Consider the following 72,089-nt stretch of genomic DNA (forward strand, 5'->3'; position numbering starts at 1 on the left):
AGATTCCACTCTTATGCTGACTAGTTACATATTGTACCTGTTAATTTTATGTAGAACCAGTTTGGCACCTCCTCCTACAGCCTCCAGGAAACATCAATACTTCAACACACCCATCCTTCCACCTGTGCAAATGGGCCTCTGTAAACACAGCACAGCGGGCTACCAGTATGTGGTTAGAACCAGCACAGGAACCAGCCCTTGCTGGATGTGGTGACCTAAGGAGAATCATGGTTTCTAATTCCTTCCAGGTGTCAAGTAGTGCTTTCTACCAACGAAAGGTTACGTTTGACCGGTGCGTAGATCATTAAAGCTTGTTTTTCTTCTCTGCTCTATTCTGCAGTTTTTTTGGGCCAGAATGCAAGACCCTCATAGAGCCTTGTGCAGTATGAAGCATTTATGATGATGTATAAGCATGTATAAGGACCTATTCATAAGTCTTACCATACTCTGGACTCGTCCTGGGAAGGTCACTCTGTACTCCTCTGGTTTCTGTGTGTGTGTGTGTGTATGTGTGTAGATTTGGTTTTCATGTGTGTTTGTGTGTATTAGTGTGTGTGCACAGAAGGACCTAGCATTCCTCTTGCAGTTGGAGGCATGTCCCAGCTAATCCAGCCTCTATCACACAGCCAGACAGTTTCCATGACCTCAGCAGCTGTAGTGGCCTTGTTATAGTCTGAGTGCAGTTTGGAGGCTGCTTTAACGAGCCTTCAGCAGCACCACAATCTGAGAGACGTAGATGTAACTACTCTAATGTAACATGGTACGGAATTTAATATTTAACAGTAGGATATTCACATGACAGCCTTACTGAGGCTTGAGTTTGTTTTGGGCTGTGTGCCAGTGAGTTTTTGAACCTGATGAACTCAGCTAGCTAGTTTAAGTCACAATAAGGCAATTTAAATGTGTTGATTGCAGACCAGCAGACATGGTATCGTTGGCCTCGAAAACTGTTTTCTCATCTTTTACATTAAACAAATACACTTGGGGGACCAACTATTTAAAACTAGCTCAGTGACCAGTCAGTCAGTCAATCATATCAACACACATTTCTTACTGTACAGTCTAGCTCAAAGCCTGTCAATCAAATCAAGACAGACCCCCCACCACAGCATTCCAAAGTGGTGACATCATGTTCAGACTCAGCAGACTCTCACAGTAGTATGAGAACACAGCAGCCTGGAAAATCCCTTTAGTCATGTTCTAAAGTGAGAGAAGAAAGAGAGACAGAGAGACAGAGAGAGAGAGAGAGAGGGCATGGTTAAAATTAGAGGACATGGTTTTCAACCCTCTTAAATTAGATTAGACGCCATCATTCCCCGACTGCACCAAGACTCCAGAACATCTACTGCATGTCCATACTGAAGAGTCAGCTGTTCCAGTACATAGGTTGTAATGCATGTCATCAGCTCCACTGCTTGTTAGACAACACGGCCACCATACTTGGCATAGTGTTGGTGTATGTATACACTTCTACATCTCGATGACGACGTCTGGCTGCTTTGCATCAAATTCAGGTTCCATATCTCTGTGAGGGCCTGTATTTTCTTATTTTGAACAACTTCACTCTGCATAGAAGAATCATCCTCATGCATTGTGGGTTTGAATACGGTTTCCAAACCATTTTCAACAGTTTGGCATTCTTTATATTGCTTTTAATTGCCCTCTGGCTGATCCAGTCCTGCTGTTCTCCCAGCCTGCACAGTTCACACCACTAATTAGACCCACTTTTAAACGCTGCAATTCACGTCGGCGTGGAAGAGAACACACACCCACCAATCTCCGAGCCATGGAGCAGTGATGCGGTGGTGTGCTCACCACCCAGACCGCAGGGAGGAGGAAACGACCGCGTAACCCCCCTCGCCACAATAAGGCCCTTGGGTGAACTTCTGAGACGACGGGAAAAAAGAAATCTCTGTTTTTTTATCGTTACTGTAACTGCGAAGAACCCCTCGTAATTCCTCTCCCACTTAATCTCTCCCATGCCTTCTGAAGCCTGCAGATGAACGCGGAGGGGAAGGCGCTATGCAGATGTGGTTGTTTGTTGCTCTCTCTGTGTCTCCAGACGGAGAATGACTTCGGGGCTGGGACGGGGGGGGCTGTCATTCCCACTGGCAGAGGTCCACTTGGAACCCATGCGAATTTGTGGTTCAGCATCTTCTCAAAACGCCTCCGACTGGTGACAAGCAGCTGCTGGGAGCCGAGCGTCTCTCTGGGAACCTGGGTTCTTCTCGGTTCTTGAACGTAACGCCACCGAGCTCCGTTCAACGGCGCTAAATTGAACTAAGCTTATTTGAAGTGAGCCGATTAAAGTGAGCTCACAGTGAACTGCGCTAACTGAGTTATCTTCAACTGAGTTATCTTCATCTGTGCTTTCCAACTTTCGAAGTGGAGAAGCTTTCAAAGTCAGCTTCCCACATCAGCAGGGTGGCGTTCAGTTCAATCAGAGGTTGCATACAATCTTCTAAATAAATCAGAGGAAATAAACGGAAACCAATGGTAGATTGGGGACGATCTCAAATGAAGAATTTAATTAGAACTGAATTAAAACTGCAGCCCTGCTAGCACTGCTGTGCTGTGTCCTCGGTTCACCCCGAAGTTTGATTCAGTTATCACATCATGCCACAGTAATACTGCTCGGCAATTTCTTAACGTGTCCAAATATTTCATTTCAGATCTGGGTGTCCGTGCCACGGAAGCAAGCGCAGATGAGAGGTGTCAGGGTGAGTCCTCCGGTCCTCAGCCCCATCCTTATTGAGAGCAGGAATGAAGGTCCCAACACCACAACAGTTGTTTCTTCTGAATCTCAGAACTCTCCACTGTGGGATAGTAATTCAACAGGCCCTGGATCCAGCTCTGGCTGTCCTCTGATAGGTTCGTTTATCATACAAAGTCCCAGGGCTGCGGTGGTGTGTGTTGTAAGCAGGGCTGGTCACCAGTTGTGTGGAGCTGCACTCACATACATTGTGATGCATGTAAGGAGTACAGTCAGGATACAAGGAGGTCGTGTATGAAGGTAGTTAGTGTAAATCTAGGGAGGGTTAAACACGTTTAAGGACTCCATACTGAAACATGGAGAACCCCCTGCCTCTACCACTCCATTGTTTCTCAGCGGTGGGGTTCTGAATTCTTTTGTTGTACAAATCCAAAAATTACTTATTCAAATTGACTGTTCTCATTCCAACACTAAACATGTGACTCTTTTTTATATTGGACAGAGAACGGACTAAAGAAAATATTACCTGTGGCGCTTCTGAATAATTTCACTTTTCTGTTCTATTCTTTTGTCTGTATTAAAAACGGATCTATTTGACATTACTAATCTGACTTCAAAGAGCTTTCGTCATGTTAAAGACCTAGTCAGTGGTGATAAGAAAATATGCTTTTATTGTTAAGCCCACATCCTCATTCATTCAAATCCAACCCAATGAATATTGAGTTTTTTACTGGCAATTAAAATGTGAATTGGTCACATTCTTCAGTGTCAGCTCTTTATATCACAGTGAGACATAGACACATGCACAGCATGCGTTGAAAAGGCACACACACAGACACACAAAAAGACCCTTCACAGAGTGTGTGAGCATGAGTCTTGCCCAAATGCATCAGCACAGAGGTGGGGGGGGGGGGACCTGAGGACCTGTCTGGCAGTCTGGACCCAGCCCTCCCTCTGGTGGGCAGGGGTGTGTACCTGCATCCTCCTCCTTGGTTTTTGTTTTGCTAGCCACTCTCATTACCCAGGTGTTTACCTCTGAGAGAGGAAGCACTTGTCAACGATGCCTGCCAGCCAGGGCTAGCCTGGGGGAGGGAGGAGGAGGAGGGTGGAGGTGGTGGGAGGGCTGGTGTCTGGGAAGGTTTTTTGTGTGTGTGTATCTGTCTATGTAAGCCTGCATGGGTGTGTGTGTGTGTGTGTGTGTGCAGAGGTATACCCTGTCAGTCAGGTCACTGGGTTCCTCGACTCCTTGGAAGGGGAGTGGGGTGGGGGTGGGGGGTGGGGATAAGGGCTAGGTGCTGACAAGGATTTATGAACAGATAGTGTCAGACTGCACGCACGTAGCCCTGTCCCTGCCTGTCTGCTCCAGCCAGGGACGAGAGATGAGCTCAGCCACCGCTTCACTTCCTGTTGACCTTCTCTGCTTCTCTCTGTGGGTGCTGAAGGTGGTTCGCAACTGCGACGGGATCAACCTGCTTGAGTTAGTTCAAAGTGAAATTGCTCGTCTTTGTTATTTAGTCCTTCACATCGGTGATGTTTGACATCTGTTGGCCCACGGCTGGGGTTCTGAGGTTTCTTGAGGTGCCTGAGATCGTTTTGGAACAGCATTCTCATGATGAGAAAACCCCGTTCAGAAGTTGTGAGCTTGAGTGTCGTCATCAGAGCACAAGGGCGTCCTTGTTGTCTAAGGTCGATGTTTGGGTTATCTCTCTCTCTATCCCCCCCCCCTTTCTCTCTGAACAAAGCCTGGTCAGAGACTGCTGATTGTTTCCTGACTACGAAGGCCTTGTTTGTATATCATCCTGAGGCTGGTAGCACGTGTTCAAGTACACTATAGACCATAGACCACTGGGCCTCTCCTCTGTCTATACAGAGCTAGCTGACACAGTAGCTGCATAGAATTTCTACTGTCTATAAGAATGATGCCTTGACACTATATCTGGAATCTTTCCGGACATTTCCGGATGGTGTGTTTCATTAGTTGAACAAGAGACCCTGTGTGATATGGAGTTAAGTCTCATCAGCCTCCGCAGTATTATCTGTCGTTGTTTTGTTTATCCAGTAAGTGAGCCACCAGAGATGGAACGAAGCCAGACCCAGACCACATTCTTTTCTCTCAGTCTGGGGTGTCATAGTCTTGGATTGTGCTCAATGTGGGTTCAACTACAGTATTTTTGTGCAGTGACTTCATAAAAGGTCTCCCTTCTTTAGCTGGGTGTGTATCCACTACTGTCATCCGTTGGTTTTTAATTCCGATTCAGGACTAGAAACGTGTGTACAAAGTGAGGATGCTTTAATCTCACTCTTTTGAGGGACTTTGTGTGTGCTGGCTGAGCTCAAGTCCAAGGTGGAGCTCGACAAGAGACCTGTGTTCAAATCTTGCCTCGGGCAGTCATGGGGACACATGCTACTCGTTTCCCCTGCTAGCGAAAACGCCTGAATCCCACCCCCAGCTCTGTGTGGTGGCTGGTCTACGAGCAATGATGTTTGTGCAACTGTACACTCTACATATCCGGCAGATTTAAAAGAGCATACATGCTGTGTGATAAAAATAAATAAACATGGGAGCAATTATTTATGGGACACTATATCGCCGTCAGGGAGTGAGATCCAGGGCTTCCATCCTGTCCTCTACCACGGGGCTAGGAATGTCCCCCAACGCCACTGAGACATGAGCATGTCCTGCATCGCTGCTTTGATACAGCTGCATGTTTGTGTTTGTGCGTCTGGGTAGAAAAATGAATAGTTCATTTTTGTCCCGTTTTTTTTTTGTTCTTGCTGTGCAAGAGGGCTCTGGCTTGTACTCTCAGTGTGAGTGTTGGATGTCTCATTAAAACACATGTGTGGTTTAGCCCCGGCATTCAGCTTCCCTTTTGTCCTCCTGTGTGATATCTAGGGATGCTGAGCTCAACACAAAGGTACTTTATTTTATACAGAACTACATGTGAGTTGAAATGTACATTTCCGAAGCAAACACGAGAGCTCGAATGCACACGGATATACAATGCATTAGAAAAAGTGCTCCCATTCTATTCATCTCTTTGGATACATTTAGAGTACATCTTTCAGTTTTTGAAAGATGTGTACATGAAAGGGTTATATGTGTGTATGCCCAAAAGCATAATGTAAACACTCTTTACTTTTAATATGTACCTCAAGAGATATACAGTATAAAGTACAAACATAACAACCTTGAAAGGGGAAGCGTCAATTATAAAGACCATTGAAATAGAAGTCATCTACATTTATGGGATGTGCTGAATAAGGGGCATGGTAACCAGCTCTCTCAGTTTCTTTGCACAGTCTGTGACGACTCTACATTGGATATCGCTATCTGTGGCTTGCAGATCGGACTCTTTTTAGCAGTGTGGCTCAGTGGTCACACAGGCCTCAGGCCCTGTAACAGAACATACTTCCTGTTTCTCCACAGTGGCCCCCTCAGAGCCGAGCAACAGTCATCAGCTCACAGGAAGTGTGCAGGAAGTGAGATCCGTGGTCGAGGGACCTGCCCAGGCTAGTCTGGAGACCAGACGCCTAACTGTCGCTCTGCACCTGAGTCCTGGAGAGGGAGATTACAGAGTCACGTGAAAACAGAGGAACCTCTACTGGGAAGACGCGACAAGACTCTCCGACTGATTTGAATGCATTCAAGGTTTTTCTCTTCATAGTTTGCATTGATACAGTTAGGATTCAGCCTGAAACTGAGGGGTTCTGAGAGATCCATCCAACTGAGGATGCCTTGGCTGCATGCCTTGTACATTGTGTTGTGTTTGATGCCGCGTACCTTAGCACCCCTTGGGCTGGAGGCTGTGAACAGAAATGACTGATGGCTGAAGTTACTGAGAGCATGGGGTATTTTTAGGACCGAGGTCATACGTTGAAGTCTCACTGAGACCATACAGGATACTGAACCTACAGGATACGGTCCCGTTTTGTGACCAGCAGCCTAATAGTATATACTGTAGCTAATGCTAAACCAGAACAGTAGTAGAAGTAGAGTAGAACTCCATCCTGTGTAAGTTGATGTCGTTGGAAAGAGGTTCACAGTATAGAAAGGATAGGCCCCATGTCGTGTTCGATGCTTTGGGGAGTTACACTGGAGCTCCTGCATGCTTACACACCTCGTTTTTTCCCGGTAGCGATGAAAAGTGGTGAGATTTCCCCCAGCCGAACAGAGCCTGACAGGGGGAGGTGAGAAGAGAGGGGAAGAGTGTGTGTGGTATAGAAACATCTATAGGAGTCTGTGAATGGAGGGTTACTTTTTTTCCCCCTTTCTTATTTATTCAGGAAGGTGGAAGATGATGAAACATTTACAGCTGCTGGAATCACCTCCGCTCAACAGCAAGAGGTTTTGATGTTTCTCGGCTGAAGGGAAACTTGTTATTTTTCGATGTGGTGGTACTGTGAAAGACTGGCACACACTCAGGCTCCCAGACACACTCTGAACTCCTGTCCTCCTCTCAGGCTGAAGTAGCTACAACATACCAGAAGTATCTACCAATACACCAAAGGTATCTAGCAGCACACCAGAAGTATCTAGCAGTAGACCCGAAGTATCTAGCAGGCAGCAAACCAGAAGTATGTACCAGCAGGCCAGAAGCAGACCAGAAAGAACAACCAATAGATCTGAAATATCCAACTGTAGACCAGAATGAATCATTGGGTTCTGGTGGGGGGCATGTTGGCAAGGCTACTCTCCGATAAAGGGGTGGTTCAAACCACCAACAGCTTCTACCCTACTGCCAGAACTGCTACGCTAACCTAGCAGAATCCTAACCTGCCGTTACAAGTCATGTCATAATCACAAGCACTTTGCCTTAGTACTCGTCTAACAGCTAATTGTCTAATTGTTTACCCCGGTTACAAGGTTACGGCACAGGGTAAGCTGAGACTCACCTGTCGCTTTGCACTAAATGAGTTAGTTTTCTTCCGTAGAGCTGCTATGTTGCAGGTAATTACGTGTCATAATTGCATTAGCCTCAGAGCAGTCTGTAATGTGGCATGAGATAGCATCATTAAACACGGATACATCATCATGGTGTGGTTCTTTGAAAGCTCTTCCATGTCTGGTGTTGCAAAACATGAACCACAGTGTAGCTTTATTCATTATTATTTTTAATAGTTTGGCATCTATCACCACCAGTTGACCTTTGCCACCAACCCTCTGGGGCCAAACTAGTGGTCTATTTTCCAGGTAGGCTTCAGAGGAAGGGTATCTTGACTGAGCTTCACAACGGAACGGACTGTGTTGATGTAAACAGTCTAAATGAGGCTCTCCCCTCTGTGGAGGCTGATGCAATACAACGAAAGCTCTGGAGTCTCAGTGTAGAGAAGAGCCACATAATGCTTTACGCTCTATCTCCCGCAAGGGTTTTCCCCCTCCGTCTCTTTCCCTCTCTCTCTCTCTCTCTTTCCCTCTCTCTCTCTTTTCCCTCTCTCTCTCTCTCTCTCTCTCTCTCTCTCTCTCTCTCTCTCTCTCTCGCTCTCTCCTCTCTCTCTCTCTCTCTCTCTCTCTCTCTCTCTCTCTCTCTCTCTCTCTCTTTCTCTCTCTCTCTCTCTCTCTCTCTCTCTCTCTCTCTCTCTCTCTCTCTCGCTTCTCTCTCTCTCTCTCCTCTCTCTCTCTCCTCTCTCTCTCTCTCTCTCTCTCTCTCTCCTCCTCTCTCTCTCTCTCTCTCTCTCTCTCTCTCTGAAGGGAGCAACATTTGAACCACCCCCACCCAACCTCAGCCTCCAGAGATCACATGGTTCACACGTAGCAAAGGTGGTTTGGCAGGTCTGTGCTGCGGGTTCCTCACCCTGCACTGAGACCACAGTGTCTTCATCCAGACCTGTTTGTCTAATGGAGAATTGTTGAACGTGAGCGTAAGACTACATCCTTTAAAGGCCATGTATGAGACAGATAGTAAAAGGGTGCGACAGAAGACAGTGGTGGAAGTCAGTTGGTTCTCACTGTTAACCAACTGGGAGGTCATGTATTTGTGTCCAGCTCTGAGGAAACTCTGAGGGTCACTGAAGGTTGCAAGAAGAAACCAGTTCTGTCTGGACTCCAGCATGCTGTCTAAACACTTCTAAAGCTTCCACTGCCCTACAAGTGGAGCTAAATATATCAGTCTATCTCCTGACGAAGGGTTCCCAATGATTAAGGGTGTGGGTGTCTGTGTGTGTTTGCTTGGTTTGGTGCAGCCTACAAGGCTGAAGATTTCTATTTACAATCCATGTGCTAGCCATCTTGTCCCTCTGCTCATTTCAAAATGGTTGACCTCCAATGCTGGATCAACATAAATACTTCATTACAGTATGCAGGGAAGGTCAAAAGTCGACATTGATTAAAGACACTGAGGGTCTTTAGCAAAACATCTGTATCTAAAAATATGATTACCAAATAAAGATTTTTCCCTTCAAACATCCATGTGGGTTAGGTTGTATTTGCTGTCAGATTTTGTATGGAGAGCTCTGTGTCTTGTGATGTGGTTAAATCTAATATTTAACACAAAGAATCATACACAACATTTAACATACAAAGAATGCATTGCTCTATACATTTCCACATACACACACACACACACACACACACAATTGCATGACCAACACAGTTCCATTACAATGCTGTTTTCCCTAACCCCAAACAGTGGATGTGATTCTTACCTTAACACTAATTGTAACCCTAAAACCCCCTAGAAACAGCACTTGAACTTATAAGGACCACAAAAATGTCCCCACAAGTAACATTCTTCTTAGTTTTTTCTATTCTTGAGGGGACTTCTGGCCTGTATATGAACAGTTAAACACACACACTACCACACACACACACTGCCAGGAAATAATGACCAGACATAATGAAATCACTGTTGTTTGGTGTGTACTGCATGGGTTGTGATGCTATCCCAGATACTGCCCGTCTCACAATAAGAGACTGTTAAAGCAGAACGTTCTTCCGGAGGCGGGGGGGTGGGGGGATGGTGGAGACCCCTCCAATGATACAAAACAGAAATCACATTACTGCAGGTTGGGTCGGCCAGCACTGTAAACATCTTCTCTATATTATAAATGTTTCGAGTATACAACAGAAGCATAATGCGGTCTTATATGGACATATTTGCAAGTGAATTGAGGTTCCATATTGCTTAGATGGAAATCACACTGGCATTGTGTTGAAAGACCGGGAGTCCAATATTGTCTGTGATTGAATCGAATGATATCTGATGGAAAGAGAAAATGGAGAATATGTAAACTGAATGTGCACTGTTTGGCCAAAATGATACTAAAGAACGAATGGCTTTTGGAACAGCATGACCAAATTATACGGAAATTACAGTGCAGCCAATCATGAGAATCACGAGGGAAATACAGACACATGCACACACTGGGAGAATAAGATATATTGGGGTGCATGCTTTAAACAGCTACAGGTCTGAAATGTGAGAGCTTGCTGGTTATCAATGGACAGCCCATCAGTTCCGCTCATATCTTCCTCCCTCAATTTATCTCAATTTCCTATTTTATACACCACCTCACTATCTTACTCTTCCTATCTTCCTATGTCTGCTTTCTGCTTCTCTTTCTCTCGCACACTTTAGCTGTATCACATACTCTCCGATTTTCCTTTCTCTCTTTTGACTCCTCATCCTTTTCCTCTCTGGCTCATTTAGGCTCATCTCTCTCCAACTCTTCACCTCATCTGCCTCTGCCTTCGGCATTAGATGTCTGTTCTCTTTCACCCTTTAGCTGTCTCTCGGTCTGTCCTCCTTCTCTCTCCTCTCTACCCTCCTCTTCCCTCTCTCCCTCTCCCTCTCCCACGCAGGCAGATATACAGCGAGGCGGGCAGACACAGGCAGTCTGTCTGGCTGGAGCAGCTTACAGTGACTGGTACTCCCCGCTCGAGCGAGCCCAAACCTCCGTGCTGGCTGCCTCCGCCAGCTGTGCACTGCTGACCCAGTAAACTTTCCGGTGAACCTCAAATCCTGCCTACCCATTTGCTGGCTGCCGCATCATGTGACCATCCCCCGACTGCCACCTCCTCGCTGAAGATGCAGCTCTCCCGAAACTCAGCCTCCCCCAGCTCGCTCAGAGGACGCCTTCTTCAGCGGCATCTCTCTCCCTCAGACGACTCCCCTTCTGGTCGTGATTTCGATGCTGCTGGATGAGGGAGGGTGTCTGGGAGGTGAGGGGAACACAGGAAAGGAAGGGAACCTTGCGGGCATTCACAGGCAAATGAGAGACGCAAATCGTTTGTTAGGGTTTCGTTTTTGTGGCGGAGTAGGATATGAGTTGGCAGGATTTTCCCACCGCTCCACACACACTGCGGGTGTCTCGTTGCAACCCCAGAGGCAGAGGAGCAGTTGTCTCACATGGTCTCTCCCTACGCCAGTCTGCTTGAAGCCCTTCAATTATAATCAAACTTTATTGGAACCCTCATTTATAATCAAATTGATTTACTTTCATTCGTCGCCTTCCAGGCTTCTTGCACCGACTTTCTGGACGCGAGAATCATGGGAAACCGAGTTTCATGTCCAACTTTTGTGGCACCTACCCAGGCTGCTAGATCCAGTTTCCCACACTTTTTTTTCCCTCCGCTCTCTCTCCGTTTGAATCCTCTCCTCGTCGCCTCCCTCTGTACTCCCCCCCCCCATCTCTTCTCCTCCCTCTCTTTTCCCATGCTCTCATCCTCGCAGCTGCAAACCTGGGAAACGGCTCCTGTCCTGTCCTGGGTCCTCCAGAGCTCGCCTGTATTTCCACACGATCATGTTGTTCCACAGAGATCACAGTGGACGAAGGGGTAGAGAGACGGGGGGGGGGGGGGGGGGGGGGGACACCGAGAGGGAGGGAAGAGAGATAACATAGATATGTTTGTCTGACTGAAGCTCATTCTACCCGTCCCCTCTCTACCTCCACCTCTCTCCGCCATTTGAACAGAAAGGATTTTCCACATCAGCAATAACCACACCACCTGTTTCCCGCTGGAGGAGCCTGTGCTAACACAGCCACCATCCTTTCCGTGTTCACGTTGCAGGACCTAGTAGCATATTTCGCGGCGTGTGTCCTCCTGAGACCGTGAGGTGGTACACCGTACCGGGATTTGAGTAAATTATCTGTGTGACTGCCACCAAGGTGTGAAGTGATTAAGAGTTTTAAAGCTTCTCGTGATTCCCTGGACACAGACAGAGTGAGACTCCTGAGGAATGGCATGATGACCACAGAAGCACTGTAATTACCTGGTTCAATTTCAAACCCAGCTCAGTCCCAGATCCCTGTAATTAATAGCAGCGCAGATACTGTAAATAAAGGCGGGGAGTCGTTATTGTTGTAGACAGGATTGTCGAAACTGCAGTCGTGTCAGGTGACACGACGGTCCGTGTAGGAGGTGGAGGTCGAAAAGAGGGTTTCGCGTCTGAGTCTCCATGTTGAGACGTTTGGAGGGTTCGGTGGCTGAGATTGAGAGACACACACATGCACATTCGCACACAAACACTCACCCTTTCTTCCTCTCTTTCCCCTCTGCTGTCTCTCACTCTCTCTACTGTATATCACCCTCTATCTGTTTCACAGACACACTCGCTCCCTCCTTTTTTCCAACAGTCAGTTTCCTGCCTTGCACATGAAAGACACCCTGAGCCAAGGCCCCCGTCTGTGGGTATGCAGGACAGCTGGGCTCTGGGAAACAGCAGTCTGGCCTGGAGAGAAGACAGAGGAAGATGGATTGATAGGAAAATTGTTAGATGGATGGGTAGATAAATGTGTGAATAAATCAATGGATAGACAGATGGATGGATGGATTTATAGAAGAATGGATTGATAGATTGATAGATGATGAATGGATTCTTAGAGGGATAGATGGATGGATGGATGAATGGATGGATGGGTGGGTAGAGGGATGGATATTATTATATAAATCTAGCTGTTGCTAGCCCCAAATGTCTGGCCCAAGGGTGTGGGAACGTGTCCTCTTAGAGAGACAGAGAGAGAGAAAGACATATAGAGGGAGAGAGAGAGAGGGAGGGGGGATGGGGGGATAGGGGGGGGGGGAGAGGAAGAGGGAGCCATAAACTCCTCTGAGGCCGTGTATAATCAAACCCACACCCCCGTTCACTCAGTTCTCATATGGCCCCATCACAGTAAGCCAAAATAGAAGCAGAGTTGTTCCCTTTGCATACACACTCTATATTTTTCCTGTGATTGTATTTGGATATCTCTTCCACACCCTACTTGCCCATCCCTTCCATGCCCACTGGCTGTATTGGCTGGTGGCTTAACCTATCATGCCAGCTTTGCTAGTCATGCCAGTCTGCATGTGGCTCAAGCCCCTGAGGGAATAGTTGATGTGAGAATGTGGGCAGCAAGCAAACCCAGCTGTGCCCATCTCCTTCCATGCCCACCCCCGGTGCCCAGGCTGGGTTTGACAAGCAACTCTCTAGTAAATGCTCAGTACTGTCAGCTGTTAACATTTCTCCACCACATGACTGTCAGTATTTCCTCTTGGCCTAATGGTAAATGATGATGGGGTGGAATGCATGCAGAATGGGGTTCCATCTCTCCCGGTGTTGTACTTAAGGTGTCAAGAGGACTGATGCTTTTTTGAAATACTCGTAAATGAAACAATTGGACATCACTTATGTTGTAGTAAACAATATATTCGCTTAGGCTGCACATGTTAACCTTGTCCCCTGACAAACACGTGAGCAACATCCGCATCTCTTCCTCCTTCATTGTTTGGAGATTTAGTCATCGCTGAGATATAAAGCTTGTTTGTCTCTCATCTTTGTATCGGTAACAACATAACAGGTGTCTGGGTCCTGTATTCTTCCCAACGTCATGATTCATTCTGTATATCAATTATATTTTCACAACAGATATTGATCTCCTCTACACCCACAGGCAACCTATTATTATTAAACAATACAACTGACTTAGTCATCAGGCAGAGCTGGTATCAGCACACTCACTCACTTCCCCTAACAAGAACTCCCTACAACAAGCATCCCGCCAGCTCAGAAATATGAGCTGATTACTAGGGTGTGTTGGGATTTCTGTTGTGGGGGAACTTTTTCTAAATGGTCTGGACGGAGAGTGAGAGAGAAAGAGGAGAGGCAGTGAGAGAAAGGGGGGAAGAAAAAAGGAGAGGAGGAGAGCGGGGGAGAGGGGGACAGATTTGGAGTCCAAAAAATAATGAGCTCATATCTCTAGCCAGGAGGTAGTGCTAGCAATTACCATGATCCATGGACTCCAGCTCTGTGGGATACTTCACTCTCTACACCGGGACAGGGGGAAAAGATTGCCAGATACACGGAGCTTGTTCTCTTTTCTATTTGAAGAGAGGTAAAGTTTCAAAGGAGGTGTAGATGAGACAGGAGTTTTCTAGTGGCAGGGGGCCAGGGTTCAGGGCTCAGGGCTGATGAAGGACAGAGATGTAAGTGTCTGTATTGGTGATAGAGATTTGAGAGTCATTTGGTGAACTGGTTCTGAAGACCAATACACACTTCATGAAATTTGTTTTGAAACTGTGCTAGGCAAGGCATGGGCCTGAGGTTAAAATGCGGTTGAACACAAGCCAAAAACCTATCTGTAGAGTTTGAACCTATCTATCTGTAGTTAGAATCTGTCAGTCCATTTAGAACCATTTCCAGTCTGTCCCTAGTTAGAACCGATGTCATTGATTCCCAGGAATGAGACCGCTGCACTTTCCTGACTAATCAGTGGTTCTCTTCAAGATCCCAAAGATTTTTTTTTCACTAACATTTCGAAAGACATCAATTAGTCTCAGGCAATCAATCTGGTTAATGAAGCAATGAATTACATGAGGATCTCTCAGATCTAGCTAGTGATCTGAGCAGAAAGTCAGTCTGGCCACAGTCCACAGCCTTTAGGTACTCTATACTCCTCAGGTGAAAAAACACTGAAATTATTAGATTTCTGAATCGGCAAATGTGTGCCGAAATGACAGAAGTCCATGTGATTGGTGTTGGTTATTAGATTCAATATCATTTCTAAAGCAATAAAATGTGCTTTTTTTCATTACTTCCAGAACTTATTAACAAGCTTACTTTATCCTTAAAGGCTCACACTTAATTACATTTGTGGGGCGAAACAGGATCATGGAGCTACTCGGCCAGAATGACTAATGTATATTTTCTTCTCTCTCCCTTTTTGATTGAGATGAAGGTTCTGTTTTGGGTTACATCTTTTATTTATGTTTAATTTAGAAATATTAGCCAGAAATGGCAACAGGAGCCCAGATCAGACCTCATTCGTATTCTCCAGCTTAACCCCCTTGCTAAATCTGTAGCATGCGAAATGTCACAGCAGAACAATATTAACCTTGTGACATTGAGAGGCTCATTATAGCCTGGTTATCAACCTCAGCTCTCCCTGCTGTCTTACCTTTGTTTTCTCTCCCTCATCCTATTATTCCTTATCAGCCACCAGCACTCAGCTTGTTAACGTGAGGAATCCCCACAATGCACCCTGGTAAATGTACACCCTCGGAGTATCCCCGAACTCCTCGTTGCGTCCGTGTTTAGAATGTGTCTCTTGTCTTGTCAGGTAAGTGACAATTGATGACCCGTGCGGTGGCTCCCTGAGGAGCGCAGAGAGTCTCAGAGACAGTCATGCCTGATTGATGATGGTGCATGATGACCAAGTCCCTCCAAACCCCTGGGAGATCCACTCAGGGCAGCCCGGAGGGGCCCACACTCCTTCCCGTCTCCTCTCAACCACCCAGCCGAAATGGCAAGCAGGCATTCAAGAGATCCAGCAAGCTGCCAAGCAGGCATGTACTCATAGAACGACTCATAAAAGCAGGTGGGCAGTGGAGCAGCCAGCCAGTCATCCACCCAGCCAGGTAGACATCCAAGCTGGCATGCAGGCCAACCTGTTGTTGTTGAACTGAAGGCTTTAATAAGTCTTATGACACCCCCAGTTTTTACATGGCTACGGATCTGGGCTACCTACACCCACCCATGTTACCCTCTTTAGCCGAGAAGCGCTCTGTATATACGTCCAATCACAGCAGAGCGGTGGAACGTTCTGGTGTGTTCCCCCGGCCACAGAGTGGTTTAGATTAGCGCCTGGCAGGGAACACATGGAGAACGTCATGGGCGGACCTGCAGTCACAGGCCAGCAGGAGCCATGCCGTCTAGCATACATAGCCTCCCGTTAATTGCGATGATGTAAACGTTCATGCTATTCTCATGCAGAACAGCAGAGAAAAGCCATGATTAAAGTATGGCATGGACAGTTAAAGGGTTGTTAGGTGAATTGTTGCGGTTAGGATTGTAACTAAGCAAAGGGAAGGGTTGGGTTTCCGTCTTGTGATAGGTGGCTCTGTGTGTATGTTGTGCTATGTGAGCGTGTTTCTGTGTGTAGTTCTGTGATTATATTAGTGCTTGTACTGAATATGTGTTGGTCTCTATGTGGGTCTGCATATGTGTGATCAATGGATGCAACTCTGATTGTAAAAAATCGTGAGCTTGGAGAAGTTGTCTCACATTCTAACCCGACCTTAACCGTCATGAATATTGATGCGAATTATCACACAGTCTGAGGACCGTTCGCTCTGCAATTTATGGTTTGAACTGGTAACTGCCTCATTTTGGACTTTTTCTTGTTATGCTAATGTGCCCTCACAATAGTCAGAAATCAGTTTGATTTAACAGTGAAAATATCGCGGTATACAGCTGTCTCTGAAATGAGGGATGTTTTTGTGTGTGAGTGAAATCTCTAATCTACATTTTTATGTCATTAGTTGAGCCTATCAAGCCTAGAGCTTTGTAAATCAAATTGTGTTTCAAGAGTGCTACTGTGAATTTGAAATGTAGTCTCAATACCCTCTAAAAAGCAATCTGAAAAGTTTCACAATCGTCCTTTTGCCGGTCTATTGCTGTTGTATTTCTTTTGTTGTTCGGTGGAATTTAATTTATATATTTTTTATGTTCATAACCAAATTTCCAGGCAGTTTCTGTGTGACACAAATAGGGCACACAGACAAATGTCAAGCAAAGGTTTTCTCCTCCTGCTCTTGCTTCATTGCCTGAGTGGCGGCATGATTCTGGAATGGTCCTCTGTCTCGACGGAGGTAAAATAAGGGACATGGGCACGTATTACATACACACACACACACACACACACCCACACAGACACACACTCCATATGAAACAGAGTGTCGCTGGGATCCTGGAGGTAGCTAGCGCACAGGAGCTCCATAAGAGAATCCTCAGCATCAGCAAACCAAACAGGGTCATCTCTCACCTCTCCCACTGGGCGACCCCAGAGACACTCTAAACAATAGCCAGCCATGACCAGGAAGCTGGCCAGCTGCACAATCCCAGACACTATTAACATTTGAGTTGCTGGAGGCTTGTGGGGTAAGGCGACCTTTGACACTTTATCCTTGTTTTTCAAAGTTGACCCCTGACCCCTCTCTGGGTCTCATCTACCATTTTGTTCGGGGGCTAGCGAGGAAGAGAGCAGGTGAATCCATCTTAGCTGTTGGCTCTTGGCTTTGTAGCAGGGTCTGGTTGAATCTCTGGAGCATAAGCTAGCAGGAAAACTACCAGCTGCAGCAGAATAACTAGGAAGCAGGAGACTCCCTGACCTTGCTCCCTTCGCACTGGGCCACGGGGCTACACCAACACAACCCTGTCTGTTCTCACAAGCTTTACTGTACCAAAAAACTCTGGAATCATTGGGGGGAATTTTTATAATCACTCTGTCTATATTATCTGTTGAAGTTAGACTGAAGTTGTCTAATTAGTTTGTAGAATTGTTGCCAGAAGCTTAGTCCATCATACAAAATCAGGATGGGGAGTTTATAATCCTTAAGTCCTTAATGCTCTTTAAAAATATGATTCAAGAACAGCCCAAGTTTGAACAAGATATTTGTTCTGTACGGCAGAGCTACATCATCTTTTTCTACACTAAAATCAATTGTTTTCTCTCTTTTTTGGGGGGGGGTAAATCAATTTAGGCTTCAGGCTGATCTGCCTTGCAGGCAGCTTTCTCTTTGATACTGTTCCCAGCACAGCTGAGCGCAGGAACCCAGCCAGACTCAGGTTCTTTGTAGGATTTGTGTTCAGACTCCCTGTTGCAGCCCACCAACTCCAGCATAGACTTTATCTTCTGCTCTCCACAGGGCTTTGAACAATGAGGATGTGAAGCCCCGAATTTTTGGGGGGGAGGTATGTAGTGGGAATAGAATTAAAGGGAAAAAGGGTGCCTTGAAGGCAGCTGTACCTTGAAGGCAGTGTCCTTCAAAGAGCTTGATGAAAAAGTGTTTACGCCAGGAAAGAAAATGATGCATAAACATGAGTGTTGCTGGTGTTGTCGTTAGTTCTGGTTTTCAAAGAAAGGGATGACCTTTCCTAGTTCTGAAGCAGCTCTGACAACTTCAGAATGGGTCATTGTTCTATCAGTGCACATCAGCAGAACAATCACCCCATCAGTGAAACAGACATTTGACTGCATTTAGACGCTACAGTACAAGGAGTCAAAACCGTGTGTGTAAACAATCGACTTTCTCTGAGTTAATGGACTCACTCACAGAGAATTAAGAGGGAACACAACAGAGGATCCAAACCGACTGTGGTTATTGGTGGAGCTAAACCATCCAGTATCTTGGAGGCCCAGGGAGAAGCAACTGTTACCTCTGTGTTCCAGCATAGAAGCCAATTCGTGGGAAACAGCACTCCCTATTGACAGATTAGGAAATAGACTGTGGATTTTAGACACGTTCAATAGGATAAAAAATGGATACTAGTCAAATACAACTGTGTACTGTAGATACCAGTTTTATTCAAACATCTGAAAATAAACCACCATCGATTCTAATTCCCTTTCCTTTATATCATGGTAGGAAATTCATTTTTTGGGGGGGTGGATTGTGCCTCAATCTTGGGGGCTGTATATTGTTGGACCAGTTGTTGTGCCCCAACTCTGTAAATTGGCACGTGAAGCCTAGAAGACGTAAAGGGTAAACTCTTTATTGAGGAGTCGTGATATCATACTGTTATGCTCAGTCGGAACTTCCTGGGGTTCAGTGATTTCCCTACCTGTTTTTATGGTCTCATTAACTCATGGGTGTTTTATTGAACTTAAATATCCACAGCTGAATCTAATGCTTCAACCAAACTGTAACTCCTCTCGTAAAATGTTTAGCTACTTGATCATGAATATCACTGAACCCCATAACACCCAATGACCCTATCCATGATTCACGTGTAAACCTTTAAGGACTGAACGAGCCCGGCGGTTTCTGTGAGCAACGCGCGTGCTGTAGTAAAGTTAATCAAACTAAGAAAATGACTAAACGGGGAAACTCTGCCAGCTGTGCTGTAGGCCCGTTTAACAGAACTCCAACAGAACATCTGGCCCTGTAAGGGTGGGGAACAGGTTTTTATACCAACCTGGAAAACTGTGTCGACAGACCAGACCTCCATGTCTGATGAAGACATGAGCAACAGATTAGAAACTAACTGATGAGAGAGAAACACATCAATGCTGCTGTGTTGTTTCTCAGCGGTAAAAGAAAAGACATAATCCTGACTGGAACACCTGCCTAGGCGTGTGTGTGTGTGTGTCGTTTGTCTGTCAGTACAGCAGCCACCGGCCTGCTGTGTAAATCTACAGGACTGAGCCTCTCTTCTTGTGTCAGGGCTCTAGCACAAACACTCCGGAGGGTTTTGTGTGTGTGTTTGTGTGTGTCTGTGTGTGAGAGAAAGAGAGGACCCTCCCATTCATCTGCACATATAGGGCCATCTGCCCCTCTTCCAGCGCCTCTACCCTCTCTCTCTTTCTGTTTTTTTCTCTCTTTTTCTCCTGTCTCTCCCCCCCCTCTCCCTCTCTCTATCTCTCTCTCTTTTTGTTTCTCTCTCTCTCTCATTTTCATCGGTACTTGGTACTGAATTAGAGTATTCTGATGTCTTATTTTGTTCCAGCATGTTTCAGTCTCTTCCAGATGGCTCTGCCGGTAGATGTGGGGTCTTCTGAACAACAGTATCAGATGTGTCTGGTCTGTCTGTCTTTGATGAACAACCATTATGCACCCCGCTGTTTTTCTAACTCCACACAGGTTCCAAACACCTGGAGCTTTTCTCCCCAGGACACTTTGACCTCAGCTACAAACTCTCTTACAGTGAGACTGAGAGAGAGAGAGAGAGAGAGAGAGAGAGAGAGAGAGAGAGAGAGAGAGAGAGAGAGAGAGAGAGAGAGAGAGAGAAAGACAAAGAGAGAGAAAGCGAAAGGGCGAGGGATGGAGAGAGAAATAGACAGAGAGAAAGACAGAGAGAGAAGGGGAGGTTAAGGGGGGGGAGAAAGGGAGAGAGCTCAAATAAATGAGGGAGAGGGTGGAGTGGAGGGAGGGAGGTTCAACATGAGCCAAAGAGTGTGTTTTTGAAGTGCCCTTATTGAGTTGGTGCGTTTATAAAATGTCCTTTTAAACTAGGCAGGCATCCGCCAGGTGTTAACGTGCACACTTACAGCCAGCCGGACATTAAAGCCTGGGGCCAATCTCGCTCTGTCACATTACAACATCTGCTCAGGATCCACAAGATGCCATTCAGCAAAACAGTGTGCCTCAGGAGCGCTTCTCTACTCAATAGAAGGACTGTTTCATGTGTGATCCTGATGGGCTTTCTACCTCAGCCCCTCTGGTTACACACTCTGAAGAAAAGATGACTGTTGTCTCACAACAACTCAAATGATTGTTTGGGGTCCTGACAGATATTAACAGTACAGCAGTAAACGGAGAAGAAGAGCACAGTTAACTGGCTGACACCTCAGCTCAAGATTTACCTCGGTCACATTGCTAAACAGGGTATGGTATGGATTAGTGGTTAGAGCTCTTGATTGCAAATCAAGAGGTCACAGGTACATATCTTGCTTGTACAATATGTCACTATGGATGAATGTGTCCGCTAGATCAACGTATTATTATTTATTAAAGTGACCTGTAATGTGTTTTTTTCCCCCCAGGCATTGCAATGTAGTTCCAAAAAGTTCATGTAAATGTTATGTGAAGTGTAGCCTTTTGCTTGTATTTTTTTTTTTTACTATACACCCTTCTCATCCAGCTTCGGGACTGTGCCTAACTATTGTGTTGTAACTTTGTAAACGGAGACTCACTGAGGAAGTTTAACCTTGATCTGTCTGAGGATATAGACTTGTCCATCCGTCCCCTCGTCACGCAGCCAGCGAGCCGTCTTGGCTTCATGTTCAGGGGTTTTAGGACTGGAAACATCTGCAGGGGCAGTCAGAGGGGTGGAGGGGTGGAGGGGCGGAGGGGCGGAGGGGTTGAGGACGACTGGAAAGGCCGTCCCCTGCTGTGGGTTTAATCCCCTCAAGAGGTCACTAAGGTTCACAGAGAGGTGTGTGTGAGTGTGTGTGTGTGTGTGTGTGTGTGCTAAGAGAGAGTCATTTGGTAGCATCAGAGGTTGAAGCCAAAAGCTAGACTGTACGTGGGGAGGCGACTGTACATTCCAGAGAGGGTCCCACAGGAGGGGTTATATCACATAGCACCACATCTGGCAACCTACACAACCTCATACTCACCCCGTCGCTTAACAGTTAGCTCTTCAAATGGTCTTTTTTATGGAATCTTTCAGGTTGCCCAGGTCAGTGGAAGACTGACTCTGACCAGACTTTTTTTCTCCTTCTCCTCTCTTCCTCCCTCCCTCCCTCTCACTCACGTGGGAAAAGGAGAAGTTGTGACCGTAGAGCCGGTGGTGTGTAACAATGCATGTTAGCATTAATTGCACCTTTGAGGGGGAGTGGAGAGCACGCCGTATATCACATAAGTGTCCCATGTGTGACTTCAAAGGGCTGTGTTCAGGCTATTTATAATGCTCTCAGGAAGGGCATGGTTTTATGGAGCTCCTTCAGCAGCAGAACCTGGATAGAATAGAACCTTTTCTGTCTTTCCAATTTGAGTCTCGCAGTTAAATAATTCATTCGGAGCTACTTCTAACTAATGAAGATGTGTTTTTGTCTTTCAGATGCAGGAGCAGAGGAATGTCGACCTACGTAGCTGTAGCAGAGAGGAAAAACAATGGTAAGGGTCTGTTTGTGTGTGTGTGTGTGTGTGTGTTGCTGCATCCGTGTGTGTCTGCGTGTGTGGTGTGTGTCCGTGTGTGCAGATTGTGCCTGTGTGAGTGGTGTCTGTCTGTGTTTGTGCGATGTGTGTGTTAGTGTGTATCTGTGTCCCTTTGCGTGTGTTATGTGTCGGTGTGTGTGTCGATGCGTGCCTGTGTCTGTGTGTACTGAAGCGTTCTCCAGTCTCCCAGCCAGTCATCTGGAGCCTTCCCTTCCTGTGTGACAAACTCAGTGACACAACAGTCGGCACCACAGGCTCTCCGAGAGGGAGTGAGGGAGGAGGGTGTGAAAGAGAGAAAGAAACTAAGGGTAGGGGGGGGGGTTAAGCAGGAGAGGCAGATTTAGACATGGCAATAGAAGAGAGTGAGGGAAATGAGTGTGCAAAAAGAAAGAGTGTGTGTATGTCTGTGTGCGTCCTGTACTGTGTGTGTGTGTGTGTGTTTGGTACCCTGTGGATGTGTGCCCTGCCCTGTGTGTGTGTGTCCTGTGTGTGTGTGTGTCCTGTACTGTGTGTGGCCTGGTGAGGGTGAAGGCAGCAGCAGCTGGGAGCAGCTCTCTGTTCTCTGTCATCAATAAATGATCAGAGGGTACCATCTGGAGCAGCCCCAGCACCCCCAGCACCAAGCCCGGCCTAGGCCTGGCTCAGAGAAGCCCTCCCTGGGTCCAGCGCCGGCCCCGGACCCCCCGCTGGCTCCCCTGGCTCCATATTACCATTCCAACATCTGACAGAACATTCCGCTGTCAGTTGGAATGAAAAGAGCTCGACGCGAACGTCGGTGACTACAGCTGAGTTGGGTGTGTGTGGACAATGCTTCGGTTACAACGAACACAGCCCCAACCTACTTAGGCTGCATCGTTCTGTCCAACCCGCGCACTACTCGTGCATAATAGTGTCAACATAGAGCGTGTGACAAAGCTGTCTACTGTTTTCAACCATTTGCATTCGCTACGCCCACTGCCAGTATGCTAAAGGGATGGAAGGAGGCACGGACGGCCTGACGTTTGTCCGCTATCACCAAACCAAAACAAAACCCTTTCGCTTTGACCTGTTCTTACAATGTGGCCCCAGTAGCATGGTCTGCTATGCCTAGCATGACCGGACTGCATGAGTAGTGGTATTGAGGAGTCCCTCTGGTATTTTCTGACCCCAGGTCCCCCGCTCTCATGAATACGGTCCGGTCGCCCTACAGAATCACAGCCTCTCCTGTGTTCTGTCTCATTAATGGAAAACATATGCAGGACCTTTATTATGAAAGATCTTTGACTCCCGCTTGGTTGAGTCGGTTTCTTACGTCTGTTTCGAAGCCTTCCAGAACAGCGTAACTTTACGGCCGTCACAAACGACCCCGACGCTGAACCCTTTGAACGGCACCGGCTTCCTGCGACATCGTCTTTGACGCCGGGGGGGCTGTTTGGAGACGTCACGATGTGTCCTTTCCATCGCAGCACACAGAGCTCCAGCACAATACCTTCTCTATGCAAGATGGCAACCGTGAGCTTTAAAACAGGCCCTGGTTTTTCTCTCCGTTTTTTCTCTCTGTAACGGTGGAGTTCAGGGTTTAGGTCGCTGTATCCTGCCGCCTGTCGGAGGACTCCCTGTGGAGCACTCCCATAAATCTGAAGGCTTAGCCCGGGAGACGTTGAAAGGAAAACATTTATCCACTGGCTTCGTTTGTCTTCACTCTATCTTTCCTTTCATTTCATAAAAAAAGGAAAATAATTCCACCTTTATCGCAAACTTTATGAGATCTTTTTTTTGAGGTCTACTGTAGCACTAATAATAATGGAACCGGTTTAGTCTCCCTCTCTGTCCTCCTATGGATGTCGAACTTTGAGAGTGCGTTTCATGGCGAGCCAACTCCTCTCTGGAGAGAGCCAGGCCTTGTGGACATATGTCAAGGCCTGTCTGCTGCCAAGGAGAGAGAAATGGCTGTAATGTAACTCGGGCCCAAAGGGCTGGTGGGGGTGGGTGGTGGTGGTGGGGGGGGGGGGGGGGGGGAGGTTGGGGGTGCTGGCGTGGGAAGTTGAGGGAAACTCAGAGTCAGGGAGGTGTACTAGTTCGTACATAGCTCTACTGTGTACTGTCAGGATCCTGATGGTCCCCTATAGACACCTGCTCACACACACACACATGCACACAAACACACAGCATGAATCACACACTAGTCTAAGACATCTTGACATCCATGCAGAGGAAGGAAAAGAAGATAAAAGGACACATTGAAACTAAACATGGCAGCCCTCAGGGAACAGCCCTCAACTAGGACTGGAGAATGGCCAGTCCTGAAGAGGCCCACTTACATGACAGAAATTACAAGGGTAATTCCTCTCAGTTGAGGACATATTTTAAAATACATAGAATCAACTCTGCGGCTATGTATTATAAGGAATGAGCAGCTGAATCATTATCTTGACTCCGACAGGATACTCATTGACCCTGAGTGGAGAGCAAGTGAACTGAGAGAGAATACTTTTTTCCACTCATAAACAATGGGGCTATTGTACAGAGCTCCCACTACTGTATATAGTGCTATGTTAAGAACTTAGAAAATGGCTTTTCAAGTCCAGGTTATTCCCCTTCTCCAGATTACTTTTAATCAGGTTCCAACCCAGAAAAAAAGCAGCCTGGAGCCCAGGACTTGTCAGGGATTGCTAGCTCATAGGATTTCAATCCAGTTTTTGAGCCTTTTATCTTTCACCGTGTAGCAGGCCAGCTTAGTCGTGTCTGGAAGTGTGTTCTTTGTGTGTGTGTGTGTGTGTGTTTTAGTGGGGAGCGGAGGTTTGGGGGGGCCTCTGAGTTTGTTGAGGGAGTAGGCCTCTGAGGTACCAAAGGAAGGAAGTAGGGTGAGGGTTTGAGTGAGGATGGTCAGTGTGTGTGTATATGTGTGTGTGTGTGTGTGTGTGTGTGGGTGTGTGTATGTGTGTTAGCATTTTTACAAGGCAGTTTTCTTCTGTTAGCCATTAGGAAACATGGGTCCCATTTTTAGCACATTGCAATCTGCACAGAACACGTAACAGATGTAAAACAACAAACCTCAGCTCATTTAGTCAGATACAAAACTGCACCATATATACTGGTATGACTAGACAACCTTACCGGACAGTCGACATTTTTACAACATTTAAATTGCTTCTACAAAGGCGTTCCTCAACTCAATTTAGTAACCTTCATGTATCAATCCTCTGTGTGTTTTCTGCGTAGACCATTAATGTGTAGGTTCAAGAAGCGACTGTGTTACGTTTCAACCAGAGTCTTGAATACTTTATTTTTTACGTGAGCCTTATTGTACCTGCTTCCTATTGGTCGATAACTCACAGGGTGAATGCTTACTGACATGTGTCACTGCGCTGACAAACATCTGTCCATTAAAAAGACAAACTGATATCTATCACACATTCTGTCCTGAGGTAGATTTATCTCTGAGACAGGAGGTCTGACCGAGATTCAACAGAAAGACCTACTATAGATCGTGGAAGGCTTGCACACTGGATGCGTTGGTTTTCAATCAGAAAACCAGATATCGTAGGGGAATGGGACCTTGTTTTTGTCAAATGCTAATAAAGCATTTGAATTTGATTTGAAACTGATAGAGTGACCTTTGAGTACAGCAGAGTAGGAGCAGATTCAATCCTGCCCTGAGCAGAGTGATACCAACACACAGTGAGTGAGACCAGAACATGGGGAGTGATACCAGCAAACAGGAGGAGCTGCTCAATTGGATTCCCTTCGATGGATGTGCAGTGCACTGTGTAGCTACATTGTAAAGAGAGGGTTTCTGAGTTGATATGCCAGTCATTCCTCATGAATGGGACTCTCATTCTCGGTCTTGTAGTGCCCCTGCAGGATGCACTGTGTGTGTCTGTGTGTGTCTGTGTGTGTTCTCCAGGCTCAGCTGTGTGAACATGTGTGGGCTCACCAACGCCTGTGTGTGTTCTCCAGCCTACGTGTGGGCTAGCCAATGTGTGTGGGTGTGTTTGTGTGTGTGTGTACTGTAGAACATCTGCTGTCACCGTGGGTTACAGGGGGATCTGTCACAGCAGATCTGGAGCAGACATGCAGACAGGGGTAGACTGACCCCACCCCCTCTCACACACACACACACACACACACACACACACACACGCGCACACACACACACACACACACAGAACATGACTCATTAATCCTTGCCTCACCAACACAGACACCACACCAGTCCTGGGGGTTATAGCAGCCAGGATCAGAGAGTTAGACAAGTTTTGGCTCAGATTTGTAAACGTTCCACAAGACAACAACTTATATTTGAGGCTGAAATAAATTATTTTACAGCAAACTACGCGAAGCCACCTAAATTAGAGTTTTGTATTTAATGGCATAATAGTAATGATTTATAAAATGGGGATGCTAATTCAAGGCTCTTGAATGTTGGAACACACCCACTTGCAGGCTACAACATACAAAGTGTTGTATGATTGTGATGAGGGTGGATTACCGTTAATGGAATCAACTGTCTTGAGTTGTGTGCATGGTTTTATGAGACAGCCAACTGACAGCCGAGGAGGAATGTGTAAACGATGTGTTCAGGGTACGTTTGAGAGCTGCAGTGGCAGTGGGAGGAATGTGTAAACGATGTGTTCAGGGTACGTTTGAGAGTTGCAGTGGCAGGGAGGAAGTGTCAGTGGTTGTTGTTGCAGTTTATTCAGTGCAGCTGTGTGTGGCTGCTTCCTGTGACGTGAGCGTTGTTGTTGGAACAGGGGGGTGGGGGGGGGGGGGTGCACATCGGCTTGGAGGAGGAAAATGAAGTAGATGCAAACAAAGGGGGAGGCAGACAAACAGAAAGACAGAGAGACAGGCAGGCAGGCAGGCAGGCAGGACGGTAGACAGACAGGCAGGCAGGCAGGCAGGCAGGCAGACATACAGAGAGGCAGAGAGACAGGCAGGCAGGCAGGCAGGCAGGACGGCAGACAGACAGGCAGGCAGACATACAGAGAGGCAGGCAGGCAGGCAGACACAAGGTGCAGTATACGTGGGCTGTACTGTAGGATGTGGGCTCTGAGGTGAAGCTCACAGGCCTTGTCTCCTGCGAGCGATCTAAACGTTTTTCCTGTAACCTGCTGCAGGTGGCCAGAGCCTACTGTTCCTCTCCTTCACTTTGGCTTTGCCGCACATGGTTCCAGGTCATGAGACTGAACATACACATGCAGAACCATACAGACATCTGTACAGCGTAGACGCACAAACACGCACACACAACCATAGGGAAGTATAAACATACACACAAAGCCCTACAGAAGTATGTGTAGACACATGAACACACACACACACACACACACATAGTACTACAGAAATGGTACCATGCATTCCATTTGCCTCATAAATCTGTCATGGAAAAGTAAATGTCTGTTTTAGTTGTTGACCACTGTATAAGGACCAAAAAGAAACATTGAATTAAACGTTCAAGACCTTATGACATGAGTTTGACTAAAATAGTCTGTTTGCCTTTTGTTTAATTCGTAACAATCATTATAATGTGTATTTCTCGTTTGCTAAATAGTCTGCAGGCTAGAATTCATCCAACTATTTGTTTTATCCACCTTCAACCACAATTTTTCTAAAGTATTCTTTTAAAGATTTAATCAATTTACGTTTGTATATTGAGGTTGCTAAATCATCATGTCCCTCAGCTGTGTTGTACACATTTGCTCCTAATGTAGTCTTTGTTGTAATTCCTGTACGTGGGCTCATGCCTCGTAGGAAAATACTACATTAAAAATGCATAATGAGTGACCTCGAGCTATACTCATCCAACCATTCTCTTTTTGAGTGTGTATGTGTGGCCCTAATTTGAATACTCATGGCCATTTCTTATTTAATTTGCCTTTCTCTACCACTAATTTGTGCTCCAATAAGTAAGAACCCCCTCGGGCAGCAACCTAGCAAAGCTCCAGGTTTGAAAATAAGTTCATGGATTCCTGGATGCTAAAAATGTGTGCCATAATTATCAACGTTAATTAACCTTATTACCATTCTCCAAAAAGCTATGTGGTTTCAACCATCCCATTAAAAACAGCTTCCCTAAATAGCATCATACACAGTTGGTGTAAGAAATTAATCAAACAGGTAGGACAGTTGGAGCATTAAATACATTGTTTGAAGTCGTAGTAAAATGAAATGTCCGTTATTGTTAGGCTGACATTGAACAATGTCGAACTGTCACAAAGATGTTGACCAGCAAAAAGGAAATATCACTTCCTTGAATTCACACTTAAACAGCCTTGTGTTCTTTGAAAAAGCCCAGTCACTAAACAGTCCAGTCCCAAACTTTTTTGGGTGAAAATACGATAACACTTTCTCACACCATTGTTTGCACCAAACGTGTGAGCCTAACTTAACCAGGGAGCCATGCAATAGGAAACCAGAGAGTCTCCGTGGACACATATTGTATGTCTAGACTAGGACTGGGGATAATCTGTTTCTGGAAGACTAGTTTACAGTGACAGAAGAATCACAGTACTGAGACCAGTTATCTCACCATTCAGCCTCCAGACTCTGTCCAGAGCGGCTAACAGTGTCGCCCTTGGCAGCCCCTGTCACTGAAGAACACCTCAGCAACTTGATGGATTGACCTCGGCCACTGTCACCCAGCCAGGGAATCCAGGGACCTGTGTGGAGATGAGTTGTGTATCATGGAATCCACCATGGCTGGTTACTATGGCTCGTCCCTGGTGGAGAGAATTGCCCTGTCTGGACTCAGCCAGGGTTCAGAATGTCATATACAAATATAAGCATTTGTGTCGAGCAACATCACATGACTAAATGGTGTGTACGCTGAGTAAGGTGGTAGTACTATGTCTCAATGTACAGTACAATTCGGTTGTAAAAAAGAAAAGAAACAAAATGAACATGTCGGTTCCGGCTGTGGAGTCCTCTGTCAACAGGGGCTTCTCCCAGGGTAGTCTGAGGAATGCCACGGTGCTTCACACACCATAGGAAATAAATCCTGCAACTGTCATTACACACACTCCCCCAGTCTACGCGCCAGTGTGTTTTTGAAATCTGGAGGTGTATTGGAGTGAACTGTTCCTCAGCGAGTCTCAATAATATTTGCTCTAACCAACTGGGTCCTCTGACTACTACAGTATATGTTATCTTACTGCAGCTCCCTAGTTCTCTGTATGTGAGTGTGTGTGTGTGTGTGTGTGTGTGTGTGTGTGCACGTTTCAAGGCTTAGAAACTATGAAGTGCCTATCAGGAATTCCTTGGAGGACTTCTCACCTTGCTGCTTCTTAGTGACAAAAGCTCTAACTTTCTTCTCCTTGTTATAAAGGACCGCCTGCTGTGAGCTCCACTGACAGCTCTGTCAGAACGCGCAATATAACCTTCTCTACAACTTGTCACGGAAAAATAAGTTTAAGATATGCTTAAACTGGGACAATGAGCGTAGCAGTAAAACATCTATGGTGTATTTCCAACATGGGTGTATATAGCAAATCAAACTGCAGAGCTGATTCCATTTTTCTGTTCCTCGGGGTGTAAAGGTGACACGTGAATATTTTGGAAGAGTCGTTTGAACAAAGTAGACTTTCACCCCACACCCCTCTGGTTCAACCAATGCTGTGTGAAAACCAGCTTTTAGCCCAGTATTCCTGTGATGTGTCTTTGTTTTCAGCCAGACAAACCTGAGGTCTTGTCCGATGTATTACCAAACATCAGGATCTTACGTTTTTGTTGGATCACGCAGAAAAAAAACATCTCTAAAAAAAAATACAGAGATCCTTAACACTGAACAAGGGTGTAAAAACAGAGACGGGTTTTGGGTATGGGCGTAAGCTGTCAAGTACACTGCTGATTTAAATGTATTATAGTCAGAACTCGTCTCTTGAAAAAAAAATTGAAAAGAATTCGGCTTGGCTGCGAGGCTTATTTTGAATAACTGATCCTTAATTGTGTATACTACGTGCCTTGCATTTTCTTACCATTACCCAACCGACTGGAGATTGATGGAGCATGAAGACACAGTAACAAGCACAATCGTTCCCCCCCCCCTGCTCTGCCTCCTATTCCCCCCCCCCCCCCCTTCCTTTCTTCGCCTTGTACATTTTCACTGTTAAATGGAATTATGATCAAAGCGTCGTGCCGGCGTATTGTGTGTCCCACCGTTAGTCACACATCACTGGTTGGAGTTTTGATCTCCCTCTAGCTCCGCAGACGACTGAAAAGCAGGCCGACGGAGCGTGGGGGGATACGCCGCGGAAATGAGGGGAGGAAAAGTGGCAAAGGGAGAAAAAACAATGGAGTCAGATGCCGGGGATCGTCTTTGTGTTGGTGGCACGGTGCTCCTCTTGCCTGGTACTTTGAGCCGCAGCCACCAGGGAGACGGGCCGCCGAGGAGGTGTCTGAGGAAGAGGGGGAGGAGGGAGGGAGGGAGGGAGGGAGGGAGGGAGGGAGGGACGAACGGACGGAGGGAGGGACGGACGGACGGAGGGAGGGAGGGGGGGAGGGATGGAGGGGGGGAGGGATGGAGGGAGGGACGGACGGAGGGAGGGAGGGGTGAAAAGGGAAAAGAGAAGACCGGGGAGTGAGGAAGTGCGGCAGTTGAGGGAGAGAGAGACGAAGAGGGAGACGAGGAGAGAAGGAGAGGGGAGAGAGATAGAGAGAGAGAGAGAGAGAGAGAGAGAGAGAGAGAGAGAGAGAGAGAGAGAGAGAGAAGGGATGGTAAGGAAACGTAATGTATGGCTCCACTTCCTAATGATACTGACAAGAGTGTTTCATAACCCAACAGAGTTCACCCTTACACTAGTAGCAGTGCTCTTCCAACTCACCCCTGTAATGCACCCAGAGGGGGGTTTTCAGTATTCACAAAATTCATGTTCACAAAACTCTTGTGTTGCAGCTAAAGGTGTCCACACAAGGGCAAGATCCAGAATGCTTTCCTTCTGTTATGGAACATCTTGGTACCGCATCCACCATTAGACATGTAAGTCCCCTACTTAAAACACAGTGGCCGTTTAAATGTTGAAGCAGCTTTTTTAATGAATAGTGTTGCAATTGGTCACCAGAGATATTTTATTTTCTTCATGATCATGATGAGGCTGGGGCAGACCCCACACATTATTTTAGTAGTCACAAGTTATTCTGTCATAGGGCCTTTTACCCTTCTGGTCTCAGATGAATAATTAGTCATGCCTTTGATTGTTCAAGCGTACAGTAGTGTAAAGTCAGCACAGAGTCAGGGTACCTCCCTCTATATTGAAGCTCTGAAGTATTGGATCCAGTTGGAGTACAAATATGTATTCCACATTGATGCCATTGATGAACCATTGATGAATCTAGAATAAAATTCCTATTAAAAGGTTCCAGATGGAAGCCCTTTCAGTTCCATAGCATGCAGCTTAACCCTAAATGGTTAATTCAGTTCCTTAGTGTGCTATTCTGGACCCTAAAGGGTTCTAACTGACCAGTAGAGAGATCTGCAACCTTAACCATGAAACCAGAAAATGGTTCTAGATTTTGAAACTGTTTTTTTCAGTCTTACAAATGGTTGTAGGCCATATACAGTAGCCCAAGTGTATTGTTTTTGCTTATATTGGTTGTATTTCTTCATGAGCCTTTGTATATGGCTCTGTTTCCTCTAGACAGGCCCTGTGGTACAGCCAGAGGAAGCAGGAACCAGCCTTAATGAGTGTGGACGGGCCTCCACTTCCATCCACCTCTTCACCTCCAGAACATGCCGTCGACATTTCCTCACAGTCCCCTGGGGTTTTCGGCCAAACGTCTGACTGGCAGACTGACTGCCGGGGTCTTATCATGCACACAGCCAGAGCTCTTCAGGTGTGTGTGAGTGTGTGTGCCGTGCACATGCATAGTACACACAAATGGCTCTCTTGGGTCACTTACTGGCTTCACAGTGACCCAAGGGGTCCAGGCCAGGGGGATAGAATTGGGAGTCATGCGGGTGGAAGGGGGTAGATAGCAGGGGCCAGTCAGGAGGGCTGAGGCCAAACTGCAGGCTGACATGCCCACACAGCAGCACACACTCTGGGGACCTGGGTCAGGTCTGTGAGGGAGCTGGCTGACTGGACCACCTTTAACACTCGACCACAATGATGAGGTTATCTTGAGACGACGGTGATTTATGTGTCAGCCTATTAACTCACCTATTAGCATGACCTTAATCAAAAGTGAACTCCGATTTGTTTATTCGATTTTATGTATCAGATTTGTTCCTGAATGAAGACATGCTTTCTCTAATAAAAGCCTGATCTACAGCAAAAGTCTGAACGGTCAGAACATGAACAGTCAATTGGTGGAATGACTCTTTCTACACTTTCCAAGAACATACCCCAAAATAGAGCCGCTTCTTTGGGGCTGAGGGGTCCGTGATTTGGGGAGGGATGGGGGGGGTGGGGTGGTGGGTGGGGTGATGGTGGGGGGTGGGGGGTTGACGTGTGGTCTGGAGAGAGAGAGGGTCGGTGGATTCTGCCCTCTGCCCTCGGGACCCCCCACTCACACCAAATTACCTGCCAGTGTTTGACATCACCTACCCCCCAGCCAGCCGTGTTGAAAGGACGAGAGCCCCCTCCTGCTTCAAGGCTCCTGCGATCTTGTCAGAAGAGCTCCCTCTTTTTCCCCGTTTCCTCCTCTAAGTATATACTATATATTTATATATTTCACCCGGCGGAGGAGCGGGGCATGGCGGGGCAGGACCGGAGCCTCATCTGCCAGAGCCGCGGCCGGCCCGTCTCCCTGCGGTCCTAGTTAAAGATGGCAGCACGGCTGCCCATGCAGGCCCAGGCCCTCGCTCTCAGAGACACGGGGCCTGAAGGCTGGGGTGTCAGGGGTCTCCGACTGGGGGCCCGGGACCCCTCCAGCTGTCCACACACATGCACACACACCGCACACACACACACAGACACACGTAGGCACACACAGACACACGTAGGCACACACACGTTCACACATACACACAAACACACACAGATACACAGAGGAATGATTGCACGCTCCCCTAGAGGCTCCTAAAAAGACCTAGAGCTTCACAAGAGTGAGAAAACAGAGCCCGTCTACATTTGGACTGCAGTTGTCAAAATAGCTCCTGGTCCAGTGAGAACGGGGATTAAGTGATTCTGTGATGTTCTTCTCAAGGTCAGAGGTGCTCCACCTCACAGCTCTTTAAGGGTTGCACCATTTACGGACCTCAAAACTTCCATCTTAACCGCGTGGCGGGCATATCAGACGGCTGCTGCCAGCTCTCACACTAAGCATCAGGCCCAGGCTGCGTTGGAGAGACCGTCAGAGGTGTAGGCCTGCATCTTCAAGGCAGCGGACCACATGATCACGTCGGCTGAGCCCCATACATGCTTAACGGAAGTTCTCTCGATTTTTTTTTCCCCCTGATAGCTCAATTTCATGTTCAGAAAATGCTTCATCTGATGCACCCACAGGCCCAACGGAGCGGACTCAAATCGCTTTCCGTACGTGACAACATTTCTGCACGCCTCAGGGCTTTTAAAGACTTCAGGGCTTTCTCCGTTCGGAATGTGCCGGTAGTTCTATTCACTGAGAAATCTCGGGCATGTAAAATACCATCTACCATGTAAATGCTCCTTCCGACAAGTCTCCTAAGCCTATTTTCACCATGAGATGGGTCCGACTTAAAGTTATTTAGTGGCCGTGTCAGCCTATCTACTCCCACTCTGTCTAATTTAGCAGGTAGGCCCTCAGCCCTCCGCCTCAGCCCCTCCTACTGCCGATTGAATGTGTCAGGTAGATCTGTCTCTTAAGCGGACAGAGTTCCACATTCAATTTGAGATTGACTACCTGTCACAACCTATTGATTTCCCCTCTTCGTTGGTTCATGGCAATCTAGTGGCATAAATCCCCCTTACAAATAACGCCTGCGCTCTGCTTTCTAGGGGCCATTCACTTGCTGGCCGCTTTCATTAAGCAGGAAAAAATACCTTTTAATGTATCTGAAGTTCCTTTTCGCTCTGATGTTAAAGGCTGTGCTGCTGGATCTCTTGTGTTCGGCTGGACGCTAATGAGAGCTAGTCGATATCAAACCTGCGTACCCTGAATTAATAGCTAGTTAGCTCTTATACACGTGCACACACAAAACAGCTGAATCATTAGCGAGCGCCCCTTTCATAGGAAGCTAATGCGAGGCGCCTCTCTCCCCTTTGTGAGAATGTGTCTCTTTCACACATGCAATATTCAGTAGGACATCGCTGCTGTCACTTTCCTAAAGAGTAAGAGGTGTGTGATAACTTGTGTTCGGCTCCATTAAGGTGCCACTAGGGTAAATAAAAAACCAGCCCCAGAATGAGGATGTTACATTAAGCAGTAGATTAGTTACCTTGGCTTCGATGCTGAATGGTTAATCTATGTTTTAAATAATAATGAACCCCTACTCGTCTAGGGCGCTGAACACCTGCGAATGCAGGCGCTTTTATGCAGGGTTGGAGCATGTCCAAGTGCCAAACTGAATACCTGCACTCAGTTCCATAGTACAGTGACTTGGACACATTATATCTGGTGTCTTGTAGCTCTGCAGCAGAGACTTCCAATATCAACACTTCACACTGGTTATATGTAGGTTTGTGGGACTTTGTTCTTTATCTCTTTGGATGGCCTAGCTTCCCCACATTCACATATGAAGACATTCATGTTACATAAGCCATAGTTCTAGCCCCTGGTAGACAGAAAACGGTGTGTGTACCATTTCAAAATAAGCATCCTAACAATAGCAGAGATTAAAATCATCCACGCACATAACACACTCATCCAACTGTGATCTCAGCTGGCTGCCTGTCTGGTTCACTGTCTGCCTGTCTGGCTGTTTGACTCCCTGGCTGCCTGTCTGGCTGCCTGCTTGCTTGCCTGCCTGTCTGTCTGTCTGTCTGTCTGTCTGTCTGTCTGTCTGTCTGTCTGTCTGTCTGTCTGTTTGTCTGTTTGTCTGTTTGTCTGACTGTCTGTCTGTCTGTCTGTCTGTGTGTGTGCCTGCCTGCCTGCCTGCATCATCCAGGCTATAATAATGCCACATAGAGCAAACCCATCAGTCTTCAAGGAAGGAGACGATTCTAATAACAGGATCAACATTTGCCAGAGAGATCCTTCCCGTCCAGGCCTGGGCCACACACAGCTGACCTATATACATAGCCCAGGGAGGACGCCTGTTCACTTGCTGTTACGTCTGGTGAAGGGGCATTAGCTGGATCCTGGGCTACACAAGTCCGTCCGGGTTAGCGTTTTCTCGCCCTCCCCTGTTCTCCGGCGAGCAATCCCGATATGGCTGGATCGGAGCGGTGTTGGCATATGTTTCCCTAGGAAAGGCCCGGTTGGCATTGTTCTGAACGGGTGTCAGCCCGGATTAGGGCAAGGGAGGTACGGAGGGAGGGTGGAGGAGAAAGGAGGGGTAGGAAGGAGGTGGGGTGGGGTGGGGGGAGGAGGGGCTGTGGGGAACCCCCTGCTGTGTGGCTCTGCTGTCATAACCTTTAATTACGCCTTCCTCTGACAGCATTGCAGATGGTCTGGACGAGCGAGGTTAAAGCAGCAGTGTCAAGCTCCCCCCTCCCCCTTTCTCTCTCTCTCTCTCTCTCTCTCTCTCTCTCTCTCTCTCCTCTCTCTCTCTCTCTCTCTCTCTCTCTCTCTCTCTCTCTCTCTCTCTCTCTCTCTCTCTCTCTCCTCTCTCTCTCTCTCTCTCTCTCCCTCTCTCCCTCTCTTTTCTCCCTGTCTTCCACTCTCTATCCCTCTCTCCCTCCCACCTTACTTTCAGTCTCTCCCTCTCCTTCTTTCCCTCTTCATTGCTCCCTATCTTTTTCCTCTTTGTCAGCTACAAGACCTTGCAGAGTACTGCTACTGCTGCCAGTAAAGGAAACCAAATAGCAGATAGGAACAGGAAACAACCTCACTCACCCTGAAGTGTTGTTAGGAGAAATACAAGAAAACACACACACTTTGAAGTGAGAGAAAAAGCGATGAAGGAAGAAATGTAATTTGACCTTTTTTGTGTTGAGGGTAGTACAACTGAAGAACCTGTTATAGCGGTGGAGATATCGTTGTACACTGACACACTGATCGTCAACAAACACAAACTAGCTGCCCCCTGAGCTTTACAAAAGCCTGTGAAAACCATGTTTGCATACGTATGTCACAAAGTCTGGCATACTGTATGGAATACAACATAAAGATAAAAGGAAGTGTGCAGTTTTAACACCCAAGTATGTAACAGAGAGGGAGGAGAGCGAGACTCTGGAAGTCATCTGTGAGTCGCAGCTGCGTGCGTTTGTGAAAGAATGCACCAGAATGGATATTAGGTTTGTCATCTCGATGGCTTTACTGTGTATGACTACAGCATGTACGGTACCTTTACAGGGCTTTTGAAGTTGGTTTATTTTCTGTGCTTTGAACTGCAGATGGTTGGTTGATTGTGCTGTGGTGGATTGTGGCATGTGGACATGTGTTCTTGAGCTGCCGGCCTAGGCCTCAGCACTGGCCCCTAGAGGGAAAACACAAACCTGCTCACACACATCAAACACTCAGGTTGTCAGAACTGCTGAAAATTAGTATGTATTATCAAAGCTAGAAATGTATGATTACATACCATAGGGAACTGAAATCTACAGAAATGTATGTATCAAATACATAGTCACTAGTCATTCAGTACCGGTTAATGTAGTATATAGAAACAGTACACTGTGATTTGGTTATTAGATTGCAGTAGGAAAGAAACTGAGCTGTTTGTCCCTTAGGATCAACTACTGAATGTCTTGATTGCCTCACAATCTATCAAACACTTAATTATATTATCTTGAGTTACCCAATAGATAAGTTGATCTGTGAAAAGAATAATGACTAATGCGTCTCTCTTATGACTGGACAATTATGTTACACATTGAATATTGTGCTCCGTTTGGAGTTATCATGTTTGTCACTTTGAAAGAAAATTTGAAATAATGGGATAAATATGTGAGTGTTTGTCTTGTTCCATGTTCAGCCTTTCTACTGGCAGCTGGTTCAGCTATAACTTCGCAGGGATAGAACATTAATTTCTCATTACTGAGGAGACTATGGTTTAGCGAGAGGGCATAAAGTACACAGCGTATGAATTAGAAGCCACCAACAAACTAATTTGCATAATACCATGCACACTAAATTGCCATTCAGCAATCCATTCTAACATTCACAGGGCACGACTAATGCACTGTCGTCAGAGGGAGGAGGAAGCTCTCTCGTAATGACCCTCCATCTACGCCATCACGTCTAGGAGCTGGTGATTTGTCTGCTTTCTCTCTGTCTGTAATTTATGTGTGATGCGGCTAACAGGAATAAGCACCTGCTATTACCTGAGAGATGTTCATCGTCATTTTTTCCCCAACTGTTCTCAAAGTTCGGCCGTGGTCTTTCACAGACCGGGGGGGAGGGGGGGGGGGGGGGGGGGGGGGGGGGTCGCTGACAGGCCTTCAGAGCAGAGAAGGAGATCGGTGTCAGCAGAGCAGCTGACGCAAGTGTCTGTCCTCTCCTTGGCTGCTAGAGATGTCCGACCTTCCCAAAGTGAAAGTGACATAACTGAGTTGCAACACCTAGGATCGGGGTGGGGGAGTCGTGACATCGCAGAACACAGGAGGCACCTCACACCCTTCAATGACAATCTGAGATGGAGAACAGCAGGCGGGCTGGGTGTCCAGCCCAGGGGCAGGCTGGGTGTTCAAACCAATGTGTAAAAGCTGGAAAGAGGCCCAGAGCTTGCATTCCCCCTAGCCTCAAACAACCAAGGTCAGGGGGGTGGGATGCAGATGAGCATTTTTGATCAAAGTGGGAGATGGTATGCTAATAGGTTCCCCGCAATTAAACAAAATTCATACATAATACATCAAGACTGGCCTCTCTGTGTGCGCGTGTGTCCCTCTGTGTGTCAGCTCCTTGGGTGATTTGAGGTTATTTCACACCATGGTATCTGGATGTTGTTGGAACGGATATTCAAATCCTGACAATGGAATCCCACAATAACCCCCCCCCCCCCCCTCTCCCAAAGTACTGTCAGTACTTTTATACAAAGCTCCATGGAAGTATAGTACCCATGCCATTTTTTCTGAATGTTGTTCTAGACAGTCTCTCACCAGAGGGAATGAGGGTTTCACTAGGACAGTCGTCCCTCCTGGTTAACACTGTATTGTAAGTGGCTGAAATATCTTAGTTATCTATCCTATGAGCTTGCTCCACCACCTCTTACAGCATCCCTGGTATGGTAGTTTGGGATGTGATGAAAACATAAATCTCCGATTTTTCTCCGATCGAGAAGCAGACTTTGTACGGTGTGGTGAGCTTTTTTTGTTACATCTCAACATTATGTTTTCCTTCCCTTCTCTTCTGAGGTGACATAAAAAGGTGTTTTTGACACTCTGCTCAAGCAGGAATTTACGAGGTTTACGAAGCCACCGTGACGTTTAGTGCTGCTGGTATGAAGGACGGGCCATTATGCTGGTTGGCCTGTTTAATGGCTCTGCTTCGGATTTGACCAGGATGACCCCCTCTGTGAGACACGCAGACTTCAATAATACAGGGTTCTTTCTTCTTGCCTTGCTGAAGGCTGGAGGTGAACAGTGGAATGTATAACAACTGTAGCAATTCAAAAGGAATTTGAAACAGACGGAGATCACACTTTGGTTTTTGGGCTCTGTTTTATTCCCTCATTCCAGGCGTCTTTGGGCCATCGCACACATCAAAATCCTTTACAAAAACAAATCATTCCAATCACAAGTGTATTTACATTTAGTCTTTTAGCAGACGCTCTTATCCAGAGCGACTTACAGTAAATACAGGGACATTCCCCCCGAAGCAAGTTAGGGTGAAGTGCCTTGCCCAAGGACACAGTGTCATTGTGGCTCGACCAGGAATTGAACCGGAAACCTTCTGATTAATAGCCCGACTCCCTAACTGCTTAGCCACCTGACTCCCTATTTAGATAGGCTATGAAGACAATACGCCATGCTACACTGTTGACTAATCCACTTGATCTTGCGACTACGTCGTTTTAAAAGTTTGTTCTAACTGATAATGCTTCGTCTCATACGTGGTTGGGCGTCTCAGAAACCCAGAAGAGGCTAGTGGGGATTTCAGAGGTAATGTGCAAAAACACAAAGGCCGATATGTATACGCATGCATACATTTCAAAACACTTGGGTCTAAAATAATACCTATATTTAGCTTGATATTTAGGTTGTCACTGCCTCGAACTGTGCAGTGTTAATGCCGGGTTAATCAATTGAAAATCCATTGTACCATTCTACCAGGACGTCAAAAGAAAACTCACTGAGAGACTCACTCTCCTTTGCTTTCAAAGGAAGTTTTACAACTGACATATTATGGATGTTTCTATTTGAGTGTTAACAGAGAAAGGTTACAGTTACAAGTCAACCAGTAGCTCTATACGCTTACTGTAAACACATTTCATTCATAATGAAAGCAGAAAGGTGTCAGTAGTGCCTCATCCTGAACAAATATAATGAAACATTTTTTTCATGCATTTATCGAATTTGAATGCTGGTGACCGTGGGTGTCAATGAGCTGATGAAACAGCCTGACATAATAACACCTCTGTTATTCCATGTGCATCTGTATTGTTGTTAATTGTCTAGATTGATAACACTAAGAAACAGGTGAATAAATGAGTATGTCAAATTATTTTAGTACATCAATGTATACTAATACAATATATGTAAACATATTATGTTATATGTTTACATTTTATTTTAGGTGTACTATATTTAATTGTATTCTACTCTATACTATTCTATTAAAACATCACTTGCAATCCCAGCATCTTTGTCTTACAGTGGTACCTGACTGGTTTAAACTGGAGCTCATCCAGACCTCCTCTCGCCCAGACTGACAGACTGACTGCAATTATGCTGATCCCCTCCTTTTTGGGGAGAGGGGAGCGGAGGGGTCTATGCCGCACCCCTCAACTCTTTTCAGAGTCTGGAATGGTTGTCATGGAAACGTGGCGTACGCCAGGCACTGTCCCCCCCCCGCCCCCCCCTTTAAAGGCAATTAACATGTGGTTTGATTTATTCTCTTTCTCTGAGTGTGTGGGGTTGTGGTACCGGTGTGTGTGCGTGTGCGTGTGCGTGTGTGTGTGCATATGTGTGTGTTGGGTAGAGCTGGGGTGTAGATTTGTGTATTTTTCCCTTTTGTGTGTAGAAAAGGCACAGGGTATGTGTCTGAATTGGGGTGGGAGATAGGGGAGGAGGGAGGGGGGAGGGGGGAAGGGGGAGGGGGGATAGTATTGGCTTTTTTTTCTTTTTTTTCATTACCCAAAAATATGCATAGCAACCCTCCACTGTGTTCTAAAGAGAGGTAGCTGCCAGGATAAAATGAACAGTAAAATGAATGCCAGTTAAAAAAGGAAAAATGACTTTTTCATAGAGAAACGATCCACATTATTTTTTCGCAAGGTTGTCACCAAAAAAAAGCTTTAGATTTATTGATTCTACACCCGCTTTTGGAAGCGGAATGCAAAATGAGAAAGCACTTCTTTCCAGTGTGCCATTTATTACTTTCATTGGGTCTTGTTTACCATTGCATCTGCATTTACATTTGTTGTTTACCAAAGGCAAATGTCAAGTTTATACCCGTTTCTCTCTCTCTCTCCTGGACTGAATGAAACAGAGCACGCTCAGCTTCAATAGACACATTATCCCTGGTCATTAGACGGGCTCTGAGTACTCCAGCAGTGAAAAGGGGGTCTTGATCTTACAAGGCAGGGGGGGGGTGGGGGGCTGGAGGGTGTTGAGAAGGACAGGGGGACCAGGTGACAGCTATGCAGTCAGGCGGAAAAAAGCAAAAACGCCGGAGCCAATTAATTCCAACCACATGTTCTCTGAGACAAAGGCTGTGGAGCACTTGACCCTCCTGAGCAGAGAAGAGTCCAGGTGCGCTTGGTGCCGGGTGGCCGCAGAGGCCAGTGCGCACTCCATTGTGCGTGAGCGCAGGAGTGTGCGTGTGTGTGTGTGAATGTGTGTGTGTAAGAGGTGCGGGGCATTTCTCCTTTCATTTGTTTTCTCTTCTCAAAGCATGGGTGTTGTGGTGGCACCCCCCCACCCCCCCTCATCCGCAGCTGTGGTATTGACTAGACCTCCCCGAGGAGCAGGCGGGCGGGCACGGGCGCTAGTTAGACTCTGTGCGTGCTCGCGGGAGGTTCAGGTGGAAGGGTTTTCCTCACAACACCCCTCCCCCCCCCCCCCCCGTATACCCTCACCACCCCACCCACACCCGCACAAAGTGCATCTGTCTGACCACAGAAACGCCCCCCCCTGGAACGTTGCTGCCATGCGTGACACGGCTGCGGCACCGTCACCCTTTCTGGGCTGCTGTGCCACGTTGAAAAGACCCCGTGGTCGGGATTGGGAGGACGGAGAGAGTCGCTGTACTGCCCACCCCCCCCTCCTAAAACCTTTAATAAGGCCGTGCGTCAGAGGGGATGATGTGTGATCACTTGCTCCTTGCGGGCCGTGGGGTTTTTATGACGCGGAGTCTCAATGGAGGGTTGTTAATTTAGGGGGCGAAGCAGTTGAACGGGTCTGCGCTGCCCTTGTTTACTCCAATAAACTCTGACCGTAACACGCACCATGAACTTGGAGACATTTGCATTGATGTGGAGGGATCAATCGGTGAAGGTTTTACTGGATTTGGGAACGTTTGAACATCCTGTTACTGTCACGTGACAGGAGTAGGAACGGAGATTGGCAGGACCAGCAACAAATGAGGGATTGTCGAAACGAATGGTGTTTCAGGAGCTTGGCCAAATCGTTTGTTTAATGTCATTCACCAGACAGCTCTGTCAACACACTCACGGTCTTTATTCCCGTACCGTCCCCTGGTACTGAACCTCCTCAATACCACATCAGCAGAACCAGCAGCAGAGACTTCTGCCTCCCAGTGTGCAAGCCACTCACTGTACTTAGAATGAGGAGAGGGGACACTATGGGGATGAAGCAGCGTGTGGAAGAAAGAGGATGAGGGTGGAGTTGAGGGACACTGGGGATGAGGGAGAAGGGAGGGGTGGAGGATGAGGGAGGGGTTGAGGATGAGGGTGGGTGGGTGGGTGGATGGATGGGTGGATGAGGCGGCGATGAAAGAGCAGCGAGAGGGGCGGGGAGAAACGGGAAGGGGTGGGAGAGAGGGTCGCCTCATCCTACACTCATCCACGCCTCAGCGCTCATTGTATTGCACTTTTTATGTCAAACTATGCAGTGTTTTGAATGCTCTAAACCGAATTTCGTTGTTGACAATGACAAATAAATATATTGAACATTGAACATCCTCTCTCCCCACTTTTTTCTTCTGATAGAGTCTGGCAACATCATCCCCAATGATTCATCATCGTGTGCCCTCTCACATGAGCCTCAGTGTCCCCTCCAGCATATCATTCCTTCGGCAGGCAGGAGAAATGAAATACATTCCTCCAGGAAACACTGCCGTCCGAGAGTCCGAAAGCGAGGCGACCCCGGGAAAAAAAACGAAACGCTGGGAATGCGCATGCAGCATTTCCCCTCATAGCTGCAGCCAGCGCTCCTCCGATTTTTTATTGTTTGGTCGCTCGTCTCCTGCATGCCACTGGCAGAGGAAAGAGGGTCTGTCTGGCAGAGAGAGAGAGAGAGAGAGAGAGAGAGAGAGAGAGAGAGAGAGAGAGAGAGAGAGAGAGAGAGAGGGAGGGAGGGAGAGGATGGCAACGCTGAGACAATAGGCGCTGTATCTGAGACTGGAGGGCTCTGGGAGTTTTTGGGAGGGAAATACAGTGGAGGAAGAAGAGTCTCTGTGCCAGCATCAACAACGCAGACCACAGATCACTACACGGAGCAGATGAGAACGAACACGACTCGTGACGGGGGGGTTTGCCATCGCGTTTTCGGCTTCGCGTGAAGGCAGAGAAGGGCTGGTGTTTTTTTTTGGGGGGGGGGGGTGAAGAGCTTCGCAGAGATGAGGAGGGGGACAGCGGAAGGTATTTCATCTTCGTCACGTAGCAAATGACTCCTCAGGTTAGACAACGAAGCCCATGAAAAGGTGAACGCGGAGGACGAAGGGGGCGTGTTCAAACACGGATTAATACCTCGGGTGAACGATGGCATCCTGGCCTCAAAGTGGAAAGTTCTCCAAGAGGGGTCCGGGCCGGAGATACAGAACATCCCTGATGTGTGTGCCTTGTCAGAGGAATGGCAGGGGAGGATAAGGAGAGGGGGAGGGAGGGGGTGGGAGGGGCGGAGGGGGTGTCAAGGGAAGGGGGGAGGGGGGGGGGGTAAAGTGTTATCGTTCGATGCTCCATCGACTGCTTCCCTCGCGCGCGCAACTTGCAGGAAAAGGAGCTTCTTTCAGTGACAATAGACAGACAGCCCCCTGAAACAGGTACTCAGAGAGGAGGGCAATCTGCGCCTGGACCTGCTATTACACGCCCCCCTAAGAGCCGCTGATGGAACCGAGAGTGTCCCCTGGAGAGCAGAACGCCGTCTCGGTGCTCACTGCACATCCATGTTTTCCATGCATTCTGTATACATACATACTGGATGGGGAGAGGGGGGGGCTGCAGAGTAAAGTGCTCGTGTCAAAGGTTGTGAGGCTGTCAGCTTTTGTTTTTCCCCCCTTTCCATAGCCGTAAAAAGCATGTCTTATGAAACAGTGTGTGTGTGTGTCTGTGTGTTTTTCTTTTTCTTCTTAGAATTGTCACTCCGAGATGTGATGGTTGTTGTTGATTTTATGTTGTCTGGTTTGATGGAAAAGAGATACCAGACTGGGTTTTGTGCTGTGTCATAATGGCTGTTTACCTCATCAACAACAGGCATTGTATTGTTGTCAACAACCCAAGCAGAGCACGTTAGCAAACCCTGAGGGAAGATGCATGCTGCTAGCGACATCCCTGCAATTGAGTAAGAGCCGCTAATGTTGTAATCCTGACAGAAAGTTCAAGTCAAATTTCACAATAATCGTAAATGTTGCGTGAACAAGTGAGACTAGTGTCTAATTGGCTTTTTGGAAGGAATTAATGATTTGTGCCTGAAATTCAAACAAATGTGTGCAATTCTGAAATATACAGTATGCTAAATGATGTAGACATGCTATATTATTAAATATTTTTTTAACGTCAATTATTATATTTCATTAGAATAGTCTATCTATCTTTCTTTCTGTCTGTCTGTCAATTTATATATACAGTATATATAATATATATGCACATTACATTTCAGTATAGATAGGCAATACAGTATGTATCATATATAGATATCTTTCATAGATGTGTAAATGTGTACATACACTCACACGCATTTTATATATCCATAAATATATCTATTATATACATGCATGTATGTATGTCTATATATAAATGGAATGACGAGCTCTATCTTTTATGGGGGTTTCCTCCAGGTTGTGTGTGTGTGTGTGAGACTGTGTGTTTGTTTGGCTTCAGTATTTGCCAGCATTTACCACTACCAGTATGACTGCACACATCATGAGTGTGAATCCCATACAAATATATATACACAGTGTATGCCGTGCTGTGATTGGTTCAGATGGACGGGTGTAATGTACCCAAATGACACCAGTGCTCGTAACACCGAGCCAGATGGTGTGTACATTTACCATGTCAAACAGGGTAGAGAGGACATCACTTTATTAGCCCCTGCTCTTCAAACAGCAGGTCTTTCACTCAGGGTGTGTGTGTGTGTGGGCACTCGTGTGTGTGTGTGTGTGTACGTGTGAGGGCTCAGAAGACACACACACAGGAAGACGTTGAATGACTGTCTGATTGATATTGGCCCTGTGCCGTGTGTCCCTGCGGCCTGTCAGGGGGGGGCCCTGGGTGGAATAATGCTGCCTGATTTGACTGCTGTCCTGGGTAGTATGTCATTGTGTCACCAGGCAATTGGGGTTATTATGGGGCATGGCAGACAGACGGACAGCCCCGGTCAGCAGACCGTGCCATCATTAGAAATGCAGGCCTGACCTACTTCAGCAGCCGCCTCCTCTGCCCTGCACAAACACACACACAAATAAACACACACACACACGTAGACAGACACACACAGACACGCACAAATCAAGGGACACACGTAGGCCGACACACAGATAGACCCAGGGAGAGGTGACAAGGAGAGCGAGAGAATGGGAATGAGGAAGAAGGAGGCTGTGTGGAAGAGGCAGATAAAGGGAAGGAGGGAGTCAAGACAGGATTGCAGGAGCAGAGTGGAGTGGAGGGGGAGGGGGAGGGGAGACTGAGTCGAGAGGAGGAGGAGAGGGAGAGAGGGAGAGATAGGGGAAGGAGAGACAGAGTCGAGAGGAGGAGTGGGAGGGAGGGAGGGATAGGTGACGGAGAGATGGAGAGCAGAGAGGAGAGTGAGGGATATTGTAGGTGAGGAAGAGATGGATTGCAGAGAGGAGGAGGGACAGGCAGTGGAAGGGAAGGGCATAGAAAGGGGCAAGGGTGGAGATGGATGGTAGAGGAGGGGAAGGGAGAACCAGGGGCGTTTGAAAGGAGAAGGGAGGGGGTGGCATAGGAGGGTGGGGCAGAGCAGGCCAGGAAAAAGGGGGAATCGTGTGATAGGCTGATGCTGTTGCTAGGGGAATGGTTTTGGGGTGTCGTTTTTTTTTTTTTACCCAAAACATATTTGCACCTCACAAGCAGGATGTCTTAGCCTCAAAGCAGTCCTGATGAAAGCAGTCTGCTAGTCAGAGACCACCGAGCACTGAATTATTCCAACACTCTGATATTGTTGTCACTAGAAGAGGAAGCAGTGCATGTGTGTATCTGTGTGTGTGTGTGGGGTGGTGGGAGGGGGGGGGTGTGGAGGTAAAAATGGGTGTATTAGAGGATGAGTAGAAGACCAAAAAGAGAGGGCTCATTGTTGATATTAATATCACTGATTCATTTCTGCCATTCGTCGAACCCCTTTTTGTTCAAACCCCACCTTGCGTATCTGTCCATTACTGCACCTTTGTCAGACGAGATCACACACACACACACACACACACACAGGGCCTTCACCTCCGCTTTCCCTCTCATTCCCTGTGTTCATTCACCAGAACAGTTCCCTAATGAGCCCCTGATGCCTCCCAGGTCTCGTACAGTACAACACTGTCTAGCAGACTGAGGAGGGCCTGAATCTCCGTCTATTTGGATTTCTGACACATTGTCTTAGTCATACCTCAATGCTTAAAAATGATTGAAAAATAAAGCTGCTTAGACTGAAGTCTTATTGGAGCGCAGCGAATGCCCACAGATACAGTTTGAGTGACAGTCTTTGGTGGAAGTCATTAAAGGAGCATTGTTTTTTTATACCTACAGGTGCAATACGAGACACCTACACCTGCAAATTGCCCCGGAGAAATATGCAATTACCAATTAAGAGTCATTTCATGTCAATTACGTATTATTCCTGTCATTGAGTGGGATGAATCCTACAGAGAACATTTTACAGTAATTCAAACGTTCTTTTAGCACTATTTTCACACATACAAACGGGAAGTTTTTTTACTGCTCTCTCAGGATTCAAACAACAGTGCATTGAAACACAAATCCCTCAATATGAATCCCAGGTCCTGACTCCCTGGCATACAGGAAGCTTTATATAAGTCATGGTGGAAGACCATCAATTTTAAAGTATTGTCAACTTAATGCTCACTGCACCTTTGGCTTGATTCATGGTTCATCCCAGTAATTCTCTGTTTTCTATGGTGAGGAATGGGCCTTGCTGTCCCAGAGGTAGGCCGGAGACAGCGTAGGAGTGTCTCTATTCCGGGAGACGGCCTGGCTGTGTAAATGGTTTCAATCATGTCAGAAGCTGATCTTCATCATCCACGGATGACTGGTGATGGATGAAAGCATCACCATCTCAACTGGCTTTTAATTCAACATGCAATCCTCCTGATGGACAAGGCCTTCCATGGTGGTTGATGGATCAGCCCGGGCTCTGGGTCTGGGTTCAGCCGGGAGCGCCAACGATTGAAGGGGATGGGAAAGGTTGTTCAGGGTGTACACAGTCTAGAAATGTCAACATGTTTTTTGACATTTCAAGAATAAACTTAGGACGTAGGTATAGTGCTCTCAACTTCAACTTTTCACTTGTTTTGATTTTTCAAGGTGTAGGGGAATGTGCTGGCTCAACCATATTCCCTCTCTTTCTTTATTGTGAACTGGTATTACAATGCACTATTCTTAATTTGGTCCTGGGAAACTAGTCATGAAGCAAGTCAGCAGACCTAAGGATTTTTCTCTCTGCTTCACCAAAGGCAGAACATATCTGAACCTGCGTGATTAGTTCAGCTGTTAATTAACCCCTAAACATGTTCCCAGAGTTATTTTCTATCATGATGCACTGTAGCACAGTCTTTAAGATAAAAGGCAGTGTTTGCTTAAAAGAAAGTAGTTAATTCAGTTCTCTGTGTTGCTATTTAGATTTGGGATTTTAATGAACTGTTGCATTTCATTTTTGCCCACGTCTTAATAGATCTCTGGGGATGGATGACTTGCCTAAGAAATTACGAAAGAAAAAAAATTGCTTCTGTCATCAGATTTGCCTGATTTTCCTTGTAGAATTTGCATAGTTGTATACTTGCTAGCATACCTTTTGCATCCAACCTACCGTGGCATGGAGTCATTACGCATGCTTGATTGCGCTTCAAAATGGAAGAGACTCACGGAAATTTGTGGGGGGAAAAACAACCCATGTAATTCCTCAGGGAATGAGTCTCCTGTGTAAATAAAGGCTGGTTGTTAGTTGTTTCACCCAAACAGAACAGGAGAGAAGTGAACCACACTCTGGCCGTGAACATTATACAGAAAACAAGTGCTCCTTGTGTGATTTTATGGCGAGCATCTCACCATTCCCTCTGAAGTGCCTTGAGCGCATGCAACCATCGGGGCACTCCATGCACCGTGTGGCTCCAGACACGAAACAGCACGAAACGAAGCAGCAAGGAGATCTGAGAGAGTGGAAGGAGACCACTCTGGGTAAAGAACAAAAAGACGGGGGTTTGGTCCTATGTCTTCATAACCGTGCACCTGTGTCTGTCCAAAACCATGTTCCACAGGAGACAGTCCTTGCAGCGGATTGGCCGGTTTTTTCGGAATCTGCCCCCTTGGGTACACAAACATCTTTGCAGCACACCTTCAAAAGTTCAAAAACCAACTGTGCTGCATTGTAGTGTGCTATCACATCACCCAGTCCCTGCTACCCCTGGTACATATGGTAGTGTAATTGCTGACAAGGGTTATCCATCACCCCTCTGGAGCTGTTTGCAATTACATTGTCTGTGTGATGTGGCACCTACAGAACGGTGGGGATAAGATCTTGTAGCGTAATAACTTAGCACTTCATCACCTGGACGAGTCAAGTGGAGATGTGATGTATGGGGCTCCTCTGACCCGGAGGGGAAGATTAACAGAGGTCTCTGAGACGCTCCCCCCGCTTTCTAACACACCCTCCACTGATACAGGAAGTAGGAAGGCTTTACAAGGCACGCTGATGATGCACCAGCGGCCTGCTTTTTCTCCTTTGTTTTCAATCATCACCTCAGGGTCAAACCTGTTTCAACCAGCATAAGGGTCGGATTTCAGCGAACCAGTGGATGCCTTTCCAAATATCTTCTGACCTCATTGTGTAGAATAGATAGACGAAGAGCTGGCTATGTCCCCCATATCGCTTCAATACAGTTTCTACATATAACTTTATAGACTGAAATGGCTCAGCTGTTTGTTGTGATAACTTTGCAAGACAAGTATCCAAAATTATATGATTAAATTGTGTATTTTCCTTATCGACCCCTAGCCATCTCCCCAGGGAGAAAACATCATCTTCTACAAATATTTGTTATTTATTAAACACAAGAGAAAAGAAAAACATGTTTAGGAGATTATAAGGATTTCCATCGTTTTAAGAGAGACAAAAATATGCTTCCGGGCTCTCTTCGATTGATAAACAAGCTTGTTTACATTATGTAAATCACACTGCAGCTAAACGTTTTTTCCAATGCAACTTTAATGGAACGAGACACTGGCCCACCCATTGACCAACATATTATTTCCCAGTTGGACTGATGTTCCAAGTCCCACATTTGAATGATAACATGTTACACAGCCGTGACCTTTAGATCTCGTCAGACACAACCTCCATGTATAGTTCTAGCTGTGGTTGGTGGTGATGAGCTGCACTATGCAGGGGCTGCCTGAAGATGTTACCCAGATATTTCTCATTTCATAAGTTGTGTTTGAGAATTTGATTTGGGAGCATGTCTCCCATTACAGATGTGATGGTCTAACAAGCTTCATCTTTAATGTAGCAGCAAAGGTTGTTTACTAATCATCACCCCTGTGTGGCTTCAGTCCAATTTGCGTGTGACCTCCATGGTTGACGAGGACTATGATGAAAACCCTCAATGAGCCTGCCATATTCCAGGTGTTCTCACTCTTCAAAGGTGCTAGGAGAGAGGACACACACACTCTCACATGCGTACACACACACGCATGCATGCACACACACACATGCATACACACACTTGCACACGTACACACACACACACTCCAACATGCGCACACACGCACGCACACCGAAGCTTCACGATTCCCCACAGGCTTATGATTTGCATTTCAGATTTATGTGAAGACTTGTGAAAATGTTAAGCATGCTGAAGAGATTTGAAATTAATGATGGTCGAGAGATTCTCCTCTGACATGAGACGCTTTGGAGTTGAAAACAAATTATAGATCAGGTTGTCCCTTTTAAGTTTAAATGTCAACTTTTAACATGCACTTTGCTTGAAGTCCTGCCGGTAAACGAGACAGTCATTATTTGAAGTCGGGAATCAATAAATGACAAAGAAAGACACTGCCACCAACACAGTCACATCATCAAAATTAATTGTCGTCGTTCCTAGAATTTGTATTACATGAGGGCATGGGGGGTTTGCATGGCATCAAGCACACGGTAAAGGCTGCTCTCTGGAACGTTTGGAATGAACGGAATGCTGCTGATAGGAATCGTTGTGGATCAGTGCACTGGAACACACATGTCTTCATGCACACACAAATTCAAACCGTTTGTGTGTGCATGAAAAGTGAACATTTCCCCTTTTTCCTTGCTTCTGGATTCAGTTCAGATTAGGAGTCTGCTGTGAAAAAGGGAGGTCGCTTTCAGATAAAGGTGAATGCCGTCAGCTGCCCCTTCGCCTCCATCCAATCCCCCCAACCCACCACCACCACCACCTCTCCTCCACAAACCCAGAGATTGGGGAGTGGACTGAGCAAAGAGACATACATCAACACGTGTCTGCAGGTTGGAACACCTTCTCTGGGAGCTGTTGACAAAAGAAGCAGGGAGGCTGAAATTGGATCACTCGTGGAGAATCTTAAAGGTGGGACAGTGAGTGATGTTCACTCCAGTCATTTTGATTTCACACCTCCACCCACGTCTTAGCTGAGGACCAGAGAGACCGGGAGGCAGTTAGAGCAGTCTCTGCAGGGAATCTTAGCTGTTGGAAGGCATAAGGTGAGACATGCCAACGATGTCATATCACATTCTAGATAATCACATGACAATTGTAAAGAGATCTACCTGTTAGCAGGTAGTTCGGGTGAGTGGCATTGTGAAAGACGACGTTGAAATCTGATTTTGCACCAAAAATACTCAATTACGGATCAGTACTCAATCAAAAAGTGTCAATATTGTCACAGGACTTTTCACTGCTTAGCGTGACGTATAACTGGAAACTGTTATGCACACCAGATAGTTTACAGAGGACCCAGAGTTTAGAGTTTGTGTGACTTTTCAGAGTCAAATAAAGGGCTCATTCTTCTGAGCCCCTTCTCTCTGGCATATTTCAAACATTTGTGAATCCATTCCCAGTCATTTGTTACCCAAGGGACCTCCTTTGTTTACAAAAGGGTTGCAAATGTCATTCCTCCCCAAAGTGCTCGGAGCAAAACAGGTGGCAAAGGCCTTTTCTGCAGAGCAGTGAATCTGAGGGGGTTTGACAGGGCTTCAGATCATGTGGAAGCAGAAAGAAAGGACTAGGTGACCTTTTGGGAAACATAAACCCACCAGACCTGCGTTTATGGAAATAGTAACCAAAGTATTTTTAATAATTGAGGTGCACTTTATTTAGTTTGCCGGCAAAATTGGACCCCAATTTGGGAGCTAAAACATCTCTTACCGGAAAGAATGAGGGAAAAGCTATGTCAAATTTTGTATGCAATATCTAAAGAGGAAATGTTAGTCAGGTTTGAAGAGTCCACAATGTATTGTTGTGAACACAAACCTTTACAAAGAAGTTTACACGTGCATGACAGAGTGATTTGCTCTTGTCAAAACCTGTAGTAGTTTGGCTTCAATTTTCACTACAATCATTCATCAAGAGTGTGTGGTTGTGCTTCATATTATTACCATATTAATATTACTATTCAGTTTTCCGTGAGTTCTTCACCAAATTCACATGCTGGAGCCACTTGTGTTCTCACACCTTCTCTCTACATCAGTCTGTGGATTGCTGCCAGGACACTGCAGCTGAGGCAGTTATCATCGGTTCAATCAACACCACTAAGAATTTCTTTTCTACCTTTGCGTGACTCCACAGGGTCCTTAAAAAAAACAACCCCCATCACCCCAAACCCTGAACTCCACCAAACCTTTACACACACACACACACACAAAACACCACAACACTAGCTCATTTGCGAAATCGCTGCAACTTAAAGAAGAGAGGGTGAATGTATTTGGAGCAGTTTCACTGGGAATGGAGATGGGGATGCTTTCATCTGTACGCACCCTGGATATGGATGAAAATATCAACGTTCTCTAGAGGAGCAAGACAATCTCTTAAGGACTGTTATTGTACCACTTGAAATCCCATAACATCAGCCAAAACTGCTGATCGTCAGCAAATGTGTGTCATCCACAAATATCCCAAGTTAAAGTGGATTGCGGTTGGGGAGCGACACAAACCGCACAATGTAGGCTAATAGACAACATTAGTATTCATTGCCTAGGTTTCCTGCCCAAAATATATACATATTTTTGCTTTATATCAGAATTAGATAGTCTAAAAGTAGCTTTTCCATTACTCATTGATCTGCAGTGCAGCTGAAAGTATTTCCCCAAACACCACCTGGATAGTCTCCTGTGGAACATGTTTGAAACCAGAGACAGGGATGGTAACCGAGAAGCCATGAACGAGGTGCATCTATAGGGCCCATGTCAATCAGATGTGAGAACAGCATTCTGCGCTCCTCGGTACCTTCTGAAAGACGTGGGTTTAGTTGACTGCGGAAGCGTGGTGTCATTGTCCTTAGAGTATTGCAGCTGACTGATATCAAACAAGAGGGCATTTGTCTTCAACGAGCTTCGATGACGACAATATAAAAATGCTTTTCTTTTGACAACATTATCAACATTTTCAGACGCACCGCAAAACCCCTCGGTGAAGAATAAAGGAGAAGGCATTCTATCAGACCCCCCCTCCATCCTCCCCCCACCACCACACCTCAAAAGCACCCCACCATCCTTTCATTCCCCCCCCCCCCCCCCCCCCCCCCCCCACCCCCCAGACCTCCCGCTGAAAGACATTCATATTTCAGGCTCATTCTCTGGGCATTTCCAGCATCAGATATGACATGTCATCAATCAGGGTGGCGAGGCAACACGTTCAACATGGACTCTCCATCACCGTGGCACAGTCAAAGGGAGGGACGGAGGGGTGGGGGAGCGGGGGTGGGGGGCAGGAGGAGAGGGAGTGCCTGCAGAGATGTCTCCTCTGGATAACAGCGAGCTGAGGAAACCTTTATTCACCATGGATCAAATCTGTGTTCTGGGGGGAGATAAATCATCCAGTCAGCGGGTGGCAGAGAGCAGGCTGACAGCTTCTCACCAATGCTGCTACTGGAAGTAACTCTACAAACCCCAACACTTTTCCTTCTCTACAAAGTCTTATTTTCGTTTCTTTTTTTTTCTTCTTTTTTTTTGTTGCCAAAATCACTATTCTGTGCCAAGATAAAACATAGTTCACTTGCAAATGATCATCGTTACTTTCTATCAAGAGAAACCATTCTTGGTATTACTTGATCTGAATACACAGTAATGTATACTGTAAGTACTATAATGGTTGCACAAAGGCTGAACATACAATGAGTTGACCATTTACCAAGTACAAGTTGCAGGTGTATTTGGGGTGTAATTCACTCAGCACTCTTCCATCTCCTAGTGTCTTTCTCTGAGAGCTGCATCAAGGGAGATCATCTCTCTGTGGCCGATTACAGCTTTGTGCTTCATGTAGCATTTAATCACTGGCTGAAAGAAAGCTCTGTGAGAGAAGGATCCCTCTCTGCTCTGGACCACCTCCCTGGAGACAGGCAAGAATTGGTTAAATCCTGAACCCTTTGTGGTCCATTAGATAATTAGGCCAGATGTGAAACCGCAGCGCAGGAGATAAACACACGCATACATCTGCGTACCCCTGCTCTGGCACAAGAATTTCGATTTCAAATGTACGTACTTCTAAAGACATACTAGATACGGCGACATAATCACACTGCGTACTCTGTAAACGTAGCATGTCATTGAGAAATTGTTGTTCAACTTACTTACTTTGTTTCTGACTGCACCTTTAATTGCAGTAACTGCTCCGTCATTCGAAGCCATCAGAGCAATCGAGGACAGTTAGTGGCAGAAGGTAGATGACTCCTGTCTGTCACATTCTACCAACATCCCCAATGGGCCAGGGCAAAAGAGTTTATTGACACGGCAGGAATATTCGAAATTACGAAGTCGCTAGGAGCTCTTGATGAAGCTAGCCTTCGTCCTAGTCGTCCCAGCGAGATCAAATGTGCTTCCAGGATGCGTGCCGTAACCGAGCCTGTGATATTGGAAATGAAACCTCTCTATCATCAAAGCTTACAGTAGGTGTTAAGAATTCTCTGTACGTTCGATATTGTTAATTCAACTCTCCACAACCCCCATCACCTCAAAATCACACTGAGGCACTGAGGTAAGGTACAGGTTATAAATATGCATGGAAATCAATAAATATTTGGCAGTCGGAGAGAGGGAGTATATACTCCAGTATGTTCATCTCTTTTTATTACTGTGATTTATTTAGCTTAAAGGGGAGAGTATGAAAATGGCCGACTCTTTATTGCAAGAGATGAAAAATAGCCAAGTTCAGCACATTAGACCTTGTTTACCCTCCTTCCTATCTCTTTGAGTGTGTACAGTGTACAATTAGTTATACAGTGTTCACCTAGGGGACATAAAGTCTTAAAGATTTTTTGTAGTTGTTTATTTACGAATCTTGTGCTCATTTTAAATAGAAAAAATACACGTTCTTCCTCATCTCTAATTGTATCAAGATCCTATATATACTGTATTTAAAATACTGCAACATTTCTCAGTTTGATAACAGTGGTACATTTAGGTGAGTTTCAGATGAACTGAACAGCTGTTTAAACATGGTCCCTGACATTAACTTTCAGCTGACTGTTGTTATTTTTAATTTCTGGAAACTTTATCTATGCATAATTTCGATGCATCTCATTGAATGCAAGACTGCATGTAATGTGAATGAAATAGGTGGGACTCTGGTCTTGTCTATCGAGAGATGAATGTTTTTCCTGCACATATTTCCTCATTGTCTAGTTAAAAAAACACAGATAATGAACTTTGACCTTAAATAGCCTTTAATTTATTAGAAAACTCAGCATAATAGTAAATGGTCTGCATGTACAATGTGGTGTCCACCACTGATTAATACACCGGTAGTCAGTGTTATGAGTTTTCTAACAACGTCCTCATCTAATAAGGCTTAATACATGCGAGGCATCGGTTTAAAAATGTTCCCTGCATAGACCAAACAGTTGCATCATTAATCTCTGGTTACCAATGCAACCTGTGTATTGTGGTAATTGGATAACACATTGTTTCCGTAGTGAGCAGGACATCCATATTATCTATTATCAGCTCCCTAATTGATTACTTCTCAGAGGGGATATTCTTTAGGCGTTACAATACTGAGTCAGTTCGTTTGGTCTACAACACAAGGCCCCTGTCCAAGTAGCAGGACCAGCTATACGTCAACGATGATCCAAGACGAATGTGTAACAGGCTAATTAACCCTGGGCTCTGCAGTCTCTCACCAGTCCCAGTCTCATAACTGGGAGGTGTATTCAAGATTTCGGTTAATTGCGTCAACCCTGGGAAATAAATAAATAACCATCTGGTTCTCAATGTGACCTGAACGACTCCACCTCTTCTTCTCTCTCCCCCCCGAGTGTACACTCGCAAACACGTTTGCAACGACACACAATCGCGTGTGCCCACAAACACACGAGCGTACATGAGTAGCTGGCACACACACACACTATTGTGTGTAAACACACACACTGCTATGGCATCATCTGGCTGTAGTGTGTGTTCACTGTGTGTGAAGGACCTTGTCGTCGAGAACGAACGGCACCCTGTGGGTTTATTTATGTAGGGTGGCTAAGATGGAGGCTGTGTAGGCCCACGTTGTCCCCAAGATGAATTCCCCCTCCATACATCACTGTCAGTAACCTAGGGAGACACCCCCGTTAACCTGCGGAGAGGCACCAGGTGGCTTCACACTATTTGTCACGAATGTCCCTTCCTGGTCTGCGAAAGCGAACGCGTTCCAGATTGTTTTTCATGATTTCTGGATTTCTCTTATAGTTTAGACAAAGCTTTAAAAGACAAATTCGGTCATCCTCAGACCTAAGGCAAGAGAAAAGTTGTAATAGTAACACTAATAGAATCAGATGGCTAAATCCAACTCCAGCTCAGTCTGGATACAGTCTAGTAGGAGTAGGGGGGAAGTCCAAAACAATGTAATATTTGATACAAAGAACCTCTTTCTCTGTGATGGTCTTTAGTGGTGTGCTGCACACAAATGTATGTTGTCTACACGCCAAGTCCACGAATGGCCTGAGGAGCAGAACAGTTGGCAGCCACATTTGGACGGATACGCACTGTTAGACAGAGATGGGCCAGGGTCTTCAGGGGGATACCATTCTAAATGATACCTAGTTACTTCCCCGAGTTTTGAAACATCAGCAAGCTGTTGTGACCAACTGCTCCATTTACCCCTGGTATGTATCTAGCTACCCAGCATCCCCTGACCATAAAACTTGAAGGCACATGTGCCGTCTTTACTCTCAGTTTATTGTTTTTACTTTTACAGATGGCTGCTGGGCATTACAGTGTGGATGGAAATGTGTGGATGCCCCATCCATGGCAGTGTGCTGTTGTAAACCTTTAGCATTTTTGTGTTACAGATCGTCCTCAAGCCTAGCAACTTTCCTGTGTCTCTAAACCCTTGGGAGATCAGGGGAATGTCGTTGTTGGGAGTTGTTGGTGTCTGAAGCTAGGAAGGCACTTAATTGTCCCATTTAAAGAGCTTGACCTTGTTGAAATTTAATTAATTAGTGTGGTATGAAGGTTAATTAGTACTGTGGATGTCCATGCATCACAGATCCCCTTGTCTTAACTCACTTTGGCAGTCCCTACGCAAAATGGTCATCACTCATTCTAGGCGTGAAGTATTAAAACTGATATTCATGCATTTGCATCATATTTCATTTAGCTGAAGCTGTATATTGACCTCTTCATGCTATAAGTCCAGTCATCCAAGAATCTTTTTTTTCAGAGTTCCATGCAACTCGGAATTCAGCACATTTCTTTACTCTTCAGCTGTCAACCAATCATGTTTAGGCCTGCATACTGTGCTGACAAAGTCTTTGGTTTGACCAAAAATGTGACTTAACATTTCAAGGATTAGCTCCATCATGTCTTGAATAATCACTGACATTTCAGCCATTAAAATCCAACAGCAACGACATTTTTCATACTGGGAAATAAAAACTGCATCACAAAATTTGAGTTAAACAGAGAGCCAAACACAGAGAGAGCCAAACACAGTGCATGTCTGCATGCATGCCAGTGGAAGTACAAATCCTGCCTCACGCTTCATGATCGTTGTGACTGAAGGCCTTATTTTATGCATTAAGTCCAAAAAAACATGCTTAGCCTTCCAGCTGGGACAGTGCCTGCATTGAGGCCGGTTCTTGGCTCACAGAAAGTACCATAATTGACATTCTGATGGAATTACACTGAGGACGGTAAACAAGCAGTGGTGACTGGCAGGACCTAACAGCAGAGGAGCCTGATTGCTTTGTTAGGCAGCAGAGAAGGTAATGAAAGTGGAGGTTGTTAAATATTTATGCCCCACCAAAGCTGTAGATTACAAACCCGTTCCAGTTATTCCTATCTGTCATGATGTGTAAATAAGCGTCTAAACTAGAGGGCTCTTATGAAGAAAATGTGGGGCGCTCGCAGACTTAAATCATCAAGTATACTTCAAGGATGGGTGGGGGGTCGGGGGTGGGGGGGGGGGGGGGGGGTCATAGATGCTAACCACATATTCATAAAAAATGTAATTGACTGTCAAGTAGGGACAGATAAACAACTGTATTATGGGACTAGCTGCAACTCCAGCTCTGGGATCAATGTCAATTATGTCTAAATCCATAGCATGCTGTGAAATATAAATATTAAGGCCTTGGTTCACACAAATAATGAGGAAGTAATTGACATTCTAATTAATCCTCTATTTAAAATCAACAGTCTTTAATACAATAGTGTTTAGCCATATTTCATATGAGGAGGTGTTTAATAGGCAGAGCTATCGGGAAGTTTGGCATGTTGTAATATATTGGGTGTTATGCATGAGAGAGGACTGTGACTTACTGAATAAAAATGATCATAACCTCAACACCTGCAACTTGTTGGTTCTTTCTGAGATAGTTTAGACTAGAGATAGAGAATTTAGACTACAGTACAGTTTGTTGTATAGTTTCTTAAATCCGTTTTCTGCATAAACACTAACATAAGTAGTACATTTGTACATTTTACGAAGCACTGAAAGGATCCCATAGACATTCATCCATTACAGGAGAGCTTGAAGCAGAGCCCTCTTGTAGGTTATACTGTTCATCTCTTCTGTAACTCAAGTCTGGTCTCTGCAGGGCCTTTGAGAGCAGCGTACCCTTGGGCCCAGTTACAAACGGTTAGCACCTAAAGACTGCCATCTCGATGCTCCTATTTCTCTTGGGCTTTGCCTCAACTGCTCATTCTTCAGAATCATATTCATGATTTTCAGGCCAACTCCACTGAAACAGGAAAGCACACTAACACAGAGAATTTGCTGACATGTGCACGTTTTTGCACTGAGGCCCTGACTGGTATTTTGACAGGATGGAAAGAGCATGTATTACTGTCCCAGGTGCATATCTTTACCTGCAGCAGCTGAATCTGCATCACAGTCCACTGATTAAAGCTATTGAACTAGCATGCAGATTTCAGCTTTTTTTCCTCCATATTTCTTAAGTCCCAGAAAAACAGTCTTCAGTTGAAACATATTCTTCCAGTCCTCGCCAGGAGCAGGGTTGAAAAGACTGGGACTGCATTTTTTTCCCCTTTCCTCTGTAACCATCCCTCCAATAAGATCAATAAGACCGCTTTTAGAGAGTTGCTGGAAAGATAGCGATTGGAAATCACACTGCTCTTTGCACCTGTGCCCAGGCTTGAGTGATGTCTGATGATACCTATTCATTGAAGACCGAGCGCTGGAGAAACGCTGAGTTGGAGAGGGCTTTTTGTTTTGATGCCATAGAAAATCAATAGGACTTTGTCCTTCTCCCAAACACCTCAACCATTCCCCTGTCATGCTATGTGACAGGTCCGATTCTCAAGCAAATGAGATACGCCGAAGGAGCCGCTGAGCTGGGGTAGCTACAGACATATCAAAATATTCATCTATTTTCCCAGCAACAGAACAACAATGAATTTCCCCTTGTCATGGTAACAGAAACAAGATAGAATAGAACCAACAGAGCATGTACTGTACACAGGACAGTCTGCATTATCTGGAAGAATCTTTCTAAGAATGGAACATAATGTAAACTGGTAGTCTGAGAACGTGGGGAATCCTGATTGACTCCGTGCTTCACATGTGTCTTATTTGGAAGTATGTTGTTTCTCCTGCAGCCTACCTTCACATGTGGCATGTTTACTTCTTGTGTTGTCACAGTAGGCGAGCTGGGAGGCAAATGAGACAGTTCAGTGTACACAGCAACCATCAGTCTTATGCAGTGGCATTTGCATACTCATTATGTGCTATATAATGTAATCTGAGAGCAGTATATCATGTTACAGTATGCCATGCTTGAAGTGATGACAAAGTCACATTGAACATGAGGTTAGACATTTTAATGTAACATGTATTATTAGGACCGGTGGCTTCATTGATTTGATTGCACAGCTCTTGTGCTCTTTTTTTAATTAATTTTTATTTTGTATTTTATAATCCATTACATGCTTGCTAAGATGTGGTTACAGTATCCAACACAGCAATATCAGTTGCAAATATTTGTTTGTTTTTTTTGTTTTACCATCAATGGAATAATTATCATACAGACTAGAAAGTATGGTTGACAACACTAATCTGTAGGACTGAAGAACTAACTGCTCAAATAACACTGGGTTGTAAGGAGACAATATAGATTGTCTGGCATGGCAAAGCATTTCCTGAGGAAATGTAGTCAAAACATGTATTTGCTTTCACTATATGCTTGACAACTGGGCAAAGTTGTCGAAATAACATTGTTTGTGCATTGAAACACAATTTATATACCCATCCAATAACCGTCATGTTGGGAATTACTTCAATTTTAGAGGAACGAATGCACAGGGCGCGATAAAAGATTAACTAGCAAAGCATCCTGGAACAGATTTATAGACCACACAGCAGAGCGGAAGATGATTCTGGATACGTTTGCAAATGACCACGGGGGAAGGAAAGTGAGAACGAGGAGCAGTTGGTTGAAAAATTGAAGCGGGCCGCAGATCTGACGAGGAGAGGAGCCACTAATTCTTTCATTTGATGTAATTATGGTGTCGTAGGCCCATGCGATGCACTGGTTAGATTTATCCCTGGCGTTGCGTGTTCTCGACGCCCAAGACCCAACGACGGGCTCTAAAAAGGGGAATTTGTCATTGAGATCATGCAAATGTATGCAGCTCACACACCTTAAATCACAGTAATTACACCCTGCTTCCACGAGATGTGATGATTTAAGAGGGGGATCATCTATATGTTTTATTTCACTCTTTCTCTTTTTAAATTGGGCGACTTGAGCAAAGTAGAGACTCCCCTGCAGTACACTGCATTACTGTATATATTCTTTCATAATTTTGTCAATTTCCCTGACAGTTGTATGACTCAATAACTTTCAGACACCAAATGATTACTCTGACATTACTGTGACATAATGTTGTATTTCAATTGATCTCTCAATTCTCCCCAGAAAAGTATTTTGAGATGCATGTTTTGATACAAACATACATCAGAATTGTGGAGATACATTTGTGTTTTTGTGGCCCAGCTGCTGAAGCTAACAAATCATTCATGTAGCACTTGTCATGAGCCAATGTCTATTTGTGCAAATTGTATTCAATGATATCGATCTTATAATGACAAATGATATATCAGGTTAACAATGCATTGAATCACACACCTCTATATCAAATGTAGGAACATGTTTTACTTTCTTGGTTTCTGTCCATCAATTAATTGATGTCACATTGAGAAACCATAATCTTGGAAATCTGTCCTTTCCTGTCTTAAAATTATGTCCAGGCTTGTTTGTTACTGTGGTGTCGTACCTCGACAGTGACCTATGGGAGGGGCATTTTAACCCTTTTAGACATGATTTATAGCAAATACTCATTCTTTTAATTATCCCTCTGGATGTCTAACAGATTTGTAAAGCCATTACCCAAAATCAATACTTTGCTTTTAGGTGATGAATTAATTAATGGAGTGTGAAGTTTACCCAGAATGCACCAATTGCCTTAGTGTCTGGCCGATGGCTTCTTAATGAATCTATCAGCGTTTTTAGAGCATTTTAGCGCAGTAATTGCACTTAATTTGTGTTTGGATTGGGATAATTTGAGGGCAGGGCTGAGAAACAACAATTTCACTCCAGACGTGAGGGTAATTTCCCCTTTGGCACTACTCTCAAGTTAGAGCAAACTGCTGTAGCAAGACTCAGTTGGATCATTATTATGCTAAACAAAATCTTTTCAGTCCATGAAGTTAATTTCTAATTCTCGTTTCTTTTTGTAGATTCCTCTAATTCTAATATATGTTTCAGGCACTCAATCAGACTGTGACATGCTTTGCATTCTAAGGACATTCCCCCCTGGAACACCAACAACACAGCCCGTTGTGAGCTTTGTGGGATAGCTGGTAGGAGATGAATATCGAGCTACTACTCTACAACAATCGAATCGCAGTCAACAACACAATGCTTGGATAAAACATGAAAGACGAACACATTACTCCAACAAATTGCATCATTTCTCCAAAACCACTTAACCTTTTAAAATCAACAGTACAGTGGGTTGTTTGTGTGTATGTGTGTGTAAATGCATGTACATGCGTGTTTAGCCACACAGTGTGTGTTCATGTGTACTTTTCTTTGCGTCTGTGATATTATGCAAAGCACCCAGAGCCATCAGTATATAAAATTACATACACCTCCAGCTGAAATGACTAGTTTTCTCAGGCTGCAGTTACTAGAGGCTAATAGTTCCCATTATTCATGTCTGCTGCGATAGAGGTCACTGCCATGTGCTTTAGACAGTGAGACACACTTATTTTTCTAGCTCTCCAAATTGGAAGTCAAGAGAAAACACATTGAGACACCCACACATGGAATGAGGTATAGCTTTGACTTTGACTTGTCCTTAAAGTGCATAAAAAGTAGTTTTATAAATGGCACAACGGCCAGGGAGATTGGTATGTTTGGCTTCTCTTGTCACCCTGGCGCCTCACTGAAATATTAGGATGTCATGTTATTTTGTTCTCTGATTTTATTTATTTATTTCCAACATATTGCTTCCCCCTTGACCAAAGGTTAACATGAGTTGAAATACCAAATTGGTAATTGAAAGCTGTCATCCCAGAGAGAGCTCTTCAAGTGCAGTGTGTTGGGGGAGATGGGCCCTCATTCCCCAAGATGAAAATAGAGTTTTAGCTTTAAGTGTTTGTTTGTTCTTGAAGCGGTTCTTGAATCGCTCAATGTACCCTCATTATTGAGTGCAGGATTTTTAGTCAGCAAGTTAAGCATGAGGTCAAAGGTCACTGCAGCCTGACTTATCTTCACCATCAGCCTAAGAGTTAGCACAGTTCATTTGAGCCTTCGCATACTGAAATGTAGATCCCAGCTTATTTGGCAGTACCCAAAGCTCTACAGACAATGTCCCTTTGATGTTATCTTGGAAATGAACCACAGCCGTTTTTAAGTATTGAAACTCACATGTTGGAGACTAATGACATCTGTCTTGTTTTTTGTGATCCCAAGCAAAATATCACATTACCACATATCTTGTGGATGGTAGAAAGGCTTTTGAAACTGCACAATTGAGTAATTGTGAGGAGGACAAATTGAATTGACTTGATGGGTCAGACCTGGTACTGCCTGTCACCTTGCAAGTTCAAGGTCTCAAGCTAAAAATGTAGACATTTGCCAAGTGACTGAATGTCTCTCTCCAGCTTCTGTTCATATTGTTGAGTCTGACCTTTGACCTTACTGGCAAAATTCATCCATTGTGACTCCCGTGGAGAGTGAGTGATTTTGTTGACTCTCTGATGGACCTTAGCTTGGACAGACTATTTCTCCTGTAGAAAGACTAAGTACTGTGTGTGTCTCAACATTGGCCACATGTGACTGGGTACAATACACATTTAGAGGGCAGAGCTAAACATATAAGGTTACAGTGTTTTTGATCCTTTACAGCGGATAGTTTCTGTACCTTAGTGTTTGAGACATTGCTGAATATAGCCCACGAGTCACCCATTGAGTGTATAATAGTAATCTTTCATTATACTAAGTAAGTTTCATAATTGTAATTTTTCATTATAGTAAGTGTCAGAGTTGTGCAACTGTGGCATGATTCCACCTCTTCCTAATTGGCAAAAATCTCTGTAGACCATTTTAAAGGACTTGATAGATATTCCATGCTGGTCCATTGTGCAGTCCAGCTGGTTTTACTCTGAAAAAGCCTGGCTTAGATGCAGTCGATTCAAATGGATCATACAAATGACTTTAGATCAATTAGAAACCAATCTACTTTCCCCCCCCCTCAATGCATACCATACGTTCCCTTTCCATTATTTGCCTGATTAGGATGAAACGTAGCAGTTTGATAGGATTCCATGTCTTCCAGGGCGACTCTGTCTGTCTGCTGGATAGATCCTTCCCCAGGGCTGGCCATATATCACACCTTCCAAGTCCATATATTGTCTTAACGGCATGGTATAAAGTAGCGCAGATCCATTCAGGTGGTCGGAATGGTCGGAATCCTCTGGGTGTTAATTTATGGGGCTCCTTCAGTGCAGCTCTCTATAGGCATCTCCTCACCCCTCCGTCTGGGGGACGATGAGGCTCGGCAGACACAGCGTGGATGTTTCACGCTCAGCTACGTTCAGTCATCACAAAGGGGACTGCCCGTTACAGTACAGTCTTCACATCTATTAGCGGGAAGCGCAGAGACGCCAACGTATAAAATATGTCATGCCAAAAATTAGATGAATTACACCAAAGTGCTGAGTGCTGTGAAGGATCCTGTGAAATTTCTGAGATTGAGAGACCTATATAAAAGAGGGCTGTCGTTGGCAAATATAACGTACGATGTGTCTGACTTTTGTGGGCCAGTGATTTGAAGGCAGTAATGTACGGTAGTTATGAATGTGACTTGGCATGGGAGCCACTGTAGCATGAAAACGAAGAAACAGCAAGAATGTCCAAACGGCTAACGTGATTTGTGTAATACAAAGTGTGTCACAGTCAGGACGTGTGGTAACATACTGTACAAAAGCATCTCATCTTTCAACATGCTTTTATGTGCGGTGAATCACAGTGTTCACAGCACAGGGATTATAGTGGTTATAACTCCTCCTAAAGAAGAGTGACGTCACTATTTTTGAGATTTAATTTTTTTTTGTCTAAAAACTTTTTTAGACAGCATGCTCAGGATATCAGTCCCTTGGAAACATCTCAATGTATGCTTTCAACATCAGAATCCTCCATGTGAGCACTGTCCTCAGAAGAACATCTATATTATGCTAGCGATCTATTCGTGGAAGCTAGACCCTCCGATTCTTCCTCCACATAGTAGGATCCGAAAGGCCAGGAGGAGCAGGGGGTGCCACAGACAAAACATCATATACAGAGTTTATAATGCTATCAGCCCCACCATGCTGGACTGCCTGCTGATAGGGTGACCTCTGTAGCCAAGGGGTTAGACCTTGCCTATCAGCAGTCTGCACACAGCCACTAACCAGCCACTAAGACAGGTTCTGTCCTGTGCCGTTGTCGGCAAGCCACCAGAGTTGAGGTCAGTTCCACTTCACTCCCCACTCCCTGAAAAGTGTGCAGAAATGTAATATATAGATTTAAACAACAGTCACAGAAAGACATTTTCCATTTGTTGAGTTTATATTTCAACTGTATGGGCAAATATCAGTCTGTTGTGTTTTGGGAATCCTTTGTTTTGATTCTTGACAAATACTTGAAAGTTTATACATACAATAATGTGTATGTATACATATACACTATATACTGTGTGTGTGTATATATATAAATACACATACATACATACATACATATATATTGTGCACTGAATGACAATCAATGACAATCTTCAGATATGCCCCAATATTTCCTCTTCACCATCCACACATTTCTATTTTCTAGGGCTGTTTCTATCTCTCTAGGCCACGGCAAATTAATTCCCTAGATGGACAAAAAATACAATTTACATTTCATAATTTCGAGCCTGCAAATCCCTGTGAATACAGAATGTCGCTCTTTGAGACTCAGAATAATTGACAATCTAGTTCAGTGTGATATTAAACCTGTTCCCTTGTGGTCGGCTTCCTGTTTTTTGTCTGAGGCCGGTGTGTTGGACCTGAATGTGTCGTCAGTGGAGACTGCACTTGATGATATCAGGGCAAGAAGTTTGTCTTATATTTCAATATCTGGTGAAGATATTAATATATTTATGAATCCATCGGTACACAGTCATCTTGGTGTGAGGATTGCAGGAATTCGTTGGGTCTAAAATAGTTTATTTGCAAGATACTATAAAACCCAAGATCAATAGCAAATATCTCAGGTTATATAAACCACCCCCAGATACAATCTACGGATGCTTCTCGAATGCTGAATGTGGCTGAATACTCTTTCCCCAAGTCAAAAATGCAGTTTGCCAAAAGTTTAAATGGCACATACCCAAAATGGGTTACATTTCCATGCGCTGCTCCAGGGCTCTCATGCCTGTTCTCTGTTGGGATACTATCCTCCAGACGTGAGAGCAGAACTATTGTTAAGCAACGCACTGTTAGCTGCTAGGAGCGGTTTATGTCACATTTATTACCTCAAAACATCCATACCCGGATCCGGCTAGTAATCTGAAGGTTGCCAGTTTGATTCCTGGCCTTGGGCAAGGCACTTCACCCTACTTGCTTCGGGGGAATGTCCCTGTACTTACTGTAAGTCGCTCTGGATAAGAGCATCTGCTAAATGACTAAATGTAAATGTAAGGCATCAAACTACCGGTACAACCTACAGAATCATAACATTCACGCAATATGTTTATAAATAAATAAACGGTAAAACACTGCAATCTATATAAATGACACAATTATGTAATTGTATGGTTTAGCTTTGCAGTGGACATGCTACTGCATACTGTAAGGGAAACCAAACAACTTTTTTATGCTTTTAATTATTAGGAATGCAAGGATCGGGATGACATGAAAACAGTGCTCTTGTGAATATTTGATGTTACTTCCAGCCCTTTTACCCACTCATTAATTCCAACTAATGATGAAGCTTCATTTATTCATTTGACATCTGTACTGCTTGTCTCTAAGATGTTTATGACAAAGGGCTTGCATATGGTATCATGAATACATGTGCCAACGCCCTATTGTATGTCCATACTGAAAAAGTTGCCTAACTTAGTAGAACATCAAAGATTGTTGTTCAGTGTTGTAGAGAAATGCTTTTGGTTTTGGTTCCTTGGAGTGAGCCATCCAGTCTAGCTTGTGGATGCTGGTCACAGTCAAAAGAAAATATCTGGAATTGTGGTGATACCACTAAAGCAATGACTCATTCCATGCAGTGTGATTCTGGTCCCCGCAAAGTCATTTGTATGGAGGACAGGCGCAGGAAAGTTGGTTGGATCCTGATGCTTACTGAACTGAATCACCTCCATCCTTGGAGTGATTGAGTGAGGACGGGAAGAGAAATATATCCATCTGTATTTCAGCTCGGCCACATCTGTTCATTTCAATAGTACTCACGGTGAGAGAGCACTGTACAGATAGGTGGCCAGATTCTCAACCTCTTATTTGACTTGCTTGGAGGAGTCTGGTTGTGATAATAAAACAGAATCAAGATTGTTTTTTTTTGGTTATTCTACCTAGACCAGGGTTGTGCTGTAATGCAGGCTGAAATATGATATTTCCCCTGTGCATTGGCTATGTTTCACTTTATTGAGAATCCTCTGCTTCACAATGTGTGTTTTAGAGGGAACATTTTCAATAGCAATGAAGTGCAGTGAGATATGCAGTATGTTGGTGGTTCATTGCACAATTACATGGTTGGACCAAATAATAAGCAAAACTTCAGTCTGTGGGGACTGGGAATGCTCTTCTGCAAGGTAAGAAAAACATGCTGTAGATCACCCAAGAATTGAAAATTTATATGGTAAAAAATGTAATAAGTAAATCAATATTAGTCCAAAACGTTACCATAAACAAGGGGCAAACAATAAAATGTTTCAGTTTTTTTTATTTTAGATGGGGTTAAAAATGTTCAAGGAGAAAGTATTGACTCTCAAAGGTATTTACCATAGCCTGGTAAAGGAGGGGTGAATTTGTCCATGATTTAGTTAATGAATCCTGGGTACCAGCAGTTAATCTGGTGTGCCGTGAGGGCCATAGGAAGACCCCACTGTTTAGACCACTGGCGTAATTAATCTCATATGCTTATTCAGTGGGGGATCTCTGGGGCTGGGGTACTTCTTCCAAATGACACTGACGTATGGGGATAGTTTGGTTCTTTTAGCATAATGTACATCACCTTCACTGCAACTTAATTTTGTAGCAGTACAAGACTGTATTGATTATTTAGTCATTGGCGTTCACATCTGCACTTGTTGTTTAGGGAGGAAAAAAATAAAATAAATGGATTGTATAAATCTTTATTCAGAATAGTCACACAGCAATAAAAGTATCTGCTCCACATTGTTGATGAATCTACCCAATCAAGTATTGAACATCATTCATTTTACAGTAAAAGCCAGTCATTTAAAGTATTTTAGACCTGCAGGAAAACAAACAAAAAATGAATTCCAAAATGAAAACCTGTAAACGTCTTATTTTCATATCTTTCCTCAAACCCTTTTGTCTAGCAATCTTCCTAGAAAAAAAGACAAAACAACAGTGAACGAGAGAAGCTCATGTACTATCTTCAATTATTCCGGCTTTGGGCAATATGTTTTAATAATGAGCTCGTTCTCTGTGAGAAGAGGAGAGCTTGCCAGTAATGTCTCTTCCTCCTGTCAGGTTGGGCTGGTTTAATCTGAGCCTCATTACAGCTGGGGAATCCAACAGCAGAGCAGCAACCCAACTTCCCTGTGGCACGGAATTTCTTCTCCACTAACTCTCTGTTTTTCCTGCTTGTATTCCTCTTTCTCTATCTATGCCCCCCCCCCCCCCCCCCCCAACCCCCCTCGCTCCCTCAATCTCTCTGTCTCTCGTTATACCCCTTGAGGACTGCAGACGAAGGAGAAAGGTTCTGAGGCAACTGTTATTGAGTTTTCTCTTGGTTCTGAAAAAAAGGCAATTTACAGATGGGGTCATGATGGCAGGGAAAATGTATGTCCGCTGCTGGCCTGTTTTGGGGGTACAAACAATATATTTATTGATTTCCAATATTCAGTAGTACTCCATTGTTGCATATGTTGAAAAGATTGTTATGATAGGCCATTAGAAATGTTCCTGTATTGTACATACTCAGTGAAACCTCTTGGACTTGCTGGTAAAAGCAATTCAAATGTTTTTGGATCAGATGCACAGGGGTTGTCCCTTAAGTATTTATGTAACATACACAAAGCCTCTTACATGGCAAAATAGTCAAGGTTTGTCTCGGCAAGGGTTTCATTTAGAAATCGAGAGCTAAATGTCAGATGAGTTCTCAGTTCTGGGTAAAGGGTAGTCTGTGCCACAGAAGTATTACATTCTTTATAACTATTCTTCATATTACTAGGCTGCTGGATTTTCTCATGCTGGACCCCTTTTCTACTTATGTGCTGGATTTATAATGAATAACACCCAGTAGGCTATGGGACTATGTTGAGGGTTGACGTTTTTTGTTTCCACTTCAGAGCCTTCGTCAATTTACCCACAAGGAAGTTCATGTCTATTAGATGGAGAGGAGAGTGAAATGTTACGTAAGACAAGTTTATCCGGCATTCCGAGTTCATCCGGCTGTAGCTTATCCCTCGCTTCATCTTGGCCTTGTTTGACAAAATAAAACCGCTGGAAAAAATCAAAAATCTGAATTGCAATGTTTGAACTGTCACTCTTGCCAGAGGAATGCACAGCTGAGTCGACAATCCCACATCACTAGAAAACACAGTCTTGACATCCTTATTTTAGGAATAAAAATAGATCACAAAAATCTGAAATGCTAACTGAACTGATGCTTGAGAAATGTAGAGACAGCTATTGAGCAACCACAACCCTATACTTACATATTCATGGTCTGACCTTGAAACCATAACCAACTAAAACTATCAACAAATCGATGTCCACAGTCTGACTTTGAAAACTTTGAAAACATCCAATGGGTCTGTACTTTTCCCTTTTAAAACTGGTTTCTGTGCTGTTTGTCCTCGTATGTGCCCACAGGGGATATCCAGATCTCTCAAACTCATTGTGACTGGGTAGACCTCTTCCATTCAACTCAGAATGGAGACTCTATAGGCATCTAGTTAACTGTGGCCTCCCCACCTCCCCATGGTCATACCTTACATTGGCTAGTGAATTCACAGTGAATGAAAGCATGTTACCGTGAGTGCTGGCCTGCCACCACCCGAACCATATACTTTTGTACTATGTGGCATTGAGACCGCATCAAGTTAGCAATGTTTTTCCGAGCGAATGAAAGCAAGAAGCATTGCGTTCGGAAGGGCAAGCAAGGTCTGCACTTTAGCAGATCGTGATGGCTCCCCCTGTCCCCTGACTCTCCTATAGAGAAAGCTGTTAAGCAGATGTCTCATCTACATTTCCATACAGAGCCAATGAAAGCGGGCCTGGTGTGTGTCACTGACACCATAGGCTAACTCTCTCTATCCTTGCCTCAATGAAGGTCAACGCTGCAAAACCGAATGCACAATACTACCCAGAATGGTCTCTTTTCATAGTTTTGAAATGTAAAACATGATTTCTGAAGTGACCACTGCCCATTAGACTTCCCCACACAAGAAGGAATATGTTGACGTGGGAACACAGACTTTTCTGAGAATATCAAACAGTGCCATGTCTGACCAAAGTCCCTTATTATCTAAGATTTAGGTCAGGAGTTTGAGAGCTCCAGCATTCTGGCCAACGTGAAAGTGAATGTCTTGAGCTTCCTGTGGATCAAACCTCATTACTGCCTCGTCCGAGTCTTTCTTTCTCAGCCCTGTCACTGCATCCCTCACAGGCAGGGTTGTGTGCGTGTATGAGTGTGTGTGTGTGTTTGGGGGTCTGGGCTGACTTCAGAGTAACTATCTGAGGTCCCCCCAGGGTGGTCATCGTCTGTGGCAGAGTGAGACTCCTGTCACTGGCCGTCATTTCCTTCTTATACACAAGGTGGAGGGATAGACAGCCAGTCTGGCCTGGGTATGTGCTCTGGGTCTACAGCAGGCCCTCAGAATTCAGCAGTCCATGCACCGACATGACCACATTTGGGTTCTCCCAATTTTATGCTTTCATTTTTGGGGTCAGTGTCTCCCACAGTTTTATGCTTTCTGAAAGTTTGTGACTGTAGTTATCGGTGATTGGATTAGCTGCATGACATGACTAAATATACACATTTTAAATGTTGATTCAGCTCTGGAATATTTACATAGCTGAATGCTGATTCAAATCTCGGAAATAATTGTCCTTCAGAGCTTGTCAGAATATGATTTCACAGTACCACAAATGAACAACAGACAAGTTGAAAACAGAAAGATAACCAGACACACCAAAACAAACACATCAATTCACCCAATCAAGAAGTGCAGGATAGGATTCATGAGGCTGGATCGAGGTTATACTTCACCCTGCCTGTAATGCCTTTATTATACCATGGTGCAGCAGCACAACCGAGGGAGGAGAAGGAAGGGGGGAAGAAAAGATGAGGAAGGATGTGTATTTGTGTTGACTGAGGCCAACGGAGAGAACAAACAAGCTTCATGTTTGCCCCTGTGTCTGCTAATGGGATTTGTCCCATAGGAGATCAGTCAGGACCGCGTCTGGACACTGCTTTGTCCCCGCATCATTAATCTCTGTCTATTCCCCCCTGGGTTCATCTGACCTTGAGCCATATATGGACATACATGGGCCCCAGCAACACACGCTATGGTCAATGTGAAACTTTACCCGTCCAGGTTTGATGCGTTTTAATGGTAAAGTTGATGAACAGTGTGGGTAGTTGTGGGTCGATATTTGCTCAGCGCGTCGCAGAGACACGGTGGTACACTTGCTGTACGCCCGTAAACAGTTGTGAGATTTATGAACTGCAGTTTAGTTTTCTGTTTGGATTCTTCATTATCGTTGAATTACGCTTTAGAGCTGTGGAAATGGCTGTAGAATTGTTTTTCACTAACTGCAAAGTTGTTTTGGAGAGTTTGTTATTTTCATAGTGTAATGGAAAACTGTAGATAATGCACAGAAATTATAGCAGTCAGTAATTTTTTTTTGAGGAGTGATAGATTGCTTCAGATTTTGAAACGTTTATTTGGTATATTTGTTTACAGTAAGTACAACGGACACATGGTTCGAATGACTGCCAGGGTTAATTGAACAAGCCTCATGCAATGATAGACAGCCCTGTTTCAGGGCTCCAACATGTTGACCCCGGTATTGATTTATGAGCCCTCCTAGTGCACTGATGCAGAAGTGAGCGTTGGTAATTAAGTTAGTATCTGCACATGCTAAAGAAGTGCTGAGTGGCCTCCATGATTCCACATGCAGGGGTTGACCACTGACCCCTCTTAGCTGTCCCCCTGCAGCAGCTCTGTTTCTCTCTCATGCCGTGTCATTTCTCGCTCTCTCACGCCAACACGTTTCAATCCCTGTTGCAGCAATCCACTCTTCAAACAATGAATCCATTGTTAATGCAAATACCTCGGGGAGGTTGTACCTAGTGTTAACTAGTAGAGGAGATAGAAAGGAGAACATGGGTTTCTTGGTGTCTGCATTTTGGCACCGGTAAGGCTTCTCTCTGTGCACTTGCAGCATGTCTCATCATTCTTGCTTTTTTACTTACTGTCTGCTCACTCCATCTCTGTTTCTCTTTATCTCCCTCCCATGGGAACATAATTTAGAAAATTGGATTACTGATATAGGATAATGCTTTGCTTGAATCTGGGGGATGACATGTATTGCACTGATGTAATGTACCAAAAAAATAATACTACCATAATTGTTTTTTCTTTTCTTTTTTTTTGAAGTGAGGTGGCATGCAAGTCCTTACAACAACATTAATACAATAATAAGGGACTTTGCTGCAGGCCTTTGGTTCTTTTGTTTATGAACCTGCTTGAGGGGTACACGGGCGCAATTTGTTTCAATTATTCCTCCCCCCTTGAAAGGGTTTCTGTGCAGACCTTGTAGGACAACAGAAACACAGCAGGACTGTCTCGGTAATGTAGCCAGAGGAACGCGCTCTCAACACACTCTGATTCACCTCAGACCTGAAGAGTCATCTAAGCTGTTGCCAATAAAAGACTTTACGTCAACTAGCTCTCCCAGTCTTATGGTTCGCTGTTCACCTGAGTCAGTGTCACATCTTGAAGAAGGGTATAAAAGTATGGTCACCTTGAAGTTTCTTCTTTTTCTACCCACTGTAAAAATGTATGGCGTACCCCGGAAGGATGTCCTGTTTACGAC

General features: G+C 45.1%; 1 long non-coding RNA gene across 1 annotated transcript; it reads left to right on the forward strand.

The window, feature by feature from the left end:
• Nucleotides 1-6,149: 6,149 nt before the first annotated feature.
• Nucleotides 6,150-32,049, forward strand: LOC136944829 (uncharacterized). The gene is made up of 4 exons (XR_010876795.1): nt 6,150-6,362; nt 21,691-21,746; nt 30,661-30,744; nt 31,403-32,049. It is a non-coding gene; the product is annotated as an uncharacterized lncRNA (long non-coding RNA).
• Nucleotides 32,050-72,089: the final 40,040 nt, after the last annotated feature.

Source organism: Osmerus mordax, chromosome 6 (genome assembly GCF_038355195.1).
Source record: "Osmerus mordax isolate fOsmMor3 chromosome 6, fOsmMor3.pri, whole genome shotgun sequence".
Classification (NCBI taxonomy): Eukaryota; Metazoa; Chordata; class Actinopteri; order Osmeriformes; family Osmeridae; genus Osmerus; species Osmerus mordax.